This window comes from Halichoerus grypus, chromosome 13 (genome assembly GCF_964656455.1).
Source record: "Halichoerus grypus chromosome 13, mHalGry1.hap1.1, whole genome shotgun sequence".
In the NCBI taxonomy this organism is placed as follows: domain Eukaryota; kingdom Metazoa; phylum Chordata; class Mammalia; order Carnivora; family Phocidae; genus Halichoerus; species Halichoerus grypus.
The window spans coordinates 72,461,517-72,531,095 of NC_135724.1; the positions used below are offsets into that span (position 1 = coordinate 72,461,517).

The following is a 69,579-nucleotide window of genomic DNA, read 5'->3' on the forward strand; positions in this document are numbered from 1 at the left end:
ACTAATTTGAAAAGATATATATACCCCTATATTCATTGCAGCATTATTTACAATAGCCAAGATATGGAAGAAACCCCAGTGTCCATGGATAGATGAATGGATAAAGAAATGTGGTATATATGTACAATGGAATATTACTCAGCCATAAAAAAGAATGAAATCTTGCCATTTGCAACAACATGTATGTACCTAGAGTGTATTATGCTAAGTGAAATAAGTCAGACAGAGAAAGACAAATACCATATGATTTCACTCATATAGTATCTAAAACAAAGGAACAAAACAAAACAGATTCTTTTTTTTTTTTTTTTAAGATTTTATTTATTTGTCAGAGAGAGAGTGCGCACAAGCAGGGGGAGCGGCAGGCAGAAGGAGAAGCAGGTTCTACGCTGAGCGAGGAGCCCGATGCAGGACTCGATCCCAGGACTCTGGGATCATGACCTGAGCCAAAGGCAGGTGCTTGACTGACTGAGCCTCCCAGGCATCCCTGCAAAACAGATTCTTAAATACAGAGAACAGACTGGTGGTTGTCAGGGGGGAGGTGAGGGGGGTGGGCAAAATAGGTAAAGGGGATTAGGAGATACAAACTTCTAGTTATATAATAAAAAAGTTATGGAGATGAAAAGTATAGCATAGAGAATTTTTTTTTTTTTAATTAGTTTTGATGTAGTTTTTGGGATGTAGGTGAGGTCCGGAGCCAATGACCAAGAAAGAATTCTTTTTTTTTTTTTTTTTAAGATTTTATTTATTTATTTGAGACAGAGAGAGAGAGCACATGAGATGGGGGAAGGTCAGAGGGAGAAGCAGGCTCCCTGCCCAGCAGGGAGCCCGATGCGGGACTCGATTCAGGGACTCCAGGATCATGACCTGAGCCGAAGGCAGTCGCCCAACCAACTGAGCCACCCAGGCGCCCAAGAAAGAATTCTTGAGATGTCTTTGGTGCAAAAAGCTGATTTTAGGGGTGGTTCAGTCGTTAAGCATCTGCCTTTGGCTCAGGTCATGACCCCAGGGTCCAGAGATCGAGCCCCACATCAGGCTCCCTGTTCAGCGGGAAGCCTGCTTCTCCCTCTCCCACTCCCCTTGCTTGTGTTCCCTCTTTCACGGTCTCTCTCTCTGCATGAGATAAATAAAATCTTAAAAAAAAAAAAAGCTGATTTTATTAAAGCACGGGGACAGGACCCGTGGGGCAGAAAGGGCTGCTGTACCTGGTTTATGAGGGGTGACTGATTATATACTCGGGAGTTGGGGAGGTATAGAAAAAGGGAGGTTTTCAAAAGAACTTTCATATGCTAAAGAGGACCGACAAGATACTGGAGGCCTTGCCATTGTCAGGTTAAGGTTGTTTTTCCCTCTAGTAAAGCATTAACACTGAGATAGTTGGGAGTTTCCTTCCGGAAGTTAGGTTATTGATAAAAATGCTTTTTCCTTGTAAATCACTAAGACCTTTGTAAACTGAGGGAGACTCATGTCCTGCAGGACTGTGATCTCTGTAAGTTAACCATTTGTTTTTCATTCCCTTAGCTTTAGGTCAACCAGGAGTGCCTGAGAAATGTCATACAGATCCCACCTAGGTGTGCATCTGTGTGTGTGTGTCAGCTTGTGCTTTGTCCTCAGCTTGCCTTCTGCTTCCTCATCAGTTTGGCATAAGGATATACATACAGACCAATGGGACAGAACCGAGAGACCAAAAAACAAAACAAAACAAAACAAAACCCTCGCATATATGATCAACTGATTTGTGACATGTTACCTGTCTCCTCCTCACCTTTTTCTCCAGTTCTCTTCAGCAAGGTTGTTTCATACATTTGTAAATTAAGATTGGTTTGTCACATTCGGCATTCCATCCTGGGATTCCACGGACCTCCTAACTGATTCTTTTCTTGTGGTTGTTAATTTGCACACATTAAGATTCACTCTTTGTGCTGTGACATTCTATGGCCTAGAGGCAAAAAGCAACCTTAGCTTGACAATAGCCAGATCTCCAGGATCCTGTACATCTTTAACATATGAAAATCCTTTTGGAAACTTCCATTCTCTCTGCCCATCCCAACTTAAAAGTGTATAATCAATTGCTCCTCACAACCCCAATGCAGCTCTTTCTGCCCACAGGTTCTGTGTCTTTGCCTTAATAAAACTACCTTTTCTGCACTGAAGATGTCTCAAGAATCTTAACCATTCGCTTCCAGACCCCAACATCTCACATCATTTTGGTGTCCCAAAGCTCAGCCTGAGTCTTCTCCGTGGCTGGACTCCCATCCTTGGTGCAAACTTGGTGAGTACTTTCTCATCTCTTCCTTTACTTTCATTTCAGGGGCTTTTCAAGGAGTATGGTCTTACTGGAACACTTTCATGAAGATTGCTCAGGCTGCAATCCTCTAGCCCATGGCTACTCTACGGGGAGGAGAAAGCCTGCCTTTTGGCTAGAAGTTACTACTCTGGCCGGAATGGTAGTAAGACCCAGAAACTTGATGCCCTCTCTTTATTCCTGTCCTTATACAAAGTTGTCTGCCTTAGGCACAGGACTGCCACCTAAGTCACCAGGATGGCTGCCAATCTTAAGACTCCATTGTGAGGTTTCCTCCTGATTGATCTAATGTGATCCCCTTCATATCCCTGGTCTAGCTGCTTCTGGCCGCGGGACCTCCACTGGGAGCTGGCCGAAATCAGTACCCGATTGAACTGTTTTCTATCAGTGTCCTCTACTAACTACTTAAATTACAAAATTGGGTAATCTCCCCTTGTAAAACTTTTCTAGTGTTTTTCATGGTTAAAAATGGCAGGCTCTTCACAGCCCGGCACAGTATTTTGTTTCATTCACCGGTACCCATTTGTAGTCTAGAATGCAATATGGAAGCAGCGGGGACCCCAGCATCCCTCCTACAGAGCAGGGTGGTGATCATATCGATTTCATTTGAGGGACTCCTCCGGTTGCTTTGACACCAGGAACCTCGGACATATCCTGTGTGGGATGCCACTAGGGAGTCAGGTGGGTGGGGAGAGGGGAGGACTTCTGTGGTAATGGACCTTCTCTACTTTTCTAGGAGTATAGGATCTTCAGTTTCCAAGGACTCTCCCTTGGGAAGCCTTTTAATCCACTGGAAACAATTCAGATTGCAAGATTAAAAAAAAAAAAAAGCACTGGTCTTCTGCAACACTGCATGGCCTCAGTACTCCTTAGGAGATGAGGAAAATGGCCCATTAATGGGACATTAAACTTCAATACGATGTATCAGTGAGATCTCTTCTGCAGGAAACAGGGCAAATGGACAGAGGTACCTCCCTCCCACCTCCTGGGTGGGATATGTGTGATATTCTTCCAGGAAGATCCCATCTGTCTTCATGTTAATGCCTTCCTAAAGGGAAAAACAACTTTAACTTGACAATGGCAAGGCCTCCGATATCCTGTGGGTCTTCTTCTTTTTTTTTTAAAGATTTTATTTACTCATTTGACAGAGACGGAACACAAGCAGGGGGAGTGGGAGAGGGAGAAGCAGGCTTCCTGCTGAGCAGGGATCCCGATGCGGGGCTCAATCCCAGGACCCTGGGATCATGACCTGAGCCGAAGGCAGACGCTTAACGACTGAGCCACCCAGGCGCCCCAATGTGAGTCTGCTTTAAGACAGGAAAATCCTTTTTTTTTTTTTTTAAAGATTTTATTTATTTATTTGAGAGAGAGAATGAGAGAGAGAGAGCACATGAGAGGGGGGAGGGTCAGAGGGAGAAGCAGACTCCCTGCTGATCAGGGAGCCCGATGTGGGACTCCATCCTGGGACTCCAGGATCATGACCTGAGCCGAAGGCAGTCGCTTAACCAACTGAGCCACCCAGGCGCCCAGGCAAATCCTTTTTTGAAACCTCCCTTTTCCTTACCTCCCCCAACTCCCAAGTACATAATCAGCGCCCCTCACAACCCCGTACGGCAGCTTTCTGCCCACAGGTCCTGTCCCTGTGCTTTAATAAAACCACTGTTTTGACCAAAGACGTCTAAAGAATTCTTTCTTGGTCGTTGGCTCTGGACCTCACCCCACTGAACCTCACCTGTATTCCAAAACCACATCAATCTCTGTTGCACTTTCTCAGCTAAAAGATGACTTAAAATAATGATTAATTTTGTCTGTCTCAAAGTTCCCATGAGTAATTGTTAAGATAGCTTTCAAAGTCTTTGGAACCTGAAACTAAGGTTTTGTTTGGATGATAAATTGGATTGAATTCATTGCGATGTGGGGAACAAAGGCAGAAGGAAATGTAGATAAAATTAGATTTCCTTATATCCTGCAGGCCATTGACAAATACTTGAGGCAGTCAGAGTATAATATTTCTCCAGAAAACTCCCAACTATCTTAATGTTAATGCTTTGCTAGAGGGAAAAACAACCTTAGCTTGACCATAGACAGGCCTCCAGTATCCAGTGAGTGTTCTTTAGGATATGAAAGGCCTTTTGTAAACTTCCCTTGTCTTTAACTCCGCCAACTCTATAGTATATAATCAGTTGCTCCTCACAATCCTGGGGCAGCAGCTCTTTCTGCCCAGGGGTCCTGTCCTCATGCTTTAATAAAACTGCCTTTTTGCACCAAAGACGTCTCTAGAATTCTTTCTTGGCTGTCGGCTCCAAACGCCACCACTCCAAACAACTGGACGGTAAGTCTTTTCCAAATAAAATAAGGTACTGAAGCATTGATAACTGAACATAAGGCTTATCTGCTTTTGACTTCTTTTTTTTTTTTTTTTTTTAAAGATTTTATTTATTTATTTGACAGAGAGAGACACAGCGAGAGAGGGAACACAAGCAGGGGGAGTGGGAGAGGGAGAAGCAGGCTTCCCACGGAGCAGGGAGCCCGATGTGGGGCTCGATCCCAGGACCCTGGGATCATGACCTGACCGAAGGCAGACACTTAATGACTGAGCCACCCAGGCGCCCCTCTGCTTTTGACTTCTTACCGGAAAGAAACTAAAGATACTTGGGTCTGTTGGTAAACATGCTTCGTGCTCTTTTAAAAGATTGTAGTGGGCGCCTGGGTGGCTCAGTTGGTTAAGCAACTGCCTTCAGCTCAGGTCGTGATCCTGGAGTCCCAGGATCGAGTCCCACATCGGGCTCCCTGCTCAGTGGGGAGTCTGCTTCTCCCTCTGACCCTCTCCCCTCTCATGCTCTCTCTCACTCTCTCTCTCTCAAATAAATAAATAAAATCTTTAAAAAAAAAAAAAAAGACTGTAGTATGGAAAAATATGTTTTTAAAATTGTAATATGTATTCATAAATTTCAGATCTAAAAGAATTCAGATCTAAAAGATCTGAGATAAATTTTATAAATTTCAGATCTCAAAGAATTCTGGTGTAACAGTTCACAATTGGTTACTATTTAGTTTTCACTGGAGACTGGTTTCTAAGAGTTAAAATTCTTCTGCTAAATGTAATTAAGACTGTTGGAGAAAAAAAGGCTTCAGTCAAAATCTGAATGAATAAGTTGTAAAGGTTTACAAAGGGAAATCACTGGAAAGGAATTTTATAAGTGGTCAGGACTAAGTTTGAAATGAATGGATTTTTAAAGTACACTGGTATAAGATTACAACTCTGCTTTTCTTTCTGTTAAAAAGACAAAGTTTTCTTGGATTGTTGATCTGCTCTTGATAAGAAAATGTAAACAGTTTTTTTCTCTTTTGTCTGCCCAGAAAACCAAAGTTTCTATGTTTGGTTTTTATCAGGTCTTTGATTACTTAAGATAGTTAAAACTTCTCAATATTAAAGGAGCTAAGTTTTGCTAACAACTATGTAACCCTACCTATTTGCCCTTGGGAATTTCTTATTGCCACCTTGGTTAAATAAATTACTATTTAGGCATGTGCTTTTAAACTTTCTGAGGGTTTTAAACAAACTCCCTCAAGATTTAAATTGTAAATGAAGTCTTTTTAACTAATTAGGCCTTTTTATTTGGTATGTTAAGTTACTCCAGAAGCACTGTTAAACAAATGATAAACCTTAGGTTATGGTGTAAATGCTATAACTATTCTAGAGATTATATGCAATTCCTAAAATTTTTAATACATTTTGGTATAAGGCCATCACTTGATATTCTGATTATTGAAGTGTTATGTGTCACAGAAATAACTGGACCTCCTTGTTAGCTACATCATAATGAATTCTCATATCAGATCTTTAACTATGTCCATTTTTGAGTCTTTTGTCATTTATAGTTATTGTTCTTAATCTCTTATGAAACAAGTTTCATCTTCAAGGAGATTCATAAAAAGGGCTTCTGACAAATACAGGTTTTTGAGATCTTTAAAATCATAAAACTATAATGGGTAAGAATTTCCAGAACTAACTTTTAAAAGCTGCATTCAAACTGAACAAGAATTAGTAACATGGAACTAAACGAACTGAAGAAGATGATTATAGTTTTTGTGACTCTTGTTTGAAACATTGGGGGCTCTCTAGTGTTTGCTCTTGCAGATTAAGGAAACTTTCTCTTAAGATAACCATGACTCACAGAAATATAAAATATTCCTTTGTGAACAATTTAAAGTGTTTTAACTTTTCTCTCTACCCAAACCCTCCAGAATACAGGAAACTCTGAGTGAATATTCTTTTTTTCCATAGCAACTACAACTGTTTGCGTAAGTACAATAAGAATCTGTTCTTGTAACAGGACACCAATGGAAACATTGGCTATTTTACCAAGGCTTTGACTGGAATGTCATATTTGAGAGACATGCATAGACTCAGATATAACCATACAGCTTTTTTTAGTTAAGATTTTATTAATTTATTTTTAGAGGAAGAGAGAGAGCAGGGGAGGAGCAGAGAGGGTGGGAGAAGGAGGGGAAAGAATTTTAGGCACAGCCTGAATCAGGGCTGGATCTCACAACCCTGAGATCATGACCTGAGCCCAAACCAAGAGTCAGACCCCTAACTGACTGAGCCACGCAGGTACTCCATAACCATACAGCTTTAAGGAACAAAGGCTGACTTTATAAAGCCAATAGAGCCCCTTGGAAATGTTAGCCTGACACCTTGCTTACAGAGTTCCCAGAAGCCTCACCAGGTGAGTAAAGAATGTCACTTCCTGGCAGGCAGAGGAACCTCAGGATATTTGGGGGATCTTGAGAAGAGGAATTCACTGGCATCCACAGGTATTGCAGGCATGTCTGATGGCAAGCACTTGGCTTGGCTTCTGGCCCAGAGAGGCTACTAAAAGTTTAACTGAGATTCCTTATAAAAGTTCCAGCAAAGCAGAGTTTAAAAGATCTGTATGATCAATCACTATTCTTGCTGAGCTTATGTAAATAATTAGGCCAAGTTTGTTAAAATTGGACTTGTTTGATTTGGCTATCTTTGATAAAAATGAGGGTGATTATAAAGAGAAAATACATTTCAAGAACCCATCTTTGTAGATAATTAGATTTAAGCACCCGAGACTCAAGACACTGGGTTTGTAATTTGCTCCCACCATTACCTTATATTTTTCTTTTGTTTCCATAAAGGTGCCTCTTATTAATTATACAATTATTTGCTAAATAAAACAGAGTATATGATAGCTAACACCACCTGCTACACAATTAAAGCCTTAAATGATTCTCAGAATGGCTTTAGATGTCCTAACAGCCGCACAAGGAGGTGCACATGCCATTATTAAAACAATGCTGTGTATACATCCCAGATTATCACAAAAATGTCACAGGACTACCAAAAGCTATGAATACTGGGGTGCCTGGGGGGCTCAATTGGTTAAGAATCTGCCTTCAGCCCAGGTCATAATCCCAGGGTCCTGCGATTGAGCCTCACATCAGGCTCCTTGCTCAGCAGAGAGCCTTCTCCCTCTCTCTCTGCTGCTCCCCCTGCTTCTGCTCTCTCTCTTTCTCTGTCAAATAAATAAATAAAATCTTAAAAAAAAAAATTCATGAATACTCAAATTAAGGCTCTACAAATCCTTCCCTCTCTTTCAATGATTGGTTAAGTTCCTGGTTCAGGGGAGGACTGTGGTCAACTATTAAGGTCTCTTTGTTGGCCTTCTCATTCTTACAGCCATTTTAATTCTAACATGTTGCCTTTTTCTTTTTCTTTTTTTTTTAACATGTCTTTTTTTTTCAGTGTTTTCTTTGCTTCGTGCCCAGACTCCATCACTACAATAATTTCACATTGACAGATGGTCCTTACCGCCTACAGAGATACTTCTTTGCTGTCCAAATTGGATTCAGCTGCCTCTGCCTTTCGTAACTACCCTATACATTCCCTGACTGACCAACGTTAACCCATAGGTCGGGGCATCTCTATGCCCCTATTCAGCAGGAAGAAGCTACAGAAGATGAGACCTTCTGCCTTCAACAACCTTAAAGATTTAAGGGTCAGGGCACCTGGGTGGCTCAGTCAGTTAAGTGTCCAACTCTTGGTTTTGTCTCAGGTCATGAACTCAGGGTTGTAAGATCGAGCCCCACTTTGGGCTCTGCACTCAGTACGGAGTCTGTTGGAGATTCTTCCCCCCTCCCTCTCCCTCTGCTCCTCCTCCTGCTCGGGCACTCTCTCTCTCCAATAAATAAATAAATAAATAAATAAATAAATAAATAAAACCTTAAAAAAAAATTAAGGGTCAAAATTGTTCAGGGGGAAAATGATGAGATAAGAAAATGCAAGCTAAGGGCAAATGGCAAACTGACACTCCACATACCCACCCCCCCAAGGTAGGAGTGGTGATGTGGTTTGAAGCAGGGTTCAGGAGCCAATGGCCGAGAAAGAATTCTCAAGACGTTTTTCTGTGCACAATGGTTGTTTTTATTATAGCACGGGGACAGGACCCATGGGCAGAAAGAGCTGCATTCGAAGTGTGAGGAGAGACTAATCATATAAGATTTTCTATCCTGTGGAGGGGAGGGTGATGTTAAGTCCAGGAAACTGAGTCTGTAGATTTCTGGAAATTGCTTTTTTCTTGTAATTTTTAATACAGTTGCAAATTGATGGAGACTCATGTCCTGTGTGACTGTGATCTCTAACAGTTAACAATTTGTTTTTCCCTTTCCCTTGCTCTTGGGCAGCCAGGAGTGCCTGAGGAATGAATGAATGTCACACATGGCTCAGTCAGTTAAGCAGCTGCCTTCAGCTGCCTTCGGCTCAGGTCATGATCCCAGCATCCTGGGATAGAGTCCCGCATTGGGCTCCCTGCTCTGTGGGGAGCCTGCTTCTCCTTCTCCCTCTGCCACTCCCCCTGCTTATGCTCTCTCTCTGTTTCTCTCTCTGCCACACAAACAAATAAAATCTTAAAAAAAAAAAAAAAAGTCACAGATCCTACCTTAGGAGGGTAGAGATTGCAGCCTGTTAGATTGTGCTTTGCTCTGAGCTTGCCTTTTGCTCCCTCATCAAGTGGGATATTATACTATTTCTCAGGCACTCATGACTGCCCAAGAATAAAGGAAGGAAAAAGCCAATGGTCAGTTGATAAAGATCACAGTCATGAAGGACATGAAACTCCATCAGTTTGTCACTGTCTTAATGATTTATAAGGAAAGCCCATCTTGAGAATAATCAGACTTCCAGAAACCCATAGACTCAACTTCCTGGAGCCCTAAGGTCATGTTCCCCTCCATAGGATAGAAAACCCTATATATATAATCAGTCACTCCTCACACTTAGAATGCAGCTCTTTCTGCCCATGCGTCCTGTCCCCGTTGTTTAACAAAATCACCTTTTTCACACCATAAAACATCTCAAGAATTCTTTCTTGACCATTGGGCTCCACGATCCCACATCATCCCTACCTGGTGCCAAGACTCCTTTACTGCCATAACTTCAAGCCAATGGATGATCCTTTCCATTTGGGGAGGTCCACATACAAGGATCGTACAATACATTGAAATTAAAGTGCCAGTTTGAGTATTCATGTCAGTTAGAAACCCAGAAATATTTTTGTGCTAATCTGGAATGTATACACAGCATTCTGTTTTTATGCTAGCATAAGTTCTACCTTGTGCAGCAGTTAAAACATCTAATGCCACCTAGTTGTGTACTTATTAAGAGCTTCCATGTGCCAAATGACATCCTTCAGTCCTAAAGAAGGATGCTAGGTGTTCATATCAATTAAACACAGAACGTGTCCACCGTTGTTTTAAATTTGCAAGGTTGGCTGGGTTGGTAATGGTTTTAATAATGTGTCTGTGCATGCAGGCAAAACCCAGAGTACAGCGGCCTATCCAGTTTCAGGGAAGCCATGGCCATGAGTTAGAGCTGCAAGCCATTGGGTCCCCTTAGGCCTGGGGAGCCAGCCATCTAGTTTTGGGCCTCCTTGTCCAGTCAGTAGCAAACCAGTCAGTGGCCTGGAGAATAATGATTTGTGATATGATAGCCATCCATTATTTCCATAAGTCCATAGTTAACCCCACGGAGTGGGGTATGCTCTGGCTTTTTTTTTTTTTTTAAGATTTTATCTATTGGGGCGCCTGGGTGGCTCAGTCGTTAAGCGTCTGCTTTCAGCTCAGGTCATGATCCCAGGGTCCTGGGATCGAGCCCCACATCGGGCTCCCTGCTCCGAGGGAAGCCTGCTTCTCCCACTCCCCCTGCTTGTGTTCCCTCTCTTGCTGTGTCTCTTTTTTTAAAGATTCTATTTATTTGACAGAGAGAGACACAGCGAGAGAGGGAACACAAGCAGGGGGAGTGGAAGAGGGAGAAGCAGGCTTCCTGCTGAGCAGGGAGCCCGATGTTTGACTCAATCCCAGGACCCTGAGATAACCTGAGCCGAAGGCAGATGCTTAACGACTGAGCTACCCAGGCGCCCCTACACTCTGGCTTTTAAAGAATGATTTTGTCATCCCAGCCACACAGAATTGGTCAAGGTGATAGCTGAGTTATACAATTGTTGGGGAATCTATTCCAGTTTCCAGCTGTTCAAATAATCATATGCCCATGGGGTCCTGTTATTATCCCCACAGAATAACAAGAAGATTGTGTATACGTGAGCTATTGTGGCAATTTCCCTGAAGTTTACTTCAAGTTGTCTAGCTTAGGCAAACAACATTCAAAGACAATTAGAACTAGAATTTAACATTTGCAAGGGTGTGTTATTGAAATAATTTTTCTCTATAATTACTCTTATTTCTAAAGATAGCCAAATCAAGCCTAATTCATTTGAAAAACAAGTCCAATTTTAACAAACTTGGCCTAATTATTTACATAAGCTCAGCAAGAATAGTGATTGATCATACAGATCTTTCAAAATTTGCTTTGCTGGAACTCTTCAGCCTTCTGACTGAATCTAGACTGAACTTTTAGTAGCCTCTCTGGGCCAGAAGCGAAGCCAAATACTTGTCATCAGACATGCCTGCAATACCTGTAGATTTGGACAAATTCCTCTTCTCGAGGTCCCTAAAATATCCTGAGGTTCTTGCACCTGCCAGGAAGTGACATTCTTTATGCACCTGGTGAGGCTGCTGGGAACTCTGTAAGCAAGGTGTCAGGCCAACAGTTCCAAGGCGCTTTATGGCTCCATGTTTCATGATGTCAACCTCAGTTCCTTAAATCTGGTCATATTTGAGTCTATGCATGTCTCTCTCAAATATGGCATTCCAGTCAAAGCCTTGGTAAAATAACCAATGTTTCCAATGGTGTCCTGTTACAAGGAGAACAGATTCTTATTGAACTTAAGCAAATAACTATGATTACTAGGAGAGAAAATACTGAGATTTTTTGAATTTCAGAGGGTTCAGGTAGAAAGTTAAATATTTCAATTTGTTCACAAATGAATATTTTATCCCTTACATATATGAACAGTTTATCTCTTACATATATATCCCTTCATATACACAAATGAATACTTTATCCCTTACAAATAAACATATCTCTGTAAGTCATAGATATCTTCTATCTTAAGATATCTTCCTTAATCTATAAGAGCAAACATTAGGGAACCAGCAATGTTTCAAACGAGTTAAAAACTATAATCATGTTCCTCAAGTCATTTAGTCCCGTGTTACCAATTCTTGTATGTTACTAATGCAGCTTTTTAGTTAGTTCTGGAATTTCTTAGCCATTTCAGTTTTATGATCTTAAAGATAGCGAATAACTGTATTTGTCCTAAAAGTCCTTTTAATGAATCTCCTTGAAGATGAAACATGTTTTGTAAGGGAATAAGAGCAGTAACTATAAATGACAAAAGACTAAAAAATGGACGTGGTTAAAGATCCGAGAGTTCATTATGATGTAGCTGACAAGGAAATTCAGTTATTTCTGTGACATATAACATTTCAATAATCAGAATATTGAATGATGATCTTATACCAGAACATAACATACCAAATAAACAAGCCTAATTAGTCAGAGACTTTGTTGGATGTTTGTTTAAAAACCTTAGAAAGTTTTAGGGGGTGCTTGGGTGGCTCAGTTGGTTAAGCGGCTGCCTTCGGCTCAGGTCGTGATCCTGGGGTCCTGGGATCAAGCCCCACGTCTGGCTCCCTGCTCAGCAGAGAGCCTGCTTCTCCCTCTCCCTCTGCCTGCCACTCTGCCTACTTGTGCTCGCTCTCTATCTCTCTGTCAAATAAATAAATAAAATCTTTAAAAAATAAAAATAAAAACCTCAGAAAGTTTTAAAGTACATGCCTAAATAGAATTACAGCTATTCAAAGACCTGATAAAGACAAAACACAGAAACTGGTTTTTCTGGGCAGATAAAGAAAAGAGAAAACTTTGTTTACATTTTCTTATCAAGAGCAGATCAGGAATCCAAGAAAACTTTGTCTTTTTAACAGAGACAAAGCAGAATTTCAATCTTACACCAGTGTACTTTTTTTTTTTTAAGATTTTATTTATTTGAGAGAGAGAGAGAGCATGAGAAGGGGCAGAGGCAGAGGGAGAAGCAGACTCCCCACCGAGAAGGGAGCCCAATGCAGGGCTCAGTCCCAGGACCCCGGGGATCATGACCTGAGCGGAAGGCAGACACACCAACTGAGCCACCCGGGCGCCCCATACCAGTGTACTTTTTAAAATCCATTCATTTCAATCTTTGTCCTGACCACATAAAAAATTCCTTTCCATTTCCCTTCACAAACCTTCTACAACTTTACTTTGCATTCAGATTCTGTCTCAAGCCTTTTGTTGTCAAACAGCCAGTCTCATTTTAGGACTAAATTACTTTCTCTTTCCTTCCATGAAAATGTATTCCCATTCCTTGTACCTTTCTTAACGCATCTCCAACTTTCCTACATAGAGTTGCTTTTCTTATTTCCACCAGTCTTAATTACATTTAGCAGAATTTTAACTCTTAGAAACCTCAGTCTCCAGTGGAAACTAAGTAGTAACCAACTGTGAACAGTTATACCAGAATTCTTAAATGGCAGATTTATGAATCAACTAAACACAAAGCATGTTTTCCAAGAGACTTAAATATCCTTAGTTTCTCTGCAATAAGAAGGCAAAAGCGCAAACCTACGTTCAGTAATCAATGCTTTAGTATTTTATCTCATTTGGAAAAGACTTAGATGTCCAATGAATTCAGTTCCAATTTATCATCCAAGGAAAACTTTAAAGTTTCAGACTTTGAAAGCTATCTTAACAATTACACATGAAAACTTTGAGACAGACAGAATTAACCACCATTTAAGTCATTTTTTGCTGACAAATTGCAACAGAGATAACATGAGCTTATTTGACCTTCGCTAAGCCTTGGGAGAATAAAGGTTTCCTATTTAATGCCGATAACTCTAAAGACATACCTACCTTAATTAAACTAACAAACTTAAATTAGTCTAAATACTGAATTGTGTCCCACCTGGGTCCACTTAAAAGTCAATCAATTTGTTCCCCCTTGTCAATTTTTACCTGAGGCACTGGTGGGGAAATTTGAAGTGGGTGGTGTTAAGTCCAAGGAGGTGCTCTTCTCTCCTTGACCGCGAGGGTAGGAGGAGGAGCCAATGGTGCCAGAGGCACTCAGGATGGTATAGGAACTACTTATGGGGGCACCTGGGTGGCTCAGTCGGGTTAAGTGTCTGCCTTCAGCTCGGGTCATGATCTCAGGGTCCTGGGATCGAGTCCCGCATCCGGCTCCCTTCCCCGCAGGGAGCCTGCTTCTCCCTCTCCCTCTGCCTCTCTCTGTCTCTTGTGAATAAATAAGTAAAATCTTAAAAAAAAAAAAAAAAAAAAAGGAACTAGTTATGCAGGCAGCACCCAAAGTGGTGCAGAAACAGGAGGAGGGGTTGGTAGAAGAGGCGAGAGGACTCCCAGTTCTAAACCTTGTCAGCTCAGACAGATGAGCAGACACCATGTTTTTTCCACCAACACAGGGGAATATGCAGCCCACGTCAGAAGACAGGGAACTTCCTCAAAACAAAAGGAGTTTCAGCAGCTGCTGGGGGAATATTCCTTAAAGTTCTCATCCTAAGGTAGACTAACCACAGTTAGCTCCAATTATCATAGCCTTTAATCTGGGAAATGAATGAGGGAGAAGCCCCCACATCTATTAGGAGGAGGATCAGTAAGAGAGGATCAGCATCCCCTTCATTAGGGATGGCCTGTGTTTCTTCCAGCAACCTGGATTGATCAGGAGGAGGCCTATTTAGTTAATTATCATCCAATATGTCAGGTGGGAGTTTATCAGTCTGATTTGTGGCCAGACACATTCTGCAAGAGGCCCTTAGGTCCGGGTCCTGATTTTGAGCCATGAAGGCCTGGACCTAGGGACCTAGGGTACTTCAGTCTATTTGCCCTGTTTCCTGCAGAAGAGATCTGACAAACTATACTGAGGTCATTCAGTGTTCCAGAAGATCAGTCCTTTCCTAAATTTTGCAATCCTAATTGTTTCCAGTGGGTTAAAAGGCATTCCAAGGGAGAGTCCTTGGGAACTGAGGAAGAGTTTCTTGGTCCATTGCCAAGAAAATCCACCTCCCCCACCCCGACTCCCGGGGGCTTCCCACACAGGATATGTCAGAGGTTCCAGGTGTCAAAAGTGACTCGAGGTGTCCCTTGAATGATATCACTATGATCACCACCCTGCCCTATAGGCGGATGCTAGTGTCCCCCTGCTTCCCCATTGCATTCTAGACTACAAATGGGTGCCGGTGTATGCACCGAGATGCCATGCCATGCCTTGCCTTGCCACGAAGAACCCGTCCTTTTTAACCCATGGAAAACACTAGAAAAGTTTTACAAGGGGAAATTACCCAATTTTGTAAATTAAGTAGTTAGTAGGGGACATTGATGGAAAACAGTTAAGGTGGAAATCCATCATGATCTAAGTGACATTCTAACACATGTAGTCCTTACAGCTAACTTCCCTAGGAAATGTCCCGGGTTGGGTTTTAATTCAGTTGGGTGGGTACTGGTTTTGGCTAGCTCCGAATGGAGGTCTCACGGCCAGAAGTGGCTTGACCAGAGATGGGGAGGGGACCACATTAGGCCAATGAGGAAGAAACCTCACACAGGAGTCTTAAGATTGGCAGCTGAAAAAGATCAACAAGGAAATAAAGACTTTAAATGACACACTGGACCAAATGGACTTCGCAGACATATTCAGAACATTCCATCCCAAAGCAACGGAATACACATTCTTCTCTAGTGCCCATGGAACATTCTCCAGAATCGATCACATCCTAGGTCATAAATCAGGTCTCAACCGGTACCAGAAGATTGGGATCATTCCCTGCCTATTTTCAGACCACAATGCTTTGAAACTAGAACTCAATCACAAGAGGAAAGTCGGAAAGAACTCAAATACATGGAGGCTAAAGAGCATCCTACTGAAGAATGAATGGGTCAACCAGGAAATTAAAGAAGAATTAAAAAAATTCATGGAAACCAATGAAAATGAAAACACAACTATTCAAAATCTTTGGGATACAGCAAAGGCAGTCCTAAGAGGAAAGTATATAGCAATACAAGCCTTTCTCAAGAAACAAGAAAGGTCTCAAGTACACAACCTAACCCTACACCTAAAGGAGCTGGAGAAAGAACAGCAAATAAAGCCTAAACCCAGCAGGAGAAGAGAAATAATAAAGATCAGAGCAGAAATCAATGAAATAGAAACCAAAAGAACAGTAGAACAGATCAACGAAACTAGGAGCTGGTTCTTTGAAAGAATTAACAAGATTGATAAGCCCCTGGCCAGACTTATCAAAAAGAAAAGAGAAATGACCCAAATCAACAAAATCATGAATGAAAGAGGAGAAATCACAACCAACACCAAAGAAATACAAACAATTATAAGAACATATTATGAGCAACTCTATGCCAGCAAATTAGATAACCTGGAAGTAATGGATGCATTCCTAGAGATGTATCAACTACCAAAACTGAACCAGGAAGAAATAGAACACCTGAACAGACCTATAACCACTAAGGAAATAGAAGCAGTCATCAAAAATCTCCCAAAACACAAAAGCCCAGGGCCAGATGGCTTCCCAGGGGAATTCTACCAAACATTTCAAGAAGAATTAATACCTATCCTTCTGAAACTGTTCCAAAAAATAGAAATGGAAGGAAAACTTCCAAACTCATTTTATGAGGCCAGCATTACCTTGATCCCAAAACCAGACAAAGACCCCATCAAAAAGGAGACTTACAGACCAATATCCCTGATGAACATGGATGCAAAAATTCTCACCAAAATACTAGCCAATAGGATCCAACAGTACATTAAAAGGATTATTCACCACGACCAAGTGGGATTTATCCCTGGGCTGCAAGGTTGGTTCAACATCCGCAAATCAATCAACGTGATACAATACATTAACAAAAGAAAGAACAAGAATCATATGATCCTCTCAATAGATGCAGAAAAAGCATTTGACAAAGTACAGCATCCTTTCTTGATCAAAACTCTTCAGAGTATAGGGATAGAGGGTACATACCTCAATATCATAAAAGCCATCTATGAAAAACCTACAGCGAATATCATTCTCAATGGGGAAAAACTGAGAGCTTTCCCCCTAAGGTCAGGAACGCGGCAGGGATGTCCACTATCACCACTGCTATTCAATATAGTATTGGAAGTCCTAGCCACAGCAATCAGACAACAAAAAGAAATCAAAGGCATCCAAATCGGCAAAGAAGAAGTCAAACTCTCACTCTTTGCAGATGATATGATACTTTATGTGGAAAATCCCAAAGACTCCACCCCAAAATTGCTAGAACTCATACAGGAATTCAGTCAAGTGGCAGGATATAAAATCAATGCACAGAAGTCAGTGGCATTCCTATACACCAACAACAAGTCAGAAGAAAGAGAAATTAAGGAGTCGATCCCATTTACAATTGCACCCAAAACCATAAGATACCTAGGAATAAATCTAACCAAAGAGGCAAAGGATCTGTACTCAGAAAACTATAAAATACTCATGAAAGAAATTGAGGAAGACACAAAGAAATGGAAAAACGTTCCATGCTCATGGATTGGAAGAACAAATATTGTGAAGATGTCAATCCTACCTAGAGCAATCTACACATTCAATGCAATCCCCATCAAAATACCATCCACTTTCTTCAAAGAAATGGAACAAATAATCCTAAAATTTGTATGGAACCAGAAAAGACCCCGCATAGCCAGAGGAATGTTGAAAAAGAAAAGCAAAGCTGGCGGCATCACAATTCCAGACTTCCAGCTCTACTACAAAGCTGTCATCATCAAGACAGTATGGTACTGGCACAAAAACAGACACATAGATCAATGGAACAGAATAGAGAGCCCAGAAATGGACCCTCAACTCTATGGTCAACTAATCTTTGACAAAGCAGGAAAGAATGTCCAATGGAAAAAAGACAGTCTCTTCAACAAATGGTGTTGGGAAAATTGGACAGCCACATGCAGAAGAATGAAACTGGACCATTTCCTTACACCACACACAAAAATAGACTCCAAATGGTTGAAAGACCTCAATGTGAGACAGGAGTCCATCAAAATCCTAAAGGAGAACACAGGCAGCAACCTCTTCGACCTCAGCCGCAGCAACTTCTTCCTAGAAACATCGCCAAAGGCAAGGGAAGCAAGGGCAAAAATGAACTATTGGGACTTCATCAAGATAAAAAGCTTTTGCAAAGCAAAGGAAACAGTCAACAAAACCAAAAGACAACTGACAGAATGGGAGAAGATATTTGCAAATGACATATCAGATAAAGGGCTAGTATCCAAAATCTATAAAGAACTCATCAAACTCAACACCAAAAGAACAAAGAATCCAATCAAGAAATGGGCAGAAGACATGAACAGACATTTTTCCAAAGAAGACATCCAAATGGCCAACAGACACATGAAAAAGTGTTCAATATCGCTCGGCATCAGGGAAATCCAAATCAAAACCTCAATGAGATACCACCTCACACCAGTCAGAATGGCTAAAATTAACAAGTCAGGAAATGACAGATGTTGGCGAGGATGCAGAGAAAGGGGAACCCTCCTACACTGTTGGTGGGAATGCAAGCTGGTGCAGCCACTCTGGAAAACAGTATGGAGGTTCCTCAAAAAGTTGAAAATAGAGCTACCATATGATCCAGCAATTGCACTACTGGGTATTTACCCCAAAGATACAAAAGTAGGGACCCGAAAGGCTACGTGCACCCCGATGTTTATAGCAGCAATGTCCACAATAGCCAAACTGTGGAAAGAGCCAAGATGTCCATCGACAGATGAATGGATAAAGAAGATGTGGTATATATATACAATGGAATATTATGCAGCCATCAAAAGGAATAAGATCTTGCCATTTGCAACGACGTGGATGGAACTGGAGGGTATTATGCTGAGCGAAATAAGTCAAACAGAGAAAGACATGTATCATATGACCTCACTGATATGAGGAATTCTTAATCTCAGGAAACAAACTGAGGGTTGCTGGAGTGGGGGGTGGGGTGGGAGGGATGGGGTGACTGGGTGATGGACACTGGGGAGGGTATGTGTTCTGGTAAGCGCTGTGAATTGTGCAAGACTGTTGAATCTCAGATCTGTACCTCTGAAACAAATAATGCAATATATGTTAAGAAAGAAAAAAAGAAGAAGAAGAATGTAGCAGGAGGGGAAGAATGAAGGGGGGGAAATCGGAGGGGGAGAAGAACCATGAGAGACAATGGACTCTGAAAAACAAACTGAGGGTTCTAGAGGGGAGGGGGTTGGGAGGATGGGTTAGCCTGGTGATGGGTATTGAGGAGGGCACGTTCTGCATGGAGCACTGGGTGTTATGCACAAACAATGAATCATGGAACACTATATCTAAAACTAATGATGTAATGTATGGGGATTAACATAACAATAAAAAAATTAAAAAAAAATAGTAATAAACAGAAAAAAAAAAAAAAAAAAAAAGATTGGCAGCTGACCTAGTGACTTAGGTGGCTCTCCCGTGCCCCCCCACTCCCGACCAAAAAGACAAGTTTGTATAAGGACAGATATGAAGAGAGGACATCAAGTTTCTGGGTCTTATTTTCATTCCGGCCAGGGGACTAACTTCCAGCCAAAAGGCAGGCTTTTTCCTTCCCGTAGAGCAACTATGAGCTAGAAGATCGCAGCCTCAGCAATCGACATGAAAGTGTTCCAATAAGACCGTACTCCTTGAAAAGCCCCTGAAATGAAAGTAAAAGAAGAGAAGAGAAAGTACTTACCAAGTTTGCACCGAGGATCAGAGGCCAGATGAGAAGACTCAGGCTGCATGTTGGGGACACCAAAATGATGTGAGATGGCATCTGGAGGGAACGGTCAAGAAAGAATTCTTGAGATGTTTTATGTTGCAAAAAAGGTGATTTTGTTAAAGCACAGGGACAGGACCCATGGACAGAAGGAGCTGCACTGGGGTCGTGAGGAGTGGCTGATTATATACTTTCAAGCTGGGACGGGGTTAGGGATAGCCTAAGTCCCTAAGGAATTTGGAAGCAAGGTTTCCAGGACCTTGAGGGGTCTTTTACTACTGTCTAGTAGAATATTAGTCATGAGACCCTTCCAATGTACATCAGTGGGCCATATGTTTGGGGGACAATTGCTAAACATATAACTTGGGGGTGAGGGGTGGATAGAGATAAAAGAAGTTTCCAAAGGGATTTTCATATGTTAAAGAAGACTTATAGATCCTGGCGGTTGAGCTAATGTCAAGCTAAGGTTGCCTTTTGCTTCTAGCCAAGTATTAACATTGAGGCAGCTGAGTTCCTGGAGGAAGGTCACCTTGTCTGTCCCAAGTACTTGTCAATGGGCTGTACGTTATAAGGAAATTTAATTTTTTTTCTATATTTCTTTTGCCTTTGTTCTCCACATCACACACCATCCGAAGGTGGTGTGAATATTTGTATAAACCTTGTAATTATCCTTTGAGGTTCACAATACGGAAGGTAATATGTATATACCAAAAGCTCAAACGCACTAAATATACATTTAAAATATACCACAAGTTCTATAGTTCTGCTTCGCCTTTTGTCATTTTTCAATTCACCGCTAAGGCTCAGAACATGTAAGTGGCCTCTCGGGTCACTGTACTTCTCTGAGGAAAAAAGTCTGCTTTTGATCCACTTTATCCCCCTAAAAGCCAATGAACCAAAGGGAAAGCCACAGGTGACCTGCGGGGAGAACAGCCCAGCCTAAGTGCCCCTGGCGGCCGCTTTTCCTCAGGAGGAGCCTCGTTCCGAGGGCGCCTAGCAACCGTTACCGTGACAACGCCACTGGCGCTCACTCACCTCAGAGTGTGGCTTTCCTCTGTATCCCAGAGGGTACTGCGCAGTCGATAGCCTTCCGCCACTCTCCATCCCAACATGCAACGGGGCTCATACAGTCAAGCGATCGTCACCAGGATGGTTATAGAAACGCCTGAATAGCTGCGTTCGTTTAAACATTAAAACTGCCGTAATACGTCCACAGATGAGAAAGAACTCTAAAGAGTGGTCTCAGTGATTTTTTCAGAAAGTTGAGTTGTAAATTTCGAGGAGGAAAGCCAAATATTTTCCTAGACTCGCTCAGGCACCGCATCGGGCAGCCCGCGCAGACCCGCGGAGTGGGGGCCTCGGGGCCCTAGGCAGGGCCCGTGCGGGAGGAAGTGGCGCTGTCTGTCCGCGCGGCGCACGTAGACCCTTCAGCGTGGAGCAATGGGAGGCCTGGAGAAGAAGAAGGTGAATGGGGCAGAAACCCGGGAGGGGTGGCGCTGGGGAGAGGGGGGCGGGGAGGGAGGTGGGAGCGAGGGAGACAGGGGACTGCACCTTTTCTGGCCGTGGCCACTCATGCGTTCAGAAACGGCTGGAATCAACGGGATGAGAGACATCTATGAGAAGGGGTCCGAGGATGGGCGAGGATGGTAGTACTCATCCCGGGATGAAGCCCAGGAAAGAGCCCTGGAGTAGGGCTGTAAAAGAACGTTGGGAGTTGCCAAAGAAAGCCTCACCCCAAATGCAGACCGGGCCGAAAGACAACTGTTCACTGAAACAGTAATAAACATTACCATTACGTCAAGTTTATCATTTCCAAAACTTGTTATCCCTTCTCTGTTGAGCCTGCCCTGGACACTGGGGAGGGAAACATAAACAATCAAATGTGGTCCCTGCCTTCCCCGAGCTCACTTTCTAGCGGGGAAAGGACATAAACAACCAAATAAAACGATCACATATTGTTAAATGTGATGTGAAAGATAAGGATGGAGAATATAAAAGTATACTTACTTCAGTTAGTGTTGTGTTGGAAGTCTCTCTGACTCAACATTTAAGCTGAAATCTGAAAGATCAGAAGATCCCAGATAGGTTCTGGGCCATGGGAGTGCTTAGCGAGCAAACCTAGCAGGGGAAACTCAGTGTCAAGACCGTTAGGTGGGAAAGGCTTTCTTTATGCAAGAAATTAGGACATCAAGATGGCTGGGGTATAGCAAACTAAGGGAAGAATGGCATTTGGTGAGCTTGAGGTTAGACAGGGACCAGATGTGCAAGGCCTGTGAGCCACCAGGAGGAACTTGGATTTTATTCCAAGTGCAGTAGGCCTCAACTAAAGGAGAAGTACCATGGTCGGTTTTTCAGGGATTTCTTGTTGCTGTATAGAGAATCACCTTGGTGGTATGAAAAGATTGGGGAAGGGATGAAGGTGAGGAAGATGTAGTTGCTTCCTGTTTCCTTCAGATTGAAAGTTCCTGTTGCCTGTTTATGTTTAACCCAACACACTATTGAACAACCAGTAAGTGCTAATGTTTGGAATTGCAAAGATATTAAATGGAAAATCTTCCCTTGCAGCACAGATGTAGCTATGTAAACAAATCACGACAGTTTTTAATGCTGGGTTGCACAAGTATTTTGAGCCAGATAACGCTTTTTTTTTTTTTTTTTTTGACAGAGCACAAGCAGGGGGGAGCGGCAGGCAGAGGGAGAGGGAGAAGCAGGCTTCCTGCTGAGCAAGGAGCCCCCAGAACCCTGGGATCACGATCCGAGCTGAAGGCAGACGCTTAACCGACTGAGCTACCCAGGCACCTGGAGCCAGATAACCCTTTGTCGTAGAGAGGGCTGTCCTGTGCATCACAGGGTATTTAGTAGCATCCTGACTTCTTACACGCTAGATGCCATGGCACTCAACAATCCAAAATGCCTAATTCCCTTCCCTCCATCCCACACGCACCCAAGGAGTAAAATCACCCCAGTGGAGAACTACTTGTCTACTTGATGTTTAAAAGGATAAGAATGATGACAGACGTGTGTGTGATGTAAGGCAATGGAAAACACTTTTAATGAAGACCTAACTTTCTGAGGCAGTCTGAAGCTCATCTTTGTAGCCCCAGTAGACAGTTTCTTGAGGAAAGAATAAATGAAGGCTGTCTTTGGTGACGGGGTGATCGGAAGGTGGGGGGTCATAAATATACTCTTTGAGGGGCTGTAGGTTTATCTCTTTAGAGCTAGACCTGGCCATCAAGGTCCCTGCTGCCTTAATGCAGAGGATGATCTTGTTTGGAAAGGACATTCTTGGTACAATGCACTGCTACTCTTTATCATTGATACAGAGATGGGAACATGAGGCCGCATCTTGGCACTACAGGTATCCATGTGGTTGCATCAGACAGTATGCTCCTTGGGGGTAGGTAGAGACCAGGCCTTCTGTCTTCATTGCCCTCATAGCATCTAGCTTAATACAAGGAACATTGTAGAGGTCCTCTTATTTTCTGTTAAATGAATGAATGGTGGAGGGGAGAGGCTTTGGCTTAGAGCTTGCATTCTCAGCTAGATATCACCCGCAAGGGAACAAGAATTAGTTGAAGGGGTCTTAGATATTTCAGTGGGGGCGCCTGGTGGCTCAGTTGATTAAGCTTTTGACTCTTGACTTCAGCTCAGGTTGTGATCTCAGGGTCATCAGGGTTCTGCACTCAGTGAGGAGTCTGCTGGAGATTCTCTTCCTCTGCACCTCAAGAGCTCTTTCTCTCTCCTCCTCCCCTTCTCTCTAAAATACATAAACAAAATCTTTAAAACAAAAAACAAAAAAGACCGCATTACATAATAATCTTTGGTATGTCTGCAGTATTAACATTTCATGGGGCTGTGAGAGGGGACAATTAAGGGGGGAAACGGTCTAAAAAGGCTTCTGGTGGTAGGGATTGGTTATAATGAAAAAGTTGAAAAAACTGGCTTAGGGGATTAGGCACTGAGGCTGAGGACTCAGACCTACATTTGAATCCCAGCCCTTGAAAAGTTATGTGACCTGGATAGGTTATTTGACTGAGCCTGTTTCTTCTCAGTAAAATGGGAATTTTAATCGCACCCATGCCACGGTGTTGTGAGGATTAAATGAAATAATGTGTGGAAATCACTAATTATAACAGCCAATACTTAGAGCTACTGCCAAGTGCTTGGCGTAGCACCTGATCCATAGCAACCTTGTCCCCAGCATCATGCAGATGTGTGTGTCCTTTACACTGATTATTGCAAGGACAGTGCAGGAGAGCATGTTCAGGCAGGTGGACTCCCTCCCTATAGCATTTCCTGTCCCAGAAGCCTCTTGGCTACTTGTCCACAGTGATTGTTGCCTCCGGCCTGAGGCATGCCCAGAGATTGATGTCATCACGGCAATCACTGCTAATGGTCAATTGGTTTTGTTCTCCCCAAGTATGAACGAGGCTCTGCCACCAACTACATCACCCGAAACAAAGCCCGGAAGAAGCTGCAGCTGAGCCTGGCTGACTTCAGGTGAGGTTGGGGAAGGGTGGAATAGGGGAACTACGGGGGGTGCCCGGGCAGTGAGTCACACTCAGTGATGGTGAAGACTCAGCCGCATCCCTTTCTTACCTGCGCTGCCACAAACTCTCTAGAATTCTGATAAGCCCTCCTCTTTCTAGTCTGGTTTTGCTTTAATGAGCTGTGCTTTGCCAGGGGTGGGTCTGTGGAGAAGTTGGAGAATGGGTTGTGCCACTCTGGGTCATCAGAATGAGCTCACTGCTACAGTGCGTTGCTGCTTTCTGCCTGGGTCTTTGTCACCCATCCCCTCCCTTCTGGCAGAACAGACCTCTGATCCTGAAGCTAGAGGTTCTCAGCTCCTCGTAGAGTCAAATCCATAGTTTTCCACAGCCTGTGGGCCCTGCTTTGTGGCCCACTTTTAGTCACCCAGCACCTTTTACCCTTACAGCCTCTGTCCTTCCAGAATGCTTTTCCCTCTACCTTTTATATGGCTGAAATGTCAGTTTCTCAGCAAGGCCTTTCCTGACTGCCTTTGCTAAAAGGGGTACCTGCCATCTGGCCCCGTCAACATCCTGATTGTTTCTTTTCTGGTGTGTGTGACAATCTACGTTAGGTGATTTTCGGGGACTTGTCAGATCCTGCACAGGGACATGAATTCTCCAAGGGCCCCTGTTTTCCCTGTTCACTGCTGTTTTGCAGGCCTGGTGTGGCCAGGGTTCAGCACGTTTACTGATAGAAGGGATGGCCTTTATCTTCCAGGCGGCTGTGTATCCTGAAAGGCATTTATCCCCATGAACCCAAACATAAGAAGAAGGTTAATAAGGGCTCCACAGCGGCCCGAACTTTTTACCTTCTTAAAGACATCAAGTTCCTCCTCCATGAGCCCATCGTCAACAAGTTCCGGGAATACAAGGTAAGGCCGGGGCTCTAGGGTCCGCATGGCGTCCATCACTGCTCTGTGACCCACCAACTGACCTTGGGCAGATTGTTTAACCTCTCTGAGCAAGCCTCAAAGGAATGTCTCGAGGATTAACTGAGATCCCATGTGGAAATGTGCACAGAACCTGGCAAATGATTAATGCTTTACCTGTTGTACCTTTTCCCTGGTTCTTTTGGAAAGTAAATTTATTGCCTTGAAGCAAAGATAGTACTATTTCAGGGGCTCTTTGGTGTAGTCTCTGCCCAAAGAAACTGCTCCTTTTAAAATTCTTTCTGGAATTGCTCCCAGGAGACCAAGCTTTCCATTCCATAAATGGAAACCATTAACTGCTCAAATGCCACAGGGAAAACAGAAACCTCAGACCAAATGCTGATAATTGAAAGTAGACTGCTGTTACTGAAGCCTTTGTGGAGCCCCCGGGCCAGGCTGAGTCCTGGGCTGGGAGGGGTGAGGCGCCACCTGGTGGCCACAGGAGACTGGCCAGCACCTGCTGCTGGCCCTCTTACTCAAGTCCAGGAGGTAGGTGGCTTGTTCTGTTTTGCTGCTGGGTTCTTTTAACTACTTAAACTCACTGCATTGGAAGAGGGCCTGTTGTGGGAAATGGCTATCTTGACTATTCAGCAGAGGTAGCCTTAGAGCCTCTGAAGAGCACCAAGGGCAGGCCTGACCAAAAGTACTTATAGGGAAGACATCAGTTGGTGTGGAGGACCTTCTGAGCCCATGCCTGGCCTCAGCTGCATTTTCCCGTGTGACCTAGCCCAAAACATGGACCCGTGGCTTGTTTCACGCCCACACAGACTGGTGCTCAGAATGGAGGCCAGCTTTCCTGGCCCTGAGCTGCCTTGCCAGCAGGTCGCTTGGCCTCAGTTGGAAACTAGGGCTGAAAACATTATGTTTTCATGTAAATGTGTAGTGGAGTCAGCACGTCTGAGTGGTTATCTCTGGTCATCCATCACAGGGGTGCACCAAGCTGGCTCTGCTCATCCGTGTGGGTCAGTTTTGATGTTTTTTGGAGTTCACTGTTTTATACGTCCCAGCTGAGGGGATCAGATGGCACAGACAGCTGTGGTCAGCTTCAGGAGGCCCTGAGAGTCCTCCCGCCCCGTGTGTCCCTCTTTGGTGGAAGAAGGGTCTCCAGGAGCCCTTGGCCCCAGCATCAGTGATCTCTCTTCTCTCCCAGGTGTTTGTCCGGAAGCTCCGGAAGGCCTATGGGAAGAGTGAGTGGAACACTGTGGAACGTCTGAAGGACAACAAGCCCAACTACAAACTTGACCACATTGTCAAGGAGCGGTAAGTTAGGGACTCAGTCCTAGCACTGAGACTAAGACCAGGGTCCTGCTCAAGTTGCTGGCATCCTTTTGGAGGAAGCAGACCAAAAAAAACAAACAAATTGCTAGAATGATTGCAAGTCACAGCAAGTACCATGTGGGATGCTAACTGCATGAAGGGACCTGGGGGATATATGTTACCTACAGGTTTGTCAGAGTAGGTGTCTGGGGGCAGACACTTGAGCCAGCCAAGGGAAATGTGGTCCAAGCAGAAACAGCAGATGCAAAGGCCCTGTGGTGATTGAGATCCAGAGTTCTGGGATTGTACCCCAGGCACGTGGGGCAGACATGGCTGGGTGCCTCTGATCTTTTTTTTCTTTTCTTTTTTTTTTTTAAGATTTTATTTATTTATTTGACAGAGAGAAAGCACAAGCAGGGGGAGCGGCAGGCAGAGGAAGAGGGAGAAGCAGGCTCCCTGCTGAGCAGAGAGCCTGATGCAGGGCTCAATCCCAGAACCCTGGGAGCATGACCTGAGCCCAGGCACCCGTGGGTGCCTCTGATCTTAAGTGTTCTTGTTCAGCCTTCTCAGTAGTCCCACTCATCCATTGGCTAAGTCAGTGGTTCTTAACCAGTAGCAGTTTTGGCCCCCAGGAGACATTTGGCAATGTCTGGAGACACTTGTGGTTCTCATGATTTGGACATGAGGCAGGGGAAGGAGTCCTACTGGTGTGTAATGGGTAAAGACCAGGGAAGCTGCTAAACACCCTACAGTGCACAGGACAGTTCCCACTACACAGAACAACCGGCCCAAATTGTCAGTGGTGGTAAGGTTCAGAAACCCTGAACTAATGAACGTCCATCTTCTCTTGGGGGCTGACGGCCTAGAAATACTCACTCCAGGCTGGATGGACTTGGCACCACTGAGTCAGGCCAGCCGTGGGCTAGCATGGAGAGAGCCCTGGCCTAGGAGCCTGACATGTGGTGTCCTCACCACAGCTCTGCAGCCTGCAAGCTGGGCAACCCAAGAAGAGTTCCTGCTCCAAGCACGTCCTCCTCCGAGCATGTGTGGAGCAAATGCAAAACTTGCACTAGGAAAAAGCCAAGTGTCTGGATTCATGCCCACACCAGGTGGCAGTGTGGTTATGGTGTTGCAAATCTGTGTCACCCCCCGCCCCCGCCGTCTCCATAGCCATTGCCTATAAAAAAGCAGGTGGCTCAGAAATAGTTGGGGCTGTTTCTACGAAGGTCCTGGCCCGGTTGGTGGGTTTGTGCGTGAGGTGTAAAGGGAACTCAGAGGCACCAGAGGGGGCCCATTGAGGTTTCCGCCTGAGCACCAGAAGACCCGATGCCCCTCCTCCTGTTGTCTTTGGAGAGGTCCCTGCAGCCTTTGTTCTGTCTCGGTGTGGTTTGAAGACTGGCAGGTTCCTCCTGGCGTATTGCAGGGAGTGATGCCACCTTGGGCTGGAGGGACCCTGGCCATCTCTGGTTTCATGGCTTTCACAGTCCCTTTTTGAAGCAGCGGAACGCTTTCTGCAAAAGAAAGCTTCCTGGAAGGCAGTTCGGGTCCCTCCCTGGCTAGGGAAGGGAGGCCCGAGGCCCTGTCTGTCCACTTGTCCCCAGGCGTTTCCAGGGAGCTACAGGAGCCCAATTTTAAACCAGCAGTCTGGTCCAGCAATGTCATTTTCCAAATGAAATCACTGGGGTTGGGTGAGGCCAAGTGACCCATCCTGGGCCACAACTGGGACTGGAATGAGGTGTCATTGTACATACTCCAGTGTCCTCTCCATGACCCAGGCCCCCGTCCATCAGCAGGGCAGCCATGCCGTAGTGGATCCTGCCAAGGATGGCTCATTCTCGTCAGCTTCCTCACTTGTCACAGGATTCCTGGAAGCGCTTTCTCGCTCTGGCTTTTCTTGGCCCAGGACTGAAAAAATTCCAACATTTTTACCCTTTGGTTCCAATTGGTTCTGCAAACTAGAAAGAGGGCTGGGTGATGAGGGACGAGACATAACTCACTCTGGTGACCTCTGGCGTGACTGACAGAGTGGACGAGGAGTCCAGGCCCCCCCGCCTGGAGCCCAGGTTGACCAAGCCTGTGAGCACTGCCCTCCTGGCCGTGCAGGTACCCCACATTCATAGACGCTCTGCGGGACCTGGATGATGCCCTCTCCATGTGCTTCCTCTTCTCCACCTTCCCACGGACTGGCAAGTGCCACGTGCAGACCATTCAGCTGTGCCGCCGGCTCACTGTGGAGTTCCTGCACTACGTCATAGCTGCCCGCGCCCTGCGCAAGGTGAGCCCACGGCCACCGGGGGGAGGGGCCGCCGCTCTGCTCCCTGCCCTGCCTCCCAGCGCTTTTCACCCTACTGTCCCCTCCCCCCAGGTCTTCCTGTCCATCAAAGGCATTTACTACCAGGCCGAGGTGCTGGGGCAGCCCATCGTGTGGATCACACCCTATGCCTTCTCCCATGACGTGAGTATGCCCATGAGGAAGGCGGGGGCTTGTGCTGGGCCATTGCTCTTTCTCTGGCTCCTAGACAGACATAAGGACTTGGGCAGAGGGGGGATTTTGTTGCCCTGCATAGTCCAGCATGTGCTGGGTTCCCGAGTGCGGCCAGGGTAGGATGTGGGGTGAGGAATGTACCACACAGCATCGTAGTGAGAGCCGGAGCCAGCCTGTGTGCAGTCCTCCCCAGCTGGGTGCCCTTGGACGTGTTCCTGCATCTCTCTGTGCCTTAGTTAATGAGTGATGTGTTTCCACTTTCTAAGTCTTGTCCTGAGGATTTAAGGAAAAAAATCCTTCCAAGTGCCTGGTGCTTGGTCCTTCGGGACTGCTGAGTGAGCAGTGAGCAGCTTCCAAAGCTCCGACAGTAGCTGAGCCCAGCCCTACCTTCAGAGCCCTGGGGTCATCGTCCCGCTCTCCCGCTAGTGGCTGCCAGACCTTGGCCAAGCTGCTGTGCTTAACTCCTCAGCTTCCCCTGACTCCCACTCAAGGCTGGGGGACTGGGTGAGGTGGGGGAGGGTGAGTATATGAGAAGCCATTAGCCCATGGCACTACTTCCTATTTATCTTGGTTTAGGCTGGGTGTTTTGGGCAGGGATTCACAGAGAGAAATCCTGGTTTTGCCTCCTCATGGGGCAGCATTAGCCTCTAGTCCCCCACATGGTCTGGGCCAGGCTCTCCTGCCTGACTTGTCATCCTGTGGGCCTGCATGTGGCCTGGTCTCCTGCCTGTGCCTGGAGCAGCAGATGCACCAGCCTGGCTGGACAATCTGTTTGCTGACCAGGTTATCAGGTGCTGCAGGGTGAGCTGGGGGTCTGGGCCCCTCCCCTTTACTCTGGGCTGGCGGGGGTCCAAGGCCAGAACCCACTCTGACTGCAGGGTAGCGGACATGTTTGGGGGCAGGCTGCAGTCCGTGGGTGAGAGGCGACTTGGCCCTCAGCAGTCCCCTCTTCCCACTCTCCGGGGCCGGCCTGTTGGCCAGAGTATGGCCCTTCCCTCTTCCCCGGTCCATCCCTCCTCTCCACCTCCTTCCTTCCTATCTTCTTGCCATGCCTCCTTCCTCCCTAGCTCTTCCTCTTTTTCCTTCTCTCTGATGTTCCACCCCCATGCTGCTCAGACTGGTCTTTGTATGTCCTCCGGGTGGTGAATAGGGCCCTGTGGAGGCCAGCCTCCACACAGCTGGCCCTGGGGGAAGGGAACAGGCCACCCATTCCTCCTTCCTCCCTGGCCGGCTCACTGCCACTACTTCCTCTCAGCCGGAGGATGGGGGACCGGTCCTGGGTCATTACTGAGGCCCTCCTGTGCCTTCTTCCCCTGAGCAGCTAGTGCTGGGCTCCTCAAAGTAGGATCCAGGCAGGTAGTAGGTGGGCTGGGAAGGGGGGTGATGGGACCCTGCTTAGCGCTGTGCTGTGGAAAATGGAGTTATTGGGGCGCCTGGGTGTCTCAGTCGTTAGGTGTCTGTCTTCGGCTCAGGTCATGATTTCAGGGTCCTGGGATAGAGCCCCACATTGGGCTCCGTGCTCCGCGGGAAGCCTGCTTCTCCCTCTCCCCCGGCTTGTGTTCCTGCTCTCGCTGTCTCTCTCTCTGTCAAATAAATAAAATCTTTAAAAAAAAAAAAGAAAGAAAGAAAATGGAGTTATGGAGTTAGTTCTCAGATGCTTCCCTAGCAGATGCTCTTGGAAGGACGGAGGTGTGAATGGGGGCACAGGTGGAGCACCTCTTGGTCCCTGCACCCTCATACCCACACTGCCCAATGGCAGAATAGAGAAACAGCGCAAGGTCATGGGCATGCCTGGCATAAAAGGGACGTTGTGATCATTACCAGTTTTGACCTTGTTCAGCATATTCTGCCATCCAGGTCCTGGGGGGTCAACAGGGCTGGGCTAGCCTCCCTGGCTGTGGGGGGCAGTGCTGCTCAAGAGTTGAGACACTTTGTCTGGCTCTCAGATCCTTCCCCTGTTTTGCTTTATCAACTCCTCAAGGGCAAAGATAAGCCCTATCATGTCCCCTACTTGCTGGGTTGGCAGCTCTCGAGGGTAGCCGTGTGCTTTTGCCCCAGGCAGGCAGCTTTTCTCCTGCCATTTCTCCAGAGCTTCCTGGGGCCAAGCCAGGCAGCTGTCCCATCCTGTCCTGGGTCCTCAAGTTGTAGTTTTGTCTCTGGCATGGGCCTGAGACTGGGTCGCTGAATTGAGTGTCCATCCCAAGCCTCCTGCCAAGGCGTGAGGGTGCTGAGTTCCATCCACCCAGGCCGACAGATGCCAGCTGGGCTGGTGATGGGGCTAAGCATGGGGGGAGGCTAGCAGGCGAGCCCCGGAGATGTTAAATGAAGATTGTGGGATGACTCATGGAGAAGGATGAGCTCTGACCAGACTGGCCCTGGCAGGCCGCCTCTGTGACCAAGTCTGGTTTGAGCTGGGGCTTGCCAGATGAGTAGGGAACTGGGGCAGGGGCAGGGGAGCTCCAGCCAGTCCCTTTCATCTTCCCCTTTATGGCTTGGGGATCTGGCACTGGCCTCAGGATGCCCCTAACCCTGGGGAACCCTGTCCAGAGCCTCCCCCAAAGTGCTTGTGGTGGGACATGCCACATAGCCCCTTCTCATGGGGCAGGGGTCTGAAGGCAGGGCTGCCATGGAGGGGCCTTGGGCAGGTTGGAATCCCTCCCATGGGGGTCGTCAGCGCCATCTTTCCCCTCTACCTGCACCCGCACTGCCAATGGGTCCCCTGTGCCCCCCAGCACCCGACAGACGTTGACTACAGGGTCATGGCCACCTTCACTGAGTTCTACACCACTCTGCTGGGCTTCGTCAACTTCCGCCTCTACCAGTCGCTCAACCTGCACTACCCACCCAAGGTAGGGCCCAGCCCAGCCCAGGTCCTTCTCAGTGTGCAGGGGCCACGGCCCTGCTCTCCCCACATGGAGGCGGGGGCCCTGGCATCCTCTCCCTCTGACCTTCCCCCTGCCCCCCAGCTGGAGGGTCAGGTCCACACAGAGGCGAAGGCCAGTGAGGACACCTACGCGTTGGACTCCGAGAGCTCCATGGAGGTGAGAGAGGCTTCCAGAGCACTGGCCCTGCATCCCCCCGCAGAAGGGTGGTCACTGGCCTGGGGGTGGGGTTGTGCATGGCTAGATGGGTGGGCTCGGGGCTTGCTCTTGGAACCCAAGCCCACTGATGTCCTAGAACTGTCACTGCTCCCCCTTCACCACCGTGACCATGCTCCCAGACAAGACCTCCCACCTGTAAGTGGCAGCCCTGCTTCTTTCCTGTAGAAACTGGCGGCGTTGGGTGCCAGTCTGGCCCGCATGGTGGTGCCTGTGGAGGAGGAGGCTGAGGTGGATGAGTTTCCTGCTGATGGGGTGAGGACTGCGGGCCGGCGGAGGGGGGCGCCTTGGGACTGAAGGGTCTAGAGAGAGGCTGGGGACCATCTCCGCCCTGTGCCCTCCAGTGCGGGGCTGGGCAGGCCCGACGGTGGCACGGCCTCTTTTGTGGCAGGAGACGACAGCGCAGGCGGAGGGCCTCAGGAAGGAGCTGGAGGCACAGGAAAAGCACAAGAAACTTTTTGAGGGCCTGAAGTTCTTCCTCAACCGTGAGGTGCCCCGCGAGGCCCTGGCTTTCGTCATCAGGTGGGAAGCTGACGGCAGCGGCTCTGCCCTGCTCTGGGCTGGGTCCCGGCCTGGATGCCCGCAGTGACCTCGGATGGTGGCAGCAGCTACGCCTGAGGCGTGTGCTGCACATTCACCGGAGTGGGCGTGCGGAGCGTTCAGCCCGAGCACGCAGGTGGCACTCGCCCCCGGGCAGCTAGCACCACCTTCTCACCAGCTTAGGGCCAGCCCCCACTGGGCCAGCACTGGAGGTGTCGGCCCGATGACGGGGGAGATCCCGGTGTGGGGGGAGGGCACGGGTGTGTCCTAGGAGGGGGAGCTTGTGGGCCACCTTCATGCTGGCGCTTCATGCTGAATACTCTTGTGCTCTCCCCCTGTGCCTGTAGGAGCTTTGGGGGCGATGTGTCCTGGGACCAGTCTCTGTGCATTGGGGCCACGTATGATGTCACAGACTCCTGCATCACCCACCAGATCGTGGACCGGCCTGGGCAGCAGACACCTGTTATCGGCAGGTAGGTCCGCAGGGCTCTCATCCTTCTCCGTCTATTTGGGTTTCTGGGGGCGGAGGTCTGTCTCCAGCCCCAGATGCAGAGGGGCTTCAGGTTGCTTCCATGACCTGTCTCTGCCACCAGGTACTATGTACAGCCCCAGTGGGTGTTCGACTGTGTGAATGCACAGCTCCTCCTCCCCGTGGCAGACTACTTCCCCGGAGTGCAGCTGCCTCCACACCTCTCGCCCTTCGTGTCGGAGAAGGAAGGAGATTATGTCCCTCCCGAGAAGCTGAAGCTGTTGGCCCTGCAGCGGGGAGAGCACCCAGGTGAGCGGGCCAGGCGATGGGGTGGATAGGTTCCTCCGGGCTGGCTTTGGCCTCACCTCATTGTTTCCCTCCTTGGCTACAAAGGTGGCAAGCTCCTGAGAATGGGACAGCAGGGGCACAAAGCCCTTTAAACCAACCTTTGGAGTCAGGCTTAGGAGAAGGGAACGAGTCTGTCCTACAGTCAGCTGTTGCTTGATGTTCAGAGTGACCGAGCAGGAGCGGTCTGGAAGTTGTCATGGGTATTTATGTAGGAGGTGGCAGAGCTCAAGGTCGGGGACCTGGAGTTTCCTCCAAAGGCAGCTGGGGCTGTGGGGAGAGGTGCCAGGAGGAGCCACAATTGGGACAGCCGTGCACTCTCTTTGGAATGTCTTCATGGCTGAAGAGCGTGGTGCCTGGGCCCAGCTGTTGGTCTGCAGGGAGAAGGGGAGGCTCCCGGGGCTTTCAGAAGTCATTGGCCTTTTATAGGAAATATGGGTGAATCTGAAGAGGAGGATGAGGAGGAAGACGATGATGGTGATGGTGATGAAGGGGGAGAAAATGAAGAGGAGGAGGAAGAAGATGCGGAGGCTGGTTCAGAAAAGGAAGAAGAGGCCCGGCTGACAGCCCTGGAGGAGCAGAGGATGGAGGGGAAGGTACTGGGAGGCTGACGGGGGGCACAGCCTGGGAAGCAGCCGCACTGGCCATCTTTGGTGCCAGAAGGGCAAGAGCCAGGGGACTGGTGGGGGTGGGGGGACCCACCATCCACAAGTGTCCACCCTGTGTCCCCAGAGGCCCAGAGTGATGGAAGGCACCGTGAAGCTGGAGGATAAGCAGAGGCTGGCCCAGGAGGAGGAGAATGAAGCCAAGCGCCTGGCCATCATGATGATGAAGAAGCGGGAGAAGTACCTTTATAACAAGATCATGTTTGGAAAGAGGCGCAAAATCCGAGAGGTGAGTCCCCGCCACCCGCCTGAGACTCCAGGTGTGGCCACCGGATGTGGCTGCACAGGTAAACTTGGGGGCCGACTGGCTCTCCTCTGCGCAGACTCTGGGCCCTTTCTTAGCCTTTTTCTGAGGTTACCTGTCTGGCCTGGCCTGGCCCAGCCCCTGGGGCCCCCACCCAGGCCTGTATGGGCAGCTTGGTGTCAACAGCTTGTGCCTGGGCTTTTTTCAGAGTTTCAGTCTCCTTTCTGACACCCAGCTCTTTCTGAGTGTACTGACGTCTGGGGACAGAGGTGTCCGAGCAGACTCAGGACCCACTTTCACAAACGACCACTTAACAGATGTACATAAAGCAGGAGGGACTGTGGGAGGTTTGGATTAGGTTTCTATTTCGTTTCCTCTTGTTCACAAAGCCATAGATGCTCATTGTAAAAAAACTTTTTTTTTTTTGAAGTGCTTTGCAGAACTCTATAATCGGTGATGTGGGAGTGGCTCACAGTCCTGCCTTTGGGGTGATGTGTAGTAACAGCGCCCCAGTTTCTTCTGTGTGTGTAATAACATGGGATTTTAGAGCCATCATGCTGCATACAGGTTGTTTTGCAGTGTGTTTTTCATTTAACCATAGGGTGAATTTCTTGGCTATGACCTCATACAGGTGACCTGTTCTCTAGATAGGATTAATTTTTCATTTTGAGGCATTCTTAGAAGACACCCTTGAGCACATCCCTGCCTCCCTCTGAAGTCTCTGCAGGGTATATTCACGGGCATGTAATTGCCAGGTTGAAAGGCCTAGGTATGTTTTGTAGTAGATGTTGCCAAATGGGCCGCAGGGGAAAGACCCCTCCCCAGCAGCCTGGTGAAGGTTTGATTGGCATTCAGCTTTCCCAAGGAGGAAGGTAAAAATGGGGCAACTGCTTCCAGCTCTGGGAGCCTGGGATCCTCCTAACTTGTTATGGGCCCATTGGATCATAGAGCCCTAAAAGCAAAGGTAAAAGCTTGTTTCATTGCCTGAGGTTGTTCAGTTAGTTATTTTTCCTCCTGGTCATTTGCCTATTTAACTTTCCTGGAAGCTCTGCCTTTAAGGGACAGCCCTGAGTGGGAAGAGGAGAGGTACCCCACAATCACAGCTTGATCCCCCCCTTTCTCCTCACAGGCCAACAAACTGGCAGAGAAGCGGAAAGCCCACGATGAGGCTGTGAGGTCTCAGAAGAAGGCCAAGAAGGCCAGGCCAGTGTGAGTGGTGGCAGCCTCTTGATGGGTGAGGCCCGCTCCCGGCAGCTGGACTTGGCATAGGCAGGCCGGAAGACGCAGGCTTGGTGGCAGACCAGAGTCTCTTCTGTTTTCATCCCCTTCCTCCCCCTGCCGGTCCTGGCTTCCTCTCACGCTCTCTGGCTGGAGCCCCAGCCTCCGTTGGATGGAGCTCCCTGCTGGTGGCTGGGCAGAGGAGAGGCCTCTGTGCCCAGCCCAACTTGAAGCTCCCAGAAGTCAGTGACATCGAGGGTAGGGGCCGGACCAAGCCCCTCACCGGCTGCTTCCGTTTCCCCTGGCTTTCTGCAGCGCCCCCTTCCCCCCATGGTTGGACCTGTGATTCTCCTGCTGCTGTGATGGGGTGAGGGTGAGGAAGCGTTTGTTATTAAACAGCTGGAATTTTAGAACCAGTTGAATTCTATGTTCATGAGCCTTCGTGGGGTTGGAGAAGGGCCACCTAGTGAAGTGGAGTCTGCCCTTGGCTCACATTCCAGCCCAGGTATTTTTCCTCTGTGAATGGTGCTTCCTCCTGTGTAAATTAAGGGTAGAAATTCTGGAGCCTCTCTGGGGGGTGGGGGCAGGGGGCGGGGGAGGAGGGTTCAATGATAATGTTATGCAGACTTAGTAGTGTCAAGTGTCTAGTGAGTCAGGTACTCTGTAAATACCAACTGGGATTGTCATAACTTGCTGCTAGAGTGAGCCCAGAACGTGGAAGCCAGCACCCGATGGATCTGTGCGGCTTGAGTTGCGGGTACCAGCTTTACCTTGTAGGCTCCTCGGCAGAACCACCCAGTAACCCCCACTGTGGGCGTTGCATGCAGTCTGACCTGTGACCCTTGCTGGGCCATCCTTGCAGCTTCCCACCTGACCCTGCCAGTGCCCTTGCCGAGACCTGGAGAGACATGCCTTTACCCAGACGGCCAGAAGCCTCACAGCAGGGCCAGGGCCAGAAGCCAGCGCTCAGGATGGTCACTCAGCCCCTCCCAGATCAGGCAGGGAATTTCTGACTCGCCCCCTCAGGGGGCTGAGGGCTGTCAGGAGCAGAAGCCAGGGTGGCGGAGTGTGGGTTTGGAACTGGGCTTCATGTACCCCCAATCTAGGCACCTGAGGGCCTTGGCCCTCTTCCCCTCACTGTACCCAGGCTCTGTAGAAGTTTTTTGGGCAGTGGCTGCAGGCCCACCCCGGGGACGGGGGGGACGGGGTGGGAGGAGAATTTGGGTGGGCTCTGACAGAGGGACCAGAGGACCCAGGGCCCCTGTCTTGGCCGGGCCTTGCAGGGGGTGGAGAGGGCTATGTTATACTCTGGCATGCTCGTGGGGGTGCCATGCTTCCAGAGGCAGGGATGGGATCAGGGCCTTTGGAGCCAAAGCCTGCCACCCTAGGGAATGACTTGGGCCTGCCTGGGTGCATGCGCATCCCAGGGCCATGGCAGGGGTGCTAGGGCAAGGCTGGAGAGCAAGCCAGTCGGATCCGGAAAAATCCCTGGCAGCCATACGGATGTGGAATTTTCCCCATTCCAGAGTCGCCCAGTACTGGCGGGGGCAGCGGGACTCTGACGCAGCCCATGGCCCACTGAGTGGCCAGCAGGTTTTGCAATTCCCACAGCTGGAGCTGCACATTCCCAACCCCGGCAGGCATTAGTTCTCATCCTTGGTCCTCCTCTGCGGTGAGGAGGGAAGCTGGGCACTGAAAGAAGGTGGATCACAGAAGGGGCACCTGCATCCTGATGGTGCTATGCTCAGCCCTTGTGGACACCGTGGAGAGGTGGGGTCAGTGGAGACCTCCTAGCGGCATGACTGGTTGGAGAAGGGTCCTTTGCCTGAGCTTCCCTTGGGGGATCCTGGCACCCCCCTGCACCCCTCTCATCCACAGTTTAGACCCCAAAAATGTATGTCCCCAGCTTGCACTGACTCGAGCAGGAGGCCATACCTCACGTTGGATATTCAGGGCTCCAGAGCCCCTAATAAAAGTTCAGCAACTAGTCTAGCCACCTCCCTTTGCCCAGAGCTCGGCTGCCCTCACCACCACCACCACGCCACCCGGTTTCCCAGGCACCCTCGAATCCCCTTCCGGGGCTGGGAGCTCAGCCGAGCCTCAGGGTCCAGCGGTGGGACAATGGCCCCGTTGGCGCATCCGAGACAAACGCGCCTTGTTGAGCCGGCGGCGGGGGCGCCGCGCTGCGCTCGGGGACGCTGAATGCGGCTTCTGTGCGTCCCCGGCGAGCGCGGAGGGGCTGGGAGGGGGCCGGGGCCAGGCCGCCTATTGGCCGCAGCACCGGGGGACGGGCCAGGCTGGCGGCCGCACCTGGCCGGAGTGAGTGTGGAGGCGGCGGCGGCGGCGGCGGCGGCGGCGGCGGGAGCATGGTCCAGGCCCGGTGGAGTCGGGGGCCCGGGCGGGTACGCCCCGCCGCCTAGTGAGCGCCCGGGCGGCGCGGCCCGGGACCGAAACAGCCACGCCAGGCCCGAGGAGAACGGGGCCAAGGTAAGTCCCGGGGGCCCAGCACCCACTGCCTGCTTGTGCCCTGCCTGGGGCTGCAGCCGGCACTGCCCAGACCTCCAAACTGGGACCGCGGGAGTCAGCCCCTCAGACCTGAGTGGTCCGGGAGTGCAACAACCGCTCCGGGTCCGAGTGCCCGGCGGGCTGACAGAGGGTGGGCAGCTGGGGGGGGGGGGCACGTTGGTGTGTGCCCTGTCCTTGGTTTCTTCCTCATAGCCCCCTTTTCAGGTTTTTCCCGGTCTTCGGACATGGGTGGGTGGGGCTGGAGCTGGGCTGGAGCTGAAAGTCCATTAATGATTAATCTTGGACACAGCAGCCTGAGCCCTGGGGGAGGAAGGGCAGGGATCTCCCCTGTTCCCACCAGCGCTTTCCAGAAGGGGTGAGGTGGGGGGCCATCGGACCAGGGGCTGGGGGTCAGGGGGAGGGATGGATCCCCCTCTGCTTGGGGAAGGCCCCGTCCTATACCACAGAGGGGGCAAAGCCAGCAAAGAGAAGCTTGTGGAAGTGGGACAAGCCCTGATATCCGGGAAGGGCCCATAGGAAATCCAGCCGGTTGAGTTTCCAGGACCAATGTCCAGGAGGAGGTTCCTGCTTGGTCTGCCCTGTCATTGTCAAGCCGGTACTTGGTCACAGCACAGAGCAAGACTGGGGTCTCTTCCCAGTAACGCCCCCCTTCCCACCTGCTTAGAGCTGGAGAGGTGATGATCTCACATCTGGCTGCAGTAAGTAACCCACACCAAGTAGGAGAGAGGGAGGGAGAGAGAGAGGGCCACAGGCCTGACACCTGATCACCTGGGTTGCCAAGGTGACAGGTGCCATGAAAATCCTCAGGAGGACAGTCCAGTTGGGAGAATCCAACCTCTTCCTTTACCAAGGGGGGTGATCTGAGGCCCAGAGAGGTAAGGCCACCGGCAGGCCTGGACCAGAGCAGCCCCTATAGTGCTACACTGTACTTTGCCCTGCAAAGGAGGGCATTCCCGTTATCCTTAGGGGGAAACTGAGGCCCAGGGTGATTCAGTGACTTGCCCAAGGTCACACATAGCTCAAAGGTGGCTGAGTTGACTACGAATCACAGGAGTCTTGTCCCAGCCCACATCTCGGGACTGCAGCCCTGCTCAAGACCTCTCTGCTGCTCTGGGGTCCTAGGCTCTTGGATCTGCCTGTGTTGCCCAAACCCCTAGCTCAGGACCCCTCCCCCCCTTGCCTTCCTAGCTCCCAGCTCTGGCTGACACTCGGGGGGTGGGCAGGCTGCTACTCTGGGAGCAGAGACAACAGAGCCCTGTTCCCAGCTGCCACCTCGGGCTGCTTCATTCCCTGTTTCTCACTCAGGCCGAGCCCTGCCTGAAGGAAGCTCCCTGTGGACAAAGGAGCCTGCCTGCTTCCTGTGTAACCCCTTGTCCAGCGGGCATAGGTCTGCTGTTTGAGAGCATGGGGCGGATGCCCTCTTGTCACCCAGCAAGAAAGGAGTGTTTCCCTGACAGTCCCCACTCTGGGCTCTGAGGGACTGAGTGTGTCACCCTGGGGAGAGGCAATGATTAACCTAGGCAAATGAGGCACAGATGGTGGAATTCCAGGCACGGCAGTAGGCTTGTGAAGGGCTTCTTGCTTCACTTGGCCTGGGTGAGGAATATGGTGAAGAACAACCCCTTTTATAACCGACAGGAAGGGCAGTAGTGAGCAGAGGTGCCTGTGGGAAGCAGTGGGCTGGAGGCTGGAGGAATCACCAGGTAAGAAGTGATGGTTGGGAAGAACTGGGGTCCCAGATGATACCTTTTTTCCCACCTGCCTGTTCCAGGTGGCTTGGCCACTCCCAGACCCGATCCCAGCAGTGCCCTGACTTGCCATGGGACCTTAGGCAAGTCCTTTCCTATCTGTGCCTCAGTTTCCCCCGATGTGAAATCTGGGGGTGAGGGAACGTGGGTCTGGAGCATGGGAAATATGGGGGTTTGGATGAGGAGGGTTGCCTTCCAGGAGTCTGCACTGGTGGGTCCTGTTTCTCCTGCCAAGTGGGTCTAGAAAGGTCATGATAATAATCTGAGGTATGAGCAAAGGGCTCTGCACGCCTCATTCCATTTGATCCTCATAGCAAACCCGTGAGAGGGGCAAAATATTCCCATTGTTAAGAAGCTGAGGCTCAGAGAGGGGAAGTCACCTGCCCAAGATTGCCCAGCTGGGGACTGGGGGAGTCAGAATTCATAGCCAGAGCATCTCAGCCTCTCCAGGAGGGGAGAGGCAGGTGGGCGGATCCAGGACATTGTGCATAACAGGTGTTCAGCACCTTTTTAAAACCTTTATTCTGTTACATATTTTTATGCAAGCAAGTGCATGACATTCCTTTAAAAAACATTTCAGTCATGCTAGAAGGTACAGCAAATGATATGTATTCTCAGTAATTGGGAGTTAATAAAAAAACCACTGACTTCTTGGTTAACCTGTGTTTTGCCCCTCTGAAGCTACTTTGGGGCAACTTAGCCTTGATGGTGACTTTGCCCGGACAAGGCCGTATAGCAGGAAGAGCTTGCTTGTAGTTCTAACTTTGTCAGTTGGCCCTTCACTAGTTTCTGAGCCTCGTGTTCCCACCCATCCCATGGCTAGCAGGTGACCCTGGGAAGTCTGTAGGGGTCCCAGGCATGGTTGCCATTTGAAATGGTAGAGATAGATGACCCTGCAAGATCAGAAAGTGCCTTCTGAATCATCAAAGAACATACCCTCTTTCAGTCAGCTGCCAGACCTGGTACCCAGCTGGCCGCCATGCCCCCAGCCCAGGGGGCAGGCTAGGGGCAAGATGTCAGTGCTGACAGTTTGGGGGTGGTCCTATGAACCAGCAAGTTGGGGTTCAGCTGAAGTGCCTCTCTGGGTGATCCTCCCCATCTCTACTCCAGCACCCCACTCCAGAGGGGCAGAGTGAGGAGGCTTCTGGGTCCCTGCAGGGCACTGGCCCGGGCTCCTGGGTGGAGGGCCAACCTTTCCCATCTGCACCTTTAACTGTGCAGCCCACACTTCCCAGCTTCTCTGCCCTGGACCCCTGCTGCTTCTTCCCCACTTTAGGACACTGAGGCTCGGAGAGGGCTGTGGTCACACAGCAAGGGGGGGTATGGTTCCGACTAGCCACTTCTGTCTCCTCCTCCAGCCAGACTATAGGTTTTCAAAAATGGAAATATCTTTTCATTTTAATTCTTTTCCAGAGTAATACAGACTCTTCGTAAAGCAAAATCGTATGTGTGTGTATATATTTTTTCACTTCATTATATATTATGGACATCATTTAAATGAGTACATAATAAACCATGGAGTGAATGTCACATAATATTTTTAACCATCCCCTATCGTTGGACATTTAAGTTGTTTCTGTCTTTCCCCTTTGCTAAACTTTTGCACCCTTCTCGGATCTCCTGTTAGATTGTCTTCTGTGAACAAATGAGCACAGATGGAATTGCTGGGTCTGAGGATGGGCACCTTTAGAACTGTAATAGTTGCTGTCAAGTATGCAGTCCGAGAACTCTAGGGGGAGTCTTGTTGCTCCACTTTTAAAGTCTCCTCTAGGGTCCCCATGAGATTCCCTTCCAGCTACAAGAAACAGCCCTAGGACACCCTCACCCCTTCACCTTGTCTTCCAGAACCCTGTTCCCATGTGTGTGCACTGAGCAAACAGCATGGATGCCCATCAGTCAGGGAATGGTTCATGGGGAGCAGTGTTCCACAGAATGTTCTACAGCCAATGGCTTTAGAGGCTCTTTATCTTTAACTCCTTGGGGGACTCTTGCCCTCCTGGCAGGGCTCTTCACCTTCCTCCCCCTTTCTCTAGTGGATTCCATTTGCTTCTCTGACATCAGTTCCCACCTCTGTGCCCATGGCTCCCAATCTCTTTCCCCTGAGATCTCCCTCTTGTGCTCCAGGTAAGGGATCTTATTGCTCTTTGCATATTCTACAAGCATCCCACACATCGCTCAGACTCAACTTGTCCTAAATTGAAACTGACATTGCCCATCCAACCCCAATACTAAACATACCCCTCTCTTAGGCTCTCCCACTCAGGGACCAGCTCCACCCCCAGCCAGCTCCACCCCTAGTCACCCCAACAGGGTTCCTCCCTCCCCTCCCCCAGACCCTATCGTTCACCAAACGTTGTCTATGCTATGGCCTGCAGATGGTTCCAGTTCATTCCCAGCCTTCTCGTTGGTCCAGGTCATTTCACGCCTAGCAGCTATAACCCACTGTCAAGGTCTGCTGGCTTCTCCCAGTCCTTCCCCATCCCTACTGTTCATTTTCCATCTAGCAGCCTGATGGGAATCCCGTCTCCTCACTTCTCTGCTGAAGACTTTCCAAGGTTCCCCACTGCCCACAGGATCCAGGCCAGGTTCCTTAGCATGCTTCCCTGAGACCCTTCATCTCCTGCCTGCCCCTGCCCCCTTTCTGGCTGTGCTTCTAGTCTCCCCTGCACACCCAGCCTCTGACGTACACACATCCTGGACGTTCCAGCCAAGCTGAACATTTGTTAGTTTCTCAATCGCCCTGGGTCTTTGCACATGCTTTTCTCTCTGCCTGGCTCATTCCAGGGTAACAAGTGCATTAGTTAATCCTAGCTGCTGTAACAGACAAGCCCCAAGTTCGGAAAGGCTTAGCGCAATGGCAGTTTAGTTGTCATTTTCATGAAATCTAATCAGGTGTTTAGTGAGTGGTGATGCGAATACCAGCCTCCTCCCATCTCATGGCCCCTGCCCATCTCCACATCGTTGGAGCTGGCCCCATTCATCCAGCATACGCGAAAGGAGACCACAGAGAATGTCCGCCCACCTAACATCGACAGCTATTATTCTGCTCACATTCCGTTGGCCAGAATTCAGTCACACGAAGACACTGAACCACAAGGGAGGATGGGAAATGTAGTTTAGCCATGTACTCAGGGAGAAAAGGGAACTAACTGCCTTTGGAAATCAGAAAACACACAGTAGCTTCTGCTACCAGGGACCCCTAATCCTAGGAAGCCTCCCTGAGCATGCTCTTCCTGCCACCCGCCCCAGACTGGATCAGGTGTTTGCGTTCCAGCAAGCCCCACCAACGTGTCCTCCATCACAGCACCTGCAGCTGCCTGCTCCTCTCACCCCCAGGACTGTGAGCCCAGAACTCTGGCACGGGAATGATGAACCCTAGCGCCGGGCACAGTGCAGGTGCTCCCTAAATAACTGGAACAGATCAATTTAACACTAATTGTGGTCACAAAAAGATGTCCACAATCTATTGACATGGGAGAGGGGGAGCAAGGTAAAGACAAAATGTATTCCCCCAAAGAGACCCCTTCTATCATCTGTATGGGTTTATGGACAGAAAAAATGTGGGGAGGCTTGTGCTAAAGTTTTAAGGGCAGTGACCTATGGGGATGGAGCTCTTTTCATTGTCTTTGCATTTTTCTGTAATGTCTGAATTTTTTTTTTTCAGTGATCATGTACTGCTTTTATAATTAAAAACTTTTTTTTTTTTTTTTGCTGGGGTTGGGGGAGAACCAGCCAGAGATGACATCACTATTGATACCCTGAGAAGGGAACCTCTGGTAGGGCTGGAAGCGTAGGTTCTGCTATCAATGCTTCCTACTCTAGAAAGCTCTGCTTCACGTGGCTCTTCTTTACCTGCCTTCCCACCTCACCACGACCTCACCCAGATCCTGACCTCCACTCCCTCCTGCCCAAGATCCTTAACCTCTTGTGACATGGGGCTTGTCACATCACTTCCTTGAGCTTTAGCTCCCTCCTCTATAAAGTAGGGGTGGTAACAGGGCCTCCAGTGGCAAGGGCGTGTGATGCATGAGAAGTCCTGAGCACAGGACTGTGCTGTGTTTGGTCAAGAGTCCACACTCATAAACCACCTCTCTGCTGTTTGATACCCGCTCTGCCCTGGCCCCCCCGCCCATACATTTATTTATCTGTTTTCAAATCCAGCACTCAGAGAGATATGGACTCTTGGTCCTCCCTGTGGCTGTTTAAGCTCTGGTATTTCATGGGACCTTGAGGGCTGCTCCCAGGCTGGGTGGGGTTGTGGGGGAAGGGGCAAAGTGTCCGAGCAAATGTCAGATGCCTACTGTTCCCTGGGAGGAGTTGGCAGCTGGTCAACCTATGAAAGTGCTCAGTGTGAGATAAATGACTGTCGTGATAGTTATTACTATTAACCGATGGTCAATTACTGTTTTTTTTAATATTTTATTTATTTATTTGACAGAGAGAGAGAGCACAAGCAGGGGGAGCAGCAGGCAGAGGGAGAGGGAGAAGCAGGCTCCCTGCTGAGCAAGGAGCCTGATGTGGGGCTTGATCCCAGGACCCTGGGATAATGACCCGAGCTGAAGGCAGACGCTTAACCGACGGAGCCACCCAGGTGCCCCGATGGTCAATTACTATTAACCTTGGTCCCTAGAGCCCCTGTGCCTGACGGAAGGATGTGAGGTGCTTTTCTGGGCATCTTCTGTTCATGGCAAGGCTGAACCCGGACCCCAAGACAGACCTAAACCCAGCTAAGAGTGCGGTGTAAGAGATTTCAGCACCTCTGGTGAGCCTGAGGGCCCTTGGGGTTTAGGACAGGGCCCCTAGAACTGCCTCTTCTTGCCAAGACCTGGGGAAGGATTGGCACCTGCAGTGGGCCCGAATCTCTCCAAGCTGGTCCACGGAGTCCCGTGCGCCAATCCCCACACAGGGTGCAGACAGGAGAGGCATGATCGTATTGCCTCTTTGATGAAGGACTTGGAGCTCACAGGTAAAATCTCATCAGACTGATCCTCCCAGAGCTGGTCAGGTTCTCTGCCCCTAGGAGGACTCCTGGGTGAGTTGCTTGCTCTGGGGGCTCCGCCGATTTTAGACAAACCTTGGTCTCTGGTTGTGTCTTGGTATCTTTAAGCCCTGGAATTTGGCAAGTGTGCATTTGGATTTTCTGACTGGCACTGACTGTCCCCTGCTAACTATGTGACCTTGGACGGGTGAGTTCATCTCTCTGAGCCTCCGTTTTTTCACCTGGAGAGTGGGCTAATCACGGTGCTTAATGCATGGGGCAGCATTAAGATGAGGGGGACTTAATGAGATGCTGGGACTTAATGAGATGCTGTTCGAGGAGCAATTCGCCTCCCCAATTCTCCGCAGAGCTCTGCAGCTGCTTGTGTCCTTGGTCCAAGGACACCTGAGACCTGGCTGAGCCCTGGGGTGAAGGAGCTGCCTGGCTGCGGAGGTCTAGAGATAGTCAGGGACCACCTGGAATGTGTCCCTGGCAGAGGGCCCGGGTAGCACCTGCAGGGTACAGACACATGCCACCTGCTATCCCCCGGGGAGGGACCTCATGAATATTCACACCCACTGGAACGTGAGGGAGCCAGCCAGAATACTGCTGTAGGAGCGTTCCTGTTTCCCAGTGACCGGAGAGGCAGCCTGGGAGTCAGATGTGGCTCAGACAGGGAGAGGAAAGGGGCAGCCAGCCACGGCCCAAGGTGAGTGTGTCTTCTTCCTCCACCCCTGCACAGGGGTCCCTGGGGGAGCAGGACACCTGGGACCAAGGCCTGCCTGGTAGTTATGCTGTAGGACAGAAGGTTTACCATCCTGGGCTCGGTTTCCCTACGTGCATGCTGTGGCGATGAGTCCTGTTTCTCCTTCCTTCTCTAGAGGGTGCTGGTCCAACCGAACGGGAGGATTGCTGGGCCTGGCCTGCAGCCAGCTGTCAGCACAGATGGAGGGCGATGTGCCTATGGTAACCAAGAAGGATAGGAATAGATGGGGTGGGCTAGGGAGGGGGGCGGACCATCACTCCTGAGTGCCTGGGACTGTCACCACCATAGGCAGAGGAAGAGAGACCCAGATTCTAGTTCTCTCTGCTGCTGCTGTGCTGTGTGACCTTCAGGGTAGCCCTGCCCTCTCTGAGCCTTAGCCTCCCTGCTGTGCTGTCTTCCCGATTGGAAGCTGTGAGGCTCAGCCCACACTGTAATCGTCCCTGGTGCCCCATGGCCTTGGACCTGGGGCTGTCTGTTGACTGCAAGCCTCCACTGTGGGCCATGGGCACACACCTTGAAGGGGCCATGACTGGGACCCTGGGAGGGCAATCATAATGATGATAATAATAACGATGGCCACCCATGCCCAGGGAGTGTATGCTCTGTGCCAGCCCTGTGCTGGGCACTTTCCTTGTGGGACGAGGGAGATCTGCGTGACGCCCTGTGAAGGGGGGGGAGTTGGCACCGTCGTTTTAGAGGAGAATCTGAGACCCAGAGAGGGACACAGCCTCACCTAGGGCACACAGAAAGGAAGCAGCAAAACTGGATCTCAAACGCAGGACCCTGGCCCCAAGGTGCTGGCCCCAGGTGGCCCTCGGATGTGTGACTCACACGTGTGGCTCCCACCCACTCGTGTTAGCCCCGGCTACATTCTGCCCTGAGGGTCATGGGGGTCATTCATCAAACATTTACCTGGTGCCAGGCTCCGGCAGCGCAGGGATGAGTTACCTTCAGGCTTACCTGCAGCCGGGCACAGAGATCTCTCCGCCCATAAACCTGGGCCCGGGAACCTGGGCCCTGGTCAATAGTGATGCTAAGAATAATTAATATGTATTGATCTCTGCCTGTGTGCGTGCATGCTCTCATTCAAATCTCAGTCTCATGACTCTTCCTCTGAGCCAGGCTCCTGGCTGCCAGCCAGCCCCTTTCTGGACCTTGGTCTACCCAGGGACTCTGCCTGTGGTTACCAAGGGCCCTGTTTGCCCTGCTCTTGGTGCTGTGTGTCCATCGTACATATGAGGAGACTAAGACGGAGAGGCCGAGCAGCATGCCCAAGTCCACAGAGACCAGGCAGGAAGGGAACCATCAGCCTCGAATGCCTCAGGCTGTTAACACAGTAGGGACCAGCCACCAAGGCCCCCTCTGTTTCTCTACTTTTCCTCCTGGCTGCCCTGGCCCAGCGCACAGAGGCCAGACCCTGCTGTGCTGCTGGGACAGAGCCCCATTAGCCACACTTTGGCCTCCTGTGGTGGATCTTCTGGCTGCACACACACTTCCTGCGGGCTTGGGACTGGGCTTGGGACATGCCAGGCAGGGGCTGCCACAGACAAAGCTGGAAGATGCATATTGGAGGCTGACAGACTTGGGCTTGAATCCCAGCCCCGCCCCCTGCCTTGCTGAGTGACCCTAGGCAAGTCACATCACCTCCTGGAACCTCGATTTCCCCATCTGCAAAATGGGAGTGACAGTGGGGTCAGCCTGCTGGGATAGCTAAGCAGAATCAGTGAGATGCTCTAGAGAAGCCCCTGCCCAGGGCCTGGCTCACAGCAGGGGCTCAAAAGTGAAACCTGAGGGCAGGCATGGTTTCAGGAAGCCCAAGTGGCAGAGTGAATGAGTGAAGCCGTGATGGGGAGGTTGGGGGCGCTGTCCTGGGCCAGGCTAGGTGGAGCCTGATTGGTGGTTCTGGGAAGCTGGTCTGCCCCCTGCTGCTGGGCTTCTACCCCAGAGCTTCTGTCATCAGCCTCTCAGATTTCCGGAAAGTGCCCTGGTGAGTAGGTCTGCTGGGGCAAGAGTGGACCCTGGGGATTTGGGGAGGGTAGGAATTTTACCCTCCCCTCTTTTAAAGTCAGTGAACCCCAGGTCTAGGGCCCCACTCAGGGTTTGGGCCCGAGTCTGAGGCTCTGGCCTGGCTTTAGGCTCTGCCCTGTTTTCCAGTGGGCCCTAGGGGGCAGGAGCCCAATTGGGGCACTTGATGCAATGAGCTGGTTTGTGCTGGGAGCCGGCAGCAGCCACTCCTTGCTCAGGGGAGCACACCCTGAGGGTGACAAAGACTGAGACCAGGAGCAGGTCCCCAGGGGCTCAGGAGGGAAACAGCTAACACTCTTTGAGAGATAACTACATGGTAATTGCTTTCTTTGCCTCCTCCATCTCTGAAAGAGCCAGTGGGGGGTGGGGTGGGTGGTGGTTATCAGCTTCCCAATTTTACAGATGAGAAACTGGGGCTCCATGGAGGTTCCTGTGATTGAAACACAGGCCTGGGGCCTCCAGAGCCTGGGGTCAGCACCTCCCCCTCCATGACCAGACTGGCGAGCCACCTTACCCCACCCTGCATTCTTTATCACCTATTATTTAAATATATTAAATACATTTTATTGCCTTTTTTTTTTTTTAAGATTTTATTTATTTATTTGACAGAGAGAGACGCAGCGAGAGAGGGAACACAAGCAGGGGGAGTGGGAGAGGGAGAAGCAGGCTTCCCACTGAGCAGGGAGCCCGATGCGGGGCTCGATCCCAGGACGCCAGGATCACGACCTGAGCTGAAGGCAGCCACTTAAAGACTGAGCCACCCAGGCGCCCCTTTATTGCCTTTTTTTTTTTTTTTAAAGATTTTTATTTATTTATTTGAGAGAGAGAGAACGAGAGAGGGGGGAGGGTCAGAGGGAGAAACAGACTCCCTGCCGAGGAGGGAGCCCGATGCGGGACTCAATCCAGGGACTCCAGGATCATGACCTGAGCTGAAGGCAATTGCTTAACCAACTGAGCCACCCAGGCTCCCTTATTGCCTTTTTTTAATTAAAAAAGTAATACATGCTCCCTTTTTAAAAAGCACTTGTTACAGAAATGCATAATATAGAAAAATATTCCCGTGTATACCCCTTTTCCTAGCTATGCGGAGGATACTACTATTAACATTTAGAATACTGCCCTCCAGTTGTTTCTGGGCCTACATGTATACATATATGGATTTGGGGGCATAGTGTTCTGGAACTTTCTTTTTTCACATTATTAGATCATGATGTGTTTTTGAGCCAGTCCACTTAGCTCTGTCGTGTTTTGTTAATGGGTACAGAAGACTCCATCTGGGGACAGGCTTTGGTTTGTGTAACAGACCCCCACTGATGGACGTTGAGGTCGTTTCTAATTTTTTAAATTTCTGACCAAGCTGCCATGAACACCATGTCATGTGGGACTTTGCCCAAGTGTTTATGTGGAATCGTTGGAATTTGGAGAGCTTATACCTTCCTCCTTTGCTAGAACGAACTGCCTTCTGGAAACATTCTCCCCCATTCTCGTTTACCCCTGACTTGTCCACCTTGCCCACCTAAGAGTGAACAGAGATACGTCATTGTCATGAGGGAGGCCAAATTCCCTCTTGCCTAGTTTCTTCCTCTGCACATTGCTTCCTTATGTCCTTTTCTGTGATGAGAAATTTCTAGAGGATGAGCAGAAGACTCAGGGACTGGTGCTGGCTGGTGGGATGGGGCCTGGAGTGCCCCTTCTCTGAGAAGGGTTTATGGGTGCCTTGGGTAACTTTCCCAGAGGGAAGTATGTGGGGTCCTCCTCCAGGCAGGCTATTGAGTCTCTGCCCCCAGGGATGGTGGGGACGTGCCGTGCGTGTGGTCACGGGGCAGCATGCATGACTTCTTGTGGCCTCAGAGGCCCAAGGCCTCCACGCCGCATGTGTTAGAGCTGGAGTGGAAAGTTTGTGCCCTGGTATTACAGCTGAGGGGAGGGAGGAAGGCGCCCTGAGCCCCGGCTCTCTCCTGGACTCCCATCCCTCAGCATGAACTGCCCTCCTTACAGTTCATGCCTCAGTCCCCCGCCGTTAGGGATGCCACAGTTAGACCAAAAGACTAGACCGAAAACTCCCCAAACCCAAAACAAACAAACAAAAATTACACCCAGTTAAATGTAATTTTCAGATAAACACTGAATAATTTTTAGTATGTCCTGTGCAATATTAAAATTAAACAACTTCTGGGGCGCCTGGGTGGCTCAGTCGTAAGCGCCTGCCTTTGGCTCAGGTCATGATCCCGGGGTCCTGGGATTGAGCCCCACATTGGGACCCCTGCTCAGTGGGAAGCCTGCTTCTCCCTCCCCCACTCCCCCTGCTTATGTTCCCTCTCTCGCTGTGTCTCTGTCAAATACATAAATAAAATCTTTAAAAAAAAAATTGAACAACTTTTGGGGTGCCTGAGTGGCTCCATTTGTTAAGCGTCTGCCTTCAGCTCAGGTCATGATCCCAGGGTCCTGGGATCGAGCCCCACATCGGGCTCCTGGCTCAGCGGGGAGCCTGCTTCTCCCTCTCCCTCTGCCTGCCGCTGCCCCTGCTTGTGCGCGCTCTCTCTCTGACAAGTAAATGAATAAAATCTTTAATAAATAAATAAATAAATAAATAAATAAATAAATAAATAAGACAACTTTTGGGGTGCCTGGTGGCTCCATTGTTAAGCACCCAACTTGGTTTCGGCTCAGGTCATGATCTCGTGGTAATGGGATTGACCCTCACGTCGGGCTCTGCGCTCAGCACGGAGTCTGCTTCAGAACCTCTCTCCCTCTCTTTGTCGGGCACATGTGCGTGTGCTCTCTCTCTAAAATAAATAAATAAAATCTTTTTTTTGAAGAGTTTATTTATTTATTTAATAGAGAGAGACACAGAGAGAGAGAGGGAACACAAGTAAGGGGAGTGGGAGAGGGAGAAGCAGACTCCCCACTGAGCAGGGAGCCCAATGCGGGGCTTGATCCCAGGACCCTGGGACCGTGACCCGAGCCAAAGGCAGACGCCTAACCGACTGAGTCACCCAGGTGCCCCATAAATAAAATCTTTAAAAATAAATAAAATTACACAAATTTTATTCATTGTTTATCTAGAATTCAGATTTCCCTGGGCAACCCTGCCTGCTGGCAATCAGAGAGAGGAGGTAGGTTTGTGGGCAGAGGCCTGGCTGTGTGAACTGAACCCTCTCCTTCCTCAGAGACTCAGTTTCTCCATCTGCCTGCCCTATGGACCCAGGGGCACAGGGACCAGTGAAAAGAGATGAGGAGCCTCAGCTCCTCACTGGGCAGCTGGGAAGGGTGGCACAGGAAACAGGTGGTCTGGCTGGGTCTTTAGAAAGCTGAGAGATTCAGGCCCGGGGAGGCCCCTGACCCCTCCTTGTGAATAGCCCTGGCCCCAGGCCTGGGGGGAGGGGGCACCGGGAGAGGGTCTTCTTTTTCTGTCTTACAAAATGATTTCATTACGGGATGTCTGGGTGGCTCAGTCGGTTGAGCGGCTGCCTTCAGCTCAGGTCATGATCCCTGGGTCCTGGATCGAGCCCCGCATTGGGCTTCCCACTCAGCGGGAAGCCTGCTTCTCCCTCTCCCACTCCCCCTGCTTGTGTTCCCTCTCTCGCTGTGTCTCTCTCTGTCAAATAAATAAAATCATAAAAAAAAAAATACAAAATGATTTCATTACGAAGCCCCAAAACATATAAAGTAAACTGATGACACCCGGGTACCCACCCTACCCTTAAAAATTAAAACTGAACCAGGCAGTAGAACCTGCTTCCTGCCCCATCCCCCAGTCTCTCTCTGCATTGGCTTTGCCCACCGTCTCTGTCTGCACCCCTGTCGTTGTGTCTCTCCATGCATTTGTCTCTCTGTCCCTGTGTGAACCTTGCTGGGGGGGCCACAGAGCCGACCAAGGGCAGTCCCAATGTCAAAGGCTGCCCTCGACCCAGCCAGGCCTGGGGCAGCAGTGGAGGCTCCCTGGGGCTAGCCTCCTGATGCTTGCCCTGCTCTGTGACCCCACAGGTATCTGAGATGCCGCTGCCCCAGAAGAAGCGCTGGGTGTCCATGGCCAAGGGGCTGGTGCTGGGAGCGCTCTTCACCAGCCTTCTGCTGCTGCTGTACTCCTATGCTGCCCCCCCACTGCACACTGGCCTGGCCTCCACGTGAGTGGCTCTCCGGGGGGGCCAAGCGGTGGGGGGTGGGGGGTGGGGCACCCTGGGCCCTGCATCATGCTATGCTGGATGTGCAGAAATTGTGCTGATTAGGGCAGAGCTCACTGTGTAACCCTGAGCCTCAGTGTCCTCCTCCGTGAAGTGGGCATAATAACAGAGCCTGCCTCATGGAGCATGAGGATCAAATAACACTGTCTGTGTACACGGCTGGGATTATCCTCATCTGAGGCTCCAGTGGGGCTGGGACATGGGGGTGACTTGTCCGAGAGAACTCCACGGGCACAGGGCCCAGGCTGAGACTGGATTCTGTCTGCCTCCAAGCCTGGCTCCTAACCATGAGGCTAGCCCACCTCCTCAGGGGGCTGCTCAGCCCGGGCCTGGCATGGTTTGTGCTCTTAGTTGGTGGTATCAAGTTGAACTAGAGGAAATTACCGAGAATTGACTATTTTTGGTCAAAAACCGACCTATAAAATTTCACATGGTCCAACCTAATGCTAATTCGTGATAACGGGTACGATGTGGTGGCCACGAATGAGACAAGAACCAGCAAGCTTGTCTCACTTTGACCTCACACGAACACCCCAGATGGGCCTGTTATTTTCCCCATTTCGTAGATGAGGAACGTGAGGCCAAAGAGACCAAACCACACGCCCAAGCATCGCAGCCTGGACACAGGCCTGTCTGGTCCCCTGTCCTGGTCTCCCTGCTACCCACCATCCCCAACAGGCCTGATCTTTAGACACCAGGGCGCTGGGGTTCTGCCTCCTGAGGGCCCCCAGCAGCCCCTGAGGCTCTCCCCACCATTCCATCCACAGCAGGACCCCAGAGGGCACAGCGCCCTGCTCCCCGGCGCCAGGTGAGCCCGAGGCCCTGACCCCGGCCAACGGCTCTGCGGGAGGGTGCCAGCCTCGACGCGACATCGTGTTCATGAAGACGCACAAGACGGCCAGCAGCACGCTGCTCAACATCCTGTTCCGCTTTGGCCAGAAGCACGGGCTCAAGTTCGCCTTCCCCAATGGCCGCAACGACTTCGACTACCCGGCCTTCTTCGCTCGCAGCCTGGTGCAGGACTACCGGCCCGGGGCCTGCTTCAACATCATCTGCAACCACATGCGCTTCCACTACGAGGAGGTGCGCGGTCTGGTGCCGCCCAACGCCACGTTCATCACCGTGCTCCGCGACCCCGCCCGCCTCTTCGAGTCCTCCTTCCACTACTTCGGCTCGGTGGTGCCCTTCACGTGGAAGCTCTCGGGCAGCGACAAGCTGGCCGAGTTCCTGCAGGACCCAGACCGCTACTATGACCCCAACGGCTACAACGCCCACTACCTCCGCAACCTGCTCTTCTTCGACCTGGGCTACGACAGCGGCCTGGACCCCGGCAACCCGCAGGTGCAGGAGCACATCCTGGAGGTGGAGCGCCGCTTCCACCTGGTGCTCCTGCAGGAGTACTTCGACGAGTCCCTGGTGCTGCTCAAGGACCTGCTGTGCTGGGAGCTGGAGGACGTGCTCTACTTCAAGCTCAACGCCCGCCGCGCCTCGGCCGTGCCGCGCCTCTCCGGGGAGCTGTACCGGCGCGCCACGGCCTGGAACGTGCTGGACGCCCGCCTCTACCGCCACTTCAACGCCAGCTTCTGGCGCAAGGTGGAGGCGTTCGGGCGGGAGCGCATGGCCCGCGAGGTGGCCGCCCTGCGGCGCGCCAACGAGCGCATGCGGCGCATCTGCATCGACGGGGGCCGAGCCGTGGACGCCGCCGCCATCCAGGACTCGGCCATGCAGCCCTGGCAGCCTCTGGGCGCCAAGTCCATCCTCGGCTACAACCTCAAGAAGAGCATCGGGCAGCGGCACGCGCAGCTCTGCCGTCGCATGCTCACGCCTGAGATCCAGTACCTGATGGACCTCGGCGTCAACCTGTGGGTCACGAAGCTCTGGAAGCTCATCCGGGACTTTCTGAGATGGTGACATCCCGCCCACCGGCAGCCCCCTCTGCCCGCTGGATCGCTGAGGAGGGGCTGGGCGGGGGCCGGCCGGCCTTCCCTGTGTCCTCCTGGTGCCCCCCCCAGCTCTGGGGGGAATGAGGTGGGGCTGCTGCGGGGGCGCGGCCAGCCGGGACTGGGCCCACGGCACACAGGGCCTCAGATCAGTATTTGCTTGTTCTAGCCTTTTTTTAAGAATTAAATCCCCTTCCCTCCAAGGAAGAATGTTCTATTTCCTGCCTCCCCTTAAAGGGGAGAGTTCAGAAGTAAAGGTATTTGATGTTGTGTTTTTTGTTAATCAGCCTCAGTGGTGCTGACTGGTGGGGCCCTGGGTGGGAGGTGACTGATGAGGATGGGGGGACCCGCAAGAGAGCATGGCAGGTGCCTGAGTGTGTCTGTGGGACAGAGCCCAGCGGTGTGGCAGGGTTTGGTGTGCACCTGTTACGTGCTGAAGCCCTGTGTGGTTGAAGGACTCCCCGGAGCTACCAAGACCTGGAAGATCATGTGTGTATGTGTGTGTGTGTAGGTGTGTGCGTGTGATCATCCTGGGGCTCTACCAGTCACTGACTCCAACTCAACACTGGTTATGTGTCCAGCATTAGGCTGAGTGGGTTATCTCAATTCATCTTCATCAAAACTCAGCAATGTGGGAACTGTCATTTCCTCGTGTCAGAGATGAGGAAGGGAGCTCAGAGAGGGAAAGTCATCTGGCCAAGATCACACAGCAAGTAAGTGGTAGGACTGGAACAGGGGCTGGGTGGGATGGAATGTGTGGCCAGATTAAGATAGAGTCCATGCGTGCATGTGTGTGTGTGTGTGTGTGTGTGTGTGTGTGTGTGTGATGGGGAGGTGGGGAGTACCTGGTGTAGCACTGAGAGCAGGCCCCGGGCCCAGGCTGAGGATTCCTTGTATAATCTCATTAATCCTCACAGTCACTCTTCGAGGTAGGCACAAATACCATCCCATATTACAGATGTGGGAATTGACATTCTGAGAGATCAGAAGGGACTTAACTGAGGTACACATCAGACCCAAAACTAAACCTTCTCCCTGGGACCCCAAGCCCCTTGCAGCAGTGTGGGGATGCCTCAGCCCTAACCACCTGCCTCCCTCGGCCTCCCCAGGGGGACAAGCGCCCTTTCTGGGGCAGAGGACTTGTGGGTCTCTAACTAGGAGCCAGCAGCCAGACACGAAATGTAGAAACCACAGCCAAACGAGTTTATTGGAGAACTGTCTGTACCAGGCTCCAAGCCAAGTACTTGTACACCTTATCTGAATATCCACAACATCCCAGCTTTATAGACCAAAGCTCAGAGAGGTTAAGTGATTTACTGAAGGCCACACATCTAATTACCACCAGAACTGGATTTCAAGCTGATTAGTTGTCTCTTAACCCCTCCCTGGATCTGAATCAGTCTTTCTCCTGGGAGTGAGTTTCTGGCCCAAGCAAGGTGGGAAGAAGTTAGGGTGACCAACTCTCTCAGTATCCTGGGACTGTGCCAGTTTTTGCACTGAAAGTTCCCAAAGCCCAGGAAACTCCTCAGTCTGGGCAACCAGGATGGTTGGTCCGCCTGGGAGTTTTGAACCCACCAGCCCCCTGGAGCACCGCCTGCACCCTCCTAAAGTTCTCTGTAGCAAGAAATAAGCACATCTTTGAAGCTTTATTTAATTCATATGGAAAGAACTAAGCAAAAGAAAGGAAGAAAGAAAGAAAAAAGAAAAAGAAAGAATAGCTAAGGTATTATTGACTCCAAATTCATGAGATAATCTCCCCCCCACATACTTTTTATTAATCAAAGAGATATGAGTTAGTGCAATATGATAATATCTTGGGTTTGTGGAACCTCATAATTTTATTTCCTTGGACACTTAAAGGCCTATAAATACCAATAATAATATTATATGTCATCGAATTATTTATTATTAATATTGGCACTTCTAAGCCCTTAGGGATCCAAGGAGAATAAATCTGGCAAATAGTAGATGCCAAGAATATAAATTGCTCCATTAGTATTTACTATCTGCCTGGTTTGTTTTAAGAACATTAGAGTTATTAACTCATTTATTAACATAATTAATATTTTAACAATGAGTAGTTGCCTGGTACTGAGCGAGCACTTTGTGCTCAGCTCTGTGCCCTATGGGAACATGGACAATTCCCTTTGCTCTCCTGAGGAGGCGACCAAAACACAGAGAAACTGAGCAACAAGCCCAGGGTCACCCAACCAGGCAGCCATAGAGGCAGGATGCAAACCCAGGTCAGTCAGACACCAAGGGCTGGTGCTTGCAGCTTCCAGACCCTCAGTGCCATTCCAGTTGGCCACCTCAGCCTCGGGATGGAGGTCTTTTCCATGGTTGAAAATGTATGAAGTCTCCAAGGGGCGGAGCTGCTTGTAGCCTGCAGGAGCCAGACTGCTTTTGCCATACCTGGGCAGCAGAGGGCGCCATGGTGCCAAATTTGGTCTTAGCAGGTCAGGCAGTTCCCAGCCGCCAGGGTCTGGGGGCACCCATGGTTAGGCCTGGGCTTACAGGTGAAAGCCAGGGCGAAGGTCATGGCTGTCCCCTGGGAGAAATTCAGTGGAACTGCCTGTTCCTCTCTGTTATGGGATGAATTGTAACCCCTAAAAAGATATGTTGAAGTCCTAACCCCCAGTTCCCTATGACTGACCTTATTCAGAAATAGGGTCTTTGTACATGTAATCAAGTTAAGATGAAGTCATCAGGGTGGGTCTTAATGCAATACGGCCGGTGTCCTTATAAGAAGTGGCAATGTCATGTGTATCTACACACAGGGACAATGCCATGTGAAGACAGGCAGAGATTGGCGTGGTGCAGTTACAAGCCAAGGAATGCCAAGGGCCGACAGTGACCTCCAGAAGCTAAGAAGAGGCAATGAAGGATTCTACCCAGAGTCTCAGAGGGAACATGGCCCTGCTGACACCTTGGTTTCAGACTTCCAGAACTTCCAGAACTGTGAAAGAATAAATGTCTGTTGTTGTAAAGCCATCCAGTTTGTGCCGCTTTGTTACACAGCAGCCTCAAGACACAAACACGTTCTCTGTGCCCCGGTCCCTGCTCTGGGTCAGGCCTCTGTCCCTCACCTGGACTCCCTCCCCCAGGCTTGCGCCTATGACCCACCTGTAGCCAGAGGCCGGCCTCGGCTCCGAGCCCTCCATGGTCCCCCTCACGCCTGGGGAGAAGCCATGCAGCTGCACACGTCTGTGGCTTCGCACATGCTGTTCCCTCTACCGTAAGGCCTCCTTCCCACTGCAGGCCTATCATTGCTAAGTGACTTCAAAGCAAGCTCTGCTGCCTCCTCTGGACCTTCTTCCCTGACAGCCCAGTCCTTAAGCTAGCTTAGGGCCGCCGGGCTCCCCCATCTCAGTTCTGCTCACCCAGGGCTTCAACTGTGGATTTGCTTGTCTGCGAGACCCTGACAGTATGCTCCTCCGGGACAGGATCTTCGTTTGTCTTGACACAATCAGCCTCTAGTGCCCAGGCCAGTGTCCGGGACACAGTTGGTTTTCAATAAATGTTGAAAGAGGAAAGGAAGGAAGGAAGGGAGGGAGGGAGGCAGGGAGGAAGGAAGGAAGAGAGGGAGGAAGGAAGGAAGAGAGGGAGGGAGGGAGGGAGGGAGGGAAGAGAAGAAGGGCTCCTGGGTGACTCAGTTGGTTAAGCATCTGACTCTTGATTTCAGCTCAGGTCATGATCTCAGGGTCGTGGGATGGAGCCCCGTGTTGGGCTCTGTGCTCAGTGGGGAATCTTCTTGAAATTCTCTCTCTCTCCCCCCACTCTCTCTTAAAAAAAAAAGAAGAAGAAGGAAGAGAGGAAAGGAGGAAAGGAGGGAAAGTGGAAGAGAGGAAACAGAAAAAGGAGTGTGAAAGTAGGGCAGAGTAGGGAGAGAAAGGTGCTTCCATCTTTGAGGGCCTTCCAGAGCCTACTTGCCTTGAGTGACCGGGCCCCCATTTTCACTGGAAGGTAACACATTAGCCAATGCACGCAAGGCAGGAATGAGTTCACAAGGTGAAAAGTCGTGTGTCGCTGGGATGGGACACAGGTCAGGTAAGCTTTGACAGGGGTGGGTAGAGGTAGGGACCCTGGGCAATGCTTGCTCTGGGGAGTAGGCAGGCCCTGGGCAGGCTGGGGACAACCGGGGGGCGCTAGAGAGCATTAGAGAAACTGAGAAAGGAGAGGTAGCCCTTGCCAACTTCCCTTGCCATCACATCTTTGGTAAGCCCTTACTGAGCACCTTCTGTGTACAATGCACCATGCTGGGTGCTCAGGTGGGAATATACAAAGATGAACCAGACTCTCAAGGAGTCCGAGGCAGAGAGCTGTGAGGGGCTCACAACAGCTGAGCAGAGAGAAGATGACAATTTAGTCAGGGAGGGGAGACTCACTTGCCAGCAAATAAAATAAATCAGAAAGATAGTGGGTGCAAGATGATACTGCAAGGAAAGACATTCCAGGGAGAAAAAAAAGCTGGACAGGGAATGGTGGAGAGGCAAGCGGCCTGAAATAAGAAGGTGAGCAGGACAAGTCAGCTCCAGAAGGACCCCAAATGGTCTTGCACTTCAGGCTCAGGGGTTTGCAGTTTCTCTCCATGGTGGCAAGGAGCCAAGGGGGGCTTTGGAGCAGGGGCAGGATGTACTTGGAGGCAGGCTGCCAGAGGATGGACCAGAGGTGCTGGGAGTGGGGAACCTGGGAAGGGGACAAGAGGGCCTGGGCCAGGGAAGGAGCAGGGGTGGGTGGCCTGCATTTGCCCCAGGGCCTAAAGCTCTAGTCTGTGGGTCTGTGGGGTGCTGAGGAGGTCCTGTCCTACAGGAGAGGCAGATCTACTCCAGTTACCCCCACGTAAGACCAAGGGAAGACCATCGCAGGGCTCAGCCAGGTCACCCAGGTGCGTGCTCTGCCTGGTGCTGGGCACGTGGGATTCAGTGTCCAGAGCAAGCACCAAGTTCAGACAGTCTCGATTGTCACTCAACTGCTGCATGGCCTCAGGCCTTCTGCTTCCCTCTTCCAGGCTCTGTTCAGATGGGGAGGAACAGTCTGGCGCTCCCAGAACACACGAAGACTTTGGTCTCGAACCAGGAACGATGCCCGAGCTGCTGGGGCCCTGCACATCTCCGCTCAGCCTCACCACTTCCCGAGGCCCTTCTCCAGCCTCCAGAGCCACGCGCCCAGCAGGCCAGCAGTGCCCGCAGGATTGACCGCGCCTGGGGCGGCCCTCCACCCAAGACCGCGCAAAGCAGGTGTGTAAATATCCTCAGCCCTCAGGTGGGAACTCTCAGGCGCCCGGTCCACACTGCCTTCCACTGGTCTCTACGAGGATTGAGCTCTGCCTCACTTCCCTGTGCAGCTGCTGCCCATCTTCCGTCTCACTCCCCCCCTCCCCTATTTGGGTCCCCCCCTCCCATCACCTCTGGAATAAACTCCCTGCATTGGAGCCGTGGTCTCTGAGTCGGCCTCTGGGCGAACCAGACTGAGACAAGTACCTACTGTGTGCAAGGCCCCACGGACACAGCATGCTCTTGTTACTGGACCGAAGGGGGTCCGCTCCTTGGTGACCTACAGGCGGAGACTACACCAGGGGGCGTCGCCTCTCAAAATGATCTTTATTTGCAGCAAATAAGGAGATCTTGGGGCATAATTTCCAAAGCCGTGCCTCCCTGAACAGGGGTAAGCAGGCTCCTTTTATTAGGGCTTGGGATGAATATTCAGAGGGGGATTTTAACATGATAATGAAGCTACCCCTTGGACACTTTATGATTTACCAGCACAGGCAACTTCCTCAAGTGTTTCTTTTCCTGTTCCAGCGCTTTGTCAGTTTCCAAAAGGTGAAATGGAGAGTTAGGCGGAGGCTTCTAGGAGTGTCCTGAGCCAGGGGGTCCTAGGAGTCAGGGGCTCTCACCGGTGATAATCTCGTGTGTCCTTGTCTTGGGCTCTGGCTCTCTGCCTGTCCAAGGGGGCATGGAGACAGTCTGTGGCCAGGAGTCCCCTGTCACCCCTCACCCGAAGGCCGAGTTACACACCCACCTGCTGGGTCTGGACCTGGGAAGTCTCTCCCCATCCCAAAGCCAAGTGCTCTAATAGCTGGTCCTGACACATTGGGTAGTAGATGGAGCCTGGGACACATCGGGACACAATGACAGCAGGTTCCAGGCCTTTGTTGGGGGTGAGCAGTGGCCAGCCCAGCTCAAGGAGGCATCTGATGGGAGTAGGAGGTGGGGGACTGAGGCAGGGTGGACAGCTGCGTGTGTGTGTGTGTGTGTGTGTGTGTGAGACAGCAGATGGTGTCACTTTCAACACGCCCACATCAACGTAGTGGGGCAAGCATCACTGTCCTCTTTACAAATGGCTATTTGAACCTAGGGCAGCGAGTCCAGGGACCATTGCCTCAGAGACCTAGCAAGGAATAGGCCCTGCAGGTCACCTTGAGGTAGGGAGTAGAGGCCCAGGAGGAAGGGGCTGGCTTTCTGGGGGAGGGGTAGGCATGGCAGGGCTGCCACTGGGCGAAAGACAAGAGGCCTGGGGGAAGCCACAGAACGGGACCTGGACACAAGACCAGAGAGTCAGACCCCATCCTGGCCACCGTGGGAGCACGGGTGGACAAGTGGGTGATCTGATTGCAACAGAAGACACTGGGCCAGGTAAGTTGGGGGAAAGAGCCCTACACTGGCCTCAGTTTCTCCTTCTGTCCCAGGAAGGCCCTGAGGTCCCTCTGAGCTCTAGAGCTCTGGGTCTCTTCCCAACTCTGAGGGTCTTGGTGGCCAGAGGCTACACTGGCGCTACCCAATAAGAATATAACAAAAACCACAAATGCGAGTCACGTGTGTCATTTCAAATTTTCTAGTAGCCACATTCAAAAAAGTAAAAAGAAACAAGTGACATAAATTTTAATAATGTATTTTATTTAACCCGATACAGCCAAACTATTATCATTTCAACATGTAATCAATATAGAAATTATTACTGAGGGTTTTTTTTGTTTTTTTGTAACAAGTCTTTGGAATCCTGTGTATATTTCATACTCGCAGCAGATTTCAGTTTGCACCAGCCACATGGAGCGTTAGCTAACTGTGGATGGCACAGGTAAGGGCTGTTGGCCTGGTAAGGGGAGGCAGGTCACGACCTTAGCTATGGTGGCCAGGGCGGGGTGTTGGGGGGGGTGGTTAGGCATGGGTTTTCCTCCCTAGCCTGTGAGGGTCTTTAGGGTCTTTCCCTCGTGGTTGCTCATGGCAAGCAGGGGCTCCAGGGAGATTCACATGTTTCCATGAACACAGAGGGAGCAACTAGGCAGGGGAGGCACCCATTCCTGCCCTCAAAGTGCTCTGCATCTGGAAGAGGGCATATTCCTCCTAGGTCAGGAATAAACCCTGTCACAAGAAAGCTGAGGTCAAGAATTGGGTTCAGATCTGGGCTGAGCAAATCACATCATGAGTTCGAGCCTCAGTTTCCTTACCTGGGTAATGGGTATAATGACAGTATCATGTCGGGATTAATTTAATGCTTAGCGCAGAGCCAAACACCCCCTTGTGTCCTTGAAGACAAAGGTTAACAGCTCATTTGGGGTGGGGGCCCACAGAGAAAGACCTTTGAGCCCTCTTTTGGAGGCTGAGCAAACTGAGACCCAGAGAGAGAGGAAATGACCAAATCAAGGCCACAATGGGGCTGCTGACTCTTTGTCCAGTGTTCTTGCCTCTGCCAGATTCATCACTTTTGAAGTTTGGCTTTGATCCTCAGTCAGCAACTCTTGGGGCCTGCGTGTAGAAAATCCCCTCCCAGACTAGGTCAAGCTACCCCTCACTTAGGCCTGGACAATGGGCTCTGGGCCAGATGTGTGATTTGCCTTCCAGCTCTGACACTCGCTGGCTGTGTGACGCCAGGCAAATTGCTCAACCTCTCTGAGCCTCAGATTCCATGTAGCTTACCCTCCCACCAGAATTGGCTCTGAGGATGGAGATCAAGCATCGGAAGAGGGCTCCTCCCTGCTCCCACAGACCTGAGGGAAGAGTCTGGCATATAACTCCAAACTGTATTTAATCCACGTTTAATCCTTTCTGAAGCTTTGGGCAACTGGCTTGTTATTATCCCATTTCCCAGACGGAGAAAGCTAACTGCCTGACTTGCCCCAGGCCCTGGTTCCCCTAGCACTAGTGGGTCCTCTCCTAAGCGTAGGTGAGATCTGCCAGCCTGAGGGTGGCTGGCCAATCCCCTGATGGCCCTATGGAGGCCCTCTGACCTGGGTATTTCCCTGCTCTGTCCTTTGTTCCGGGACAATATCCAGGATGTGCTATCTGTCCTGCCCAGTCCTCATAACGACTGCCTCCTACTTCGGCTTAAATTGGGGACAGAGCGTGGAGTGGAATGAAGGTCATGGGCATAAAGAGGAGTGTATTAGGTATCTATTGCTATCTCTATATCAATTATAACAAATTACTCCAAAACATAGCCATTTAAAATGGCCATAAACATTTCTTTTTTTAAAAAAAAGACTATTTATTTGTCAGAGAGAGAGAAGGAGAGAGAGAGCGGCAGACAGAGGGAGAAGCAGCCTCCCCCTCTACTGAACAAGGAGCCCACTGCGGGACTCGATCCCAGGACCCTGAGATCATGACCCGAGCCAAAGGCAGACGCTTAACCCACTGAGCCACCCAGACATCCCAAACATTTCTTATCTCCCAGTTTCTGTGGTCAGGAATTATGGAGTGGCATAGCTGGCTTGTTCTGGTTCAGGATCTCTCACGAGGTTACAGTCGAGATGTCAGCCAGGACTACAGTCATCTGAAGGCTTGAGTGGGGCTGGAGGGTCTGCTTCCAAGCTGTCTTCTGTATCTGGCAAGTCGGTGCTGGGCTGTTGGTAGGGGTCTCAGTTCCTCCCCAACAGGGTATTCTCCGGACAACATGGCAGTTGGCTTTCCCAGAGCAAGTGATCCAAGAGAGCAAGGAAGAAGGGGCAACGTCATTATGACCAAGCCTTATAAGTCATACCCCATCGTTTCTGCAGTATCCTCTTGGTTACACAGATCAGCCCAGCTTAGTGTCAGAGGGGACTAAACAAGGGGGTGAAAACCAGGAGGTATGGCTCATGGGGGGCCATTTTGGGTGGCTACTGCCAGGAGTCACAATAATGACTACTATCTTTTGAGCACTTATTCTGTGCCAGGCACTGAGTAAGATAATCTGTGTTTATCATTGCCTTTTTTTTTTTTTTTTGCACAACAACCCAGTGATGTAGGTACTATTATCAGCCCCATTTTGCATTGGAGGAAACTGGCTCAGAGAGGTTAAACCACTTGACTAAAGTCACTCAGCTAGCAAGCGGCCAAGCCAGGTGAGTCTGACTTTAGAGGCCACTGTTTACCATCTTCCCAGAGAAAGAGCTTGGGGAAAAAGGATAGAGAAGAGATTTGCTCTTGAGATAAATGTTGGAATCCCAGGAACCTGAATGCACAGACAAGAAACCCCTTTTCCATGGTCCTGAGAATGTGGCCAGAGTTCCCACGCTCAGACTGCTTCTCAGTGGAATAAGGCTGGTATCAATTTTGGCTGCTGGGAGGAAACCAATATAAAACCATGTCAATGGGTGCCTGGGGCTCAGTCGGTTAAGCGTCTGCCTTTGGCTCAGGTCATGATCCTGGGGTCCTGGGATTGAGTCCTGTGTTGGGCTCCCTGCTCCCTCCCAACCCTCATGCTCTCTCTCTCAAACAAATAAGATCTTTAATAAATACATACATACATACATACATACATAAAACCACATTGACGATCACACACACCCCAACTAGTGCAGAGTACACAGTAATTCACATGCCTGAATGGAGAGAGAGAGCTCAGAATACTTAATATGTGATCAACAGCTTTTGTAAATCTGTCAGGGCAACTTGCCTCTGAATAGGTGTATAGTTTATACAAGTTATGACACTTTCCCAGCTCAAAGCCTTTGCTCAGACAGTTCTCTCCACCTACAAATGTCTCTCAAACTGCCACCAAAGCAGAAAAGAATCCTAGCTGGAGTCCTAAAGACCCAGTCTAGGGACACCTGGGTGGCTCAGTCGGTTAAGCGGCTGTCTTCAGCTCAGGTCATGATCCCGGGGTCCTGGGATCGAGCCCCACATCGGGCTCCCTACTCAGCAGGGAGCCTGCTTCTCCCTCTGCCTGCCACTCACCCTGCTTGTGCTCTGTCTCTCTCTCTGACAAATAAATAAATAAAATCTTGCCTCTTACTAGCTGGGTGGGACCTGGGGCAGGCGACACCCTTCTGTTGGGTCTCAGTTTCCTTGTCTGTTCGTGGGAACCTAGACCCTTCTGCCCACCTTGCAGGGTTGTCATGAGGCCCATGTGAAATCAATGCAGAGACCAGTGCTGGGGCCCTGGGGACCAAGTGAAACCACTCCGTTCTTATCAGCTAGGGGCACTTAGCTGAAGGGCTGCAGCAGCAGGTAAGAAGTGGAGTGTGAGCCCAGAGACACAGTGCTGGCTCCTGGAGAGCCAGGGGGTGGCCCCAGCAGCTGGGGTTGGCCTTGGGGCAGAGCACTGTCCTTGCCAGCCTACTGGGACTGCTAAGTAGGACCTGATTTCCATTTCTTTATAACACCCACTGGGTGTTTTTCTGATCATAATATCAGGGCACACTCATCATGGAAAATCTAGAAAGTGTACACAAAAGTGCCATGAGATCATAGAAATAACCTGTAATCCCACCAATACCATGAGGTTACTTTACATATAATTTTTTTTAACACAATAGAGCTCCTACATGATATACTGTTTTGTTCGCTGATAATTTCAGGAACGTTTCCCCAAGTCATTAAAAAATGTCTTCTTCTCTAGCGTAGTTGAAAGGCTGCAGAAGGTTCCAGGGGAGTGGTTCTATGTGATAGACTTAAATATCCCCTTCCTGGCAGCCCCACTTTCTCAGTTGGACAGAGCTAGTTCCATCAGCTCCATGAACCTCTTGAATTATAAATCTGAGGACTGGGCACCTGAGTGGCTCAGTCGGTTAAGCGTCTGCTTTCAGCTTGGGTCGTGATCCCGGGGTCCTGGGATCGAGCCCATCTCGGGCTCCTTGCTCAGCGGAAAGGCTGCTTCTCCCTCTCCTGCTCCCCCTGCTTGTGTTTGCTCTCCACCCTCCCCATGTTAAATAAAGAAATAAAATCTTAAAAATAAAGAAATAAATCTGAGGACTGAAGAGTGGCCGGCAGTGGTGAAGAGCTCTATTGTTATGTTATTTTTAAAAATATTTATTTATTTATTTTTATATTTAATATTTATATTTAATTAATAACTCCCTTCAGGGTTCCCAAGACCCTTTCAGGGGGCCCTCAAGGTCTACACAATTTTTCATAATAGCACCTAAATGTTATTTGCCTTTTTCACTCCCATCCTCTCATGAGTGTACACCAGAGTTTTCCAGAGGCTATTTGTGATGACATCATTGTCTGAATCTAAGGGAATGCATTGGGTTTTTTTTATCACTGGTGAGGCTCAAATTTTTCTTCGTGCTAATGGGCTATTTTAATTTTTTGTTTATTTGTTGCTTTCTGGTGTCTCTTATCCATTTTCTAGAAAAGTATTTTTCTTATTGATTTATAAGTGTTCTTTACATATTAAGCACATTGACCTTTTCTCTCATATTTGTGGCATTTTCTCCAGTTTGTAGTCTGCTGCTACCTTTGACTTTTGACTTTGTGTTATGTTGTTTCATTTGGGAGGCTTTTCCTTTGATTTCTCCATTGCTTTTATGCGTAAGTAGTTCATACCTGTCATAGGATATGTTAGGTATTTACCTCTGCTTTCTTCTACTCTGTTCCTACAATGACCCTATTCCTTTGTCTGTGGACCACCATTGGCTATCTCAGAACAGCTTGTGCAGGAACTCACACAAGCTTGCCCCCCCAGTTCTCGGGGTGCTGGAGCTGTAAAAGCAGGTTGACTGGAAGCTCAGTCTCTAAGGAAAAGGAAGCCCAGGTCAGAGACAGCCTCTCCTCAACTTTAGGTTCCAGAATGTGCTAGTCTGAGTCCCGACTAAGATGGCCAATGGGCCAACACCTCGAGAAATGGGGGCAGGGTCCCAGGTCTGGAAGGGCAGGCCTGGGGGCAGGAAGAGCTACCTATGCTGAGACCTAGAGCCTCTAGGCTTCTGCCCCCAGGGGCACCAGAAGCATGCCAGGAACGGGGAGCAGTATGCCACAGGACAGCCCTGGGCTTTGCCTCTCTGGTCTTTGTCGAGCTTCCCTGAGCCCCCACAAGTCCCCACTCCTCCTCCTTGAGCAGGGGCTGCCAAGTTCATCCACACTGACCAGCCGCCCATGGAGTTTGGGGGCACCATGAATGACTTGATGGCAACCCCAAGGGCCTGACCCTGACCAAGGATGCCCAGAGGATGGGAAATGAGGGGTGATGACCATGGTGTAGTGCTCGCTCACCAGCCCTCACCCACAGATCAAATACGGAGGCAAAGTGCCCAGGAGCTACTACCTGCGAAACTAGGTGAGGATGAATTATGAGCACACGGTGACTGTGGCCCGAGGCTCCTTCATGCAGCTGGAGAACGAAATCCTGTTCCCGGGCTGTGTGCTCAGGTAGGCAGCCACGGCAGCCCTGGGCACAGCCGGGAGGGGCCCGGAGCCCAGGCAGGTGTCATTACTGGGGCTCTGTCCTCTGCAGGTGGCAGTGCACATTGGATGGGGTGGACATCGGCTTCGGGGTTTTCCTGAAGACCAAGATGAGCGAGTGGCAGCAGGCAGGGGAGATGGTGGAGGTGCTGCCCATTCAGCTCTATGAAGTCCACGTGGTCCCTGAGGACGGGAGCTTCACCTGCCTCAAGGCCGGCGTCTGTAAGTATTGGCAGGAAACAGCTCCACTTGGAGCTGGGGGCCGGGGGCTGGAGTCTTGATGTGCATCCAGGTTTTACCAGGTAGGGGCCCCTGGCTCCAGTAGACAGAGTGTAAAGCTGGCTTCGGGCTCTCAGGCATGACAAGGGCTCCCTGGTCTGGGTCCCGGCACAAGGATTTACACCATGGAGGGCGAGGTCCTGGGTGGGGCACTCTGTCTGAATGTCTGTACCTCAATGCAGATGTCCTGAGGTTTGACAACATCTACAGCCTGGTTCATTCCAAACACATCAGCTCCTCTGTAGAGCTCCACAGACCAAACCTTTAAGGAGAAGATGGAGAGATTCTAGGCAAGCCTTGTGGCTCCCATAGCCTCCTCTTTGATCTCTGGGTCCACAATGAATTCACAGCCTTCCCTGGCCAGACCCCCTGCAACCTCCCTAGGGATGGGAATCCTACAACAGCTGCTCCCAGCCCATTTGTCACAGTGGGTCTACATCTTAGGAACTGCTGGGACTGTGTCCCAGTGGTGGCCAGACAGCCACAGCAAAGCAACCAAAACATGAAAAAATGAAGGCAGTGAGCCCTGGGAGCCCATTTTTAAGGGCTCACCATGCACCCCTACTCAACAATCTATTCCAGAATTTTGATAGCAAGTTTATTCAACTGATTCCCAAATCCAGTGGCTGGTTCCTATCATCCTCTCTGATTCTACCATGTTATCTTGCACAGATGGCACCAAGGTACTGGGGCCAGTGGGTAGGGGGAAGTTAGCTGGAGAAGTGCCACGCGGGCTGCAGCCCAGTGGGGGAGGGGAGGGCACTGGGGAGCCAAGTCAAGGATAGAGGGATTTCCCTGGCTTGGATCCCTTGGCCCCATGATCTGCCATACCCCACCCACCGTCCCATCTGTTTCTAGCAACTGCCCTCGCTACAGTCTTCTTGAGATATGGGCTGAAGGCCGGAGCTGTTGGCCAGATAATGGACATGTCCACAGCAGTCCCCACCTGCCTCCTCTCCTGCTGTCCCCCCCAAAGCCTCCACTCTGGGCCCACGCTCCCCTGCCCCAAATCTTGGTCTTTGCTCAAGCTGTCCCCTCACCTAGAAGGCCCGCCTTTCTCCTCTCTGTACAGATTTTCTCTCCAGCAGGCAGGGCTGAGTCAGAGTGAGGGCATGCACTTGGTGTGTAATTTATACCCATGAGATTCTCTCTTTTTATTGTACAATCCTGGGAGCTTCGACAAACGCAAACAGTCCAATGACCATTGCCACAATCAGGACACATAGCAGCTCCACCTCGCCCAAAATTCCCTCCTGCGGTCCCTTTGTCACCAACCACTCCCCCACCCCAGCCCTGACAACCACTGATCTGTTCTCTAACCCTGCAGTTGACTTTTCCAAAATGCCAAGTTACACGGTATGTAGCCTTTTGGATCTGGCTTTCTTCATTTGGCATAACGCCTCTGAGAATCCTCTGTGTTGTTGCCTGTGTCAGTGGTTGGCTCCTTTTTGTGGCTGAGTAGTATTCCGTCGTGTGGATGCACTGCACAGTGTTCATCTGTTCCCCGGTTGAAGGTTAGCTCGGTTGCTTCCGGTTTGGGGCGATTACTAATAAAGCTGCTATATGCATCTGTGTGCGGTTTTTGTGTGATCCTGTTTTCATTTCTCCAGGGTAAATACCCAGGGGTGGAAATCACTGCTGAGCCATATGGGAAGGGTCTGTTTAATGTTCTAGGAAACTGGCAAACTGTTTTGCATCATTTTGCATTCCCACCAGAGCGTTTGAGCATTCCATTTGCTCCACACCCCTGCCTCGGCATCCTTGGTTATTCTGATGTTAGCCGCTCTAATAGGCACGTGGTGATATTTCTGTGGTTTTAATTTACATCACTAAAGACTAGTGCTGTTGAGCATCTTTTCACGAACAGGGCATAATCTGTGAGATAAGGCAGACCAAAGTTCAAGTCCTGTTTCTGGCACTTACTGTGTGACCTTGACCAGATCTCTCTGAGGCTCTGTTTCCTCATTGGCAAACGAGGAAGATAACGGTACCTACCTTTTGGGTGGTTGCTATGAGGGGAAATGAGATCCACAGGCACACAGTGAGCATGGTGGGTGGGGCGGGGGGGCGGTGAACAACACTGCTCAGGAGTGCCGATAAGTGTCGGGGCCCACCAGAGACCCCACACATGTCCCACCAGCTTTGCTCAGGCAGCTTCATCTCACCTGCTCTGCTCACTCTGGCTGTCCCAAAGGCCACTCTGTCATTCACGTCAGCTCTGATCTCCCAGTGCACCCTGGGTCTGGTGCCCTCCCCATCATCTCCTCCGAGCTGGCTACTGGCTCATCCTAGCGTGGCCAGCCCTGCCCCTGATCTCTTGCATCCAGGTCTCAGTGACCCTCTTACTTCTGTCCCTGAATTTGACCTTCCCACTTACCCTGTTTCTGGACTTTCTTCTCTTAATTAGCCAATAACTCAAAACACCTGCTCTCCTCAGGCCATTAGAGAGCCGTCCCCCATCCCACCCCTGCAGGGACCCCTTGGCCAGATCCAGGGCATGTGTCATATGTTCTCTGTGGCCCTTGTCCAGTCTGTGCTAGTTCAGCGCCTGGTGGCTTCCACTGCTATCAGCTTGTGAACTTACACATCTTTCCATGGACTCTTCCCTCGGGGCAGTGACTGCCCCTCCAGACTTGGGAGTGTCGTCCCTAGTAAATGGTCTTGCATCCATCTCGGCTCAATAAACATCACAGAACAGTAATGCAGACCGCAGCTGTCTACTTGGGCCCTGAGTGCAAGGCATTAGGCCTGCAAACTATGTCTGGCTCTCAGAATATCTTCCATTCTGAGGGTCGGTGCAACCTCGGCCATGCAACAATGATTCTGACAACAGGGCAAGAAGCCCCTTGCGCATGTCCCTCCCTGCCGCCCTGGCCAGGTCCGGCCTTGTCCACTCACCCAGGGCCTCCAGGACACCACCCCCCTGCAGCCATATCAGAGGCTGCTGGTATACCTTAGGGGCAGAGGGGGAAGGAAGGCTGGAAGTCTCCGCTCTGGGAGCACAGATGGCCCTTGGCCAGAGCTGGGTGGGTTCTTGTACATACATAGCTGAGGAGTTGGTGAGACACACAGGAGCTCCTGACATTTCCCATCCAGTGTCCACTGACAGTCTCAGCACTAGGCCAGTGCATAGTATGCAGCAGGTGCATAGTGAATGAATGATTGAATGAATGAT

At 50.2% G+C, this 69,579-nt stretch overlaps 2 protein-coding genes and 1 long non-coding RNA gene across 11 annotated transcripts; 2 read left to right on the forward strand and 1 right to left on the reverse strand.

Annotated features, from left to right (window-relative positions):
* Positions 1-336: 336 nt before the first annotated feature.
* LOC118539715 (uncharacterized) lies at positions 337-20,670 on the reverse strand. 2 transcript variants are annotated; one of them, XR_004919297.2, is made up of 4 exons: positions 20,613-20,670; positions 19,554-19,634; positions 1,766-1,939; positions 337-487 (listed from the first exon to the last, which is right to left on the reverse strand). It is a non-coding gene; the product is annotated as an uncharacterized LOC118539715 (long non-coding RNA). The 2 variants fall into 2 exon arrangements; XR_013443466.1 differs by lacking the exon at positions 20,613-20,670 and adding an exon at positions 20,496-20,550.
* A 241-nt stretch (positions 20,671-20,911) lies between these two features.
* PES1 (pescadillo ribosomal biogenesis factor 1) lies at positions 20,912-35,772 on the forward strand. 2 transcript variants are annotated; one of them, XM_036098473.2, is made up of 15 exons: positions 20,912-21,041; positions 23,998-24,077; positions 24,825-24,978; positions 26,186-26,295; positions 28,396-28,567; positions 28,658-28,747; positions 31,510-31,626; positions 31,744-31,818; positions 32,044-32,130; positions 32,267-32,397; positions 32,763-32,888; positions 33,009-33,193; positions 33,659-33,825; positions 33,962-34,123; positions 35,268-35,772. In XM_036098473.2, the coding sequence occupies exons 1-15, from the start codon at positions 21,018-21,020 to the stop codon at positions 35,349-35,351; spliced, it is 1,764 nt and encodes a 587-aa protein (XP_035954366.1). In that variant the 5' UTR covers positions 20,912-21,017; the 3' UTR covers positions 35,352-35,772. The 2 variants fall into 2 exon arrangements, with proteins under 2 accessions (XP_035954366.1, XP_077916900.1); XM_078060774.1 differs by lacking the exon at positions 31,510-31,626.
* Positions 35,773-36,992: 1,220 nt separating this feature from the next.
* Positions 36,993-53,806, forward strand: GAL3ST1 (galactose-3-O-sulfotransferase 1). Of its 7 annotated transcripts, XM_036098480.2 has the most exons (4): positions 37,705-37,843; positions 39,521-39,585; positions 51,387-51,526; positions 52,351-53,806. In XM_036098480.2, the coding sequence occupies exons 3-4, from the start codon at positions 51,396-51,398 to the stop codon at positions 53,492-53,494; spliced, it is 1,275 nt and encodes a 424-aa protein (XP_035954373.1). In that variant the 5' UTR covers positions 37,705-37,843; positions 39,521-39,585; positions 51,387-51,395; the 3' UTR covers positions 53,495-53,806. The 7 variants fall into 7 exon arrangements, with proteins under 7 accessions (XP_077916904.1, XP_035954373.1, XP_035954367.1 ...); XM_078060778.1 differs by lacking the exons at positions 37,705-37,843; positions 39,521-39,585 and adding an exon at positions 36,993-37,126; XM_036098474.2 differs by lacking the exon at positions 39,521-39,585.
* Positions 53,807-69,579: the final 15,773 nt, after the last annotated feature.

Excerpts from the sequence above, each read along its gene's own strand:
- PES1 (XM_036098473.2), top strand. The coding sequence starts at position 21,018 with ATGGGAGGCCTGGAGAAGAAGAAG. Across the intron at positions 24,078-24,824 it reads CTGAGCCTGGCTGACTTCAG|GCGGCTGTGTATCCTGAAAG; the intron begins GTGAGGTTGGGG and ends TTTATCTTCCAG. Across the intron at positions 28,568-28,657 it reads CTGCCCGCGCCCTGCGCAAG|GTCTTCCTGTCCATCAAAGG; the intron begins GTGAGCCCACGG and ends CCCTCCCCCCAG.
- GAL3ST1 (XM_036098477.2), top strand. The coding sequence starts at position 45,270 with ATGTGGCTCAGACAGGGAGAGGAAAGGGGCAGCCAGCCACGGCCCAAG. Across the intron at positions 45,318-51,386 it reads GCAGCCAGCCACGGCCCAAG|GTATCTGAGATGCCGCTGCC; the intron begins GTGAGTGTGTCT and ends GTGACCCCACAG. Across the intron at positions 51,527-52,350 it reads CACACTGGCCTGGCCTCCAC|CAGGACCCCAGAGGGCACAG; the intron begins GTGAGTGGCTCT and ends TTCCATCCACAG.